The sequence below is a fragment of the Drosophila teissieri genome, unplaced genomic scaffold, assembly GCF_016746235.2.
Source record: "Drosophila teissieri strain GT53w unplaced genomic scaffold, Prin_Dtei_1.1 Segkk118_quiver_pilon_scaf, whole genome shotgun sequence".
Taxonomy (NCBI): domain Eukaryota; kingdom Metazoa; phylum Arthropoda; class Insecta; order Diptera; family Drosophilidae; genus Drosophila; species Drosophila teissieri.
This window is the reverse complement of record NW_025224987.1, coordinates 2,478,282-2,550,370: the sequence shown is the minus strand read 5'-3', so window position 1 is coordinate 2,550,370 and position 72,089 is coordinate 2,478,282. Positions and strand designations below refer to the sequence as shown.

The following is a 72,089-nucleotide window of genomic DNA, read 5'->3' as shown; positions in this document are numbered from 1 at the left end:
AATAACTATAATCCTAAGGGTGGCATATTGGTTGTCTTCCTTATATATATTTGGTATCCTCGACGTGATCTCAGTTTTGCTCGTAGTCTGTAACTCGGTCTTGTTATTGTTTAATATCTTTTAAACAAAACGCATTTTTTGGCTTTTGTTTGCGGGCATTCGGTCACAAACACACAAACATATATACGGTTATACACGGTTAGTGACCACAAGGCGATAATCTTCGAAATCACCAGTAGAAAACTACCCAAAGCCCCACCAGCGAAAGGCACTTTAACCTAAAGACGCTCCAACGTTCGTGAGAGAACTTGGAAATCCTGACATTGTCCGAACACAGCTTACAGTGCAAAGAGTATCATTCGTGCAGTTGAGACGGCTTGTATAGCCAGCATGAAGGTGTCGAGGAGCCACCAACGCCATCGGGAACCAGTCTATTGGTGGGCCGACGGAATCGGGGATGCTCGCAGAATTTGCCACCCCAATAACGAGTTCTTGAGGTAAGAATACGCTAAAAACCGACGAACCCTAAAAAGACTCATTAAGCAGTCAAAGAGGAGATGCTTTCTGGAGTTAGCTGTTAAGCTAGGCATGAATGAGCAATTCGAAGCAATCAATCAGTGCCTCACGGTAGGAGCGCTGGAAAAGACAGAAGCTGATTGTTTAGCTATTGAGCTTTTTCAATAGCTGTTGCGAATAATAAATAGCCGAAGAAAGTTTGTTTATTTTCCGATACTATTTATTTTGCGAATTGTTTACGGCAGCTAGGGCCGACAAAGAGCTATATCGAATACACAAGTTGAGTCTTTGACGAAAAACGAAGAAGTGACAATTGGCGGGACAGACAGCCGAAATGCAGCGCCCAAGCTTAACGTAGGTAGATAACAAAGAGAACAAGGAAAGAGCGCCGTAAAGATAAATGCGTGCGAGAACAGCGGTTTGCACTATGGGCATCGCAACTGCTACCACTGACTATTTCGGCTTACAATATTAAGAGTATGAGATTAGTCTACTGCACAGTTTTGGCGGCTGCATGACCCAAAATCCTCCCCCCGTTGGAAGCTTGGCTTCCAACAGAGTCCTCAAGGGGAAGCAGACACAGCTTGTTCACTGCCCGCCTTATTACTCCAGACGCGGTCCTCAATTCTGCAACTCGAGCGACGCCGTCTCTGCCAGGAATCAACTGCATGACTCTCGCCAAAGGCCATCTCATTGGGGGTAGATTCTCGTCCTTAACAAGAACGACGTTGTCCACGGCTACGCCAGGCTTTGGGGTGCGCCACTTGGAGCGCTGCTGGAGCAACGTCAAGTACTCTTCCTTCCATCGCGACCAAAAGATTTGCTGAAGAAAGGAGATGCGCTACCAAGAGTCAGTTTAGGCCCGTTATATCTGGCTCGTCAAACGACGAAGGCGGACCACCATTGAGAAAATGCGCCGGAGTGAGGACGTCCAGATCGGCAAGGTTCTCTGAAATGGGAACTAAAGGTCTGGAGTTAATAACTGCCGAGATGTGGCACACCAGGGTCCTCAGCTCGTCGAAGGTCAGAACCGCCGTACCCACAGCGCGGTAGAAATGATGTTTGGCCGTTTTCACAGCCGCTTCCCAAAGTCCACCGAAATGGGGCGACCGTGGAGGGATGAACCGCCAGTCAATCGTCTCTGAAAGGCAAAAATTCTGAACGGAGCCTTGATGCTCGCTGCTGAGAAATAACCTTCGAAGTTCCAGAAGTTCATTCTTGGCGCCGACAAAGTTGGTGGCGTTGTCTAACCAAATTTGCTTCGGCTTCCGCCGGGTGCATATGAACCTCTTGAGTCCGCACAGAAACGCAACTGTCGAGAGATCCTTGATCAGCTCCAGGTGCACTGCCTTGGTTGAAAAGCATATAAATACGCAGACGTAGCATTTAACCGCGGGCTTGTTGCGAGTATCCGACTTGTGAAAGAAGGGTCCACAGAAGTCTATGCCAGCAACCTCATAAGCGTGAGTTCCTTCCAAGCGCTCCTTGGGAAGGTCCGCCATTATGTGCTCTATCAGCCGCGGCTTCATCCGAAAACATCTAACGCATCTGTTCACGGCCTTGGTAACCGTCTTCCTCCCCCCAATAGGCCAATATTGGGATCGAATTGCACCCAGAAGAGCTCGAGGTCCGGCATGAAGATTGCTTTCATGGTAATGCGAAATAATTGCCAGAGTCACCGGATGGGACCTTGGAAGGATTTTCGGGTGGCGGCCATCAAAGTCCAATGACGAATTCCGGAGGCGACCGCCTACTCTAAGAAGTCCAAACTGATCCAGGAACGGCGACAGCGAGGATATGGGACTAGACGAGGAAACTCTTTCCAGCGTTTTTAGGGACTGCATGTCCTCCAATAACTGCGCGCGCTGCACCAACCGCAGCATCATCTGAGTACCCTCTTGAATGTGTGTGACGGTGAGCCCAGGATGACGAATTCCATTAAAAAATTTGTAAATGTATGCAAACACTCGTTGCAGTGAGGGGTACGAATTTGCAAATTTGGAGCTAGCAATTACATCCACGTACGGCGACTTTACGATGAACACACTTCGACGAAGCTCAAGCACCGGTTTGTCAGGACAAACAGCTGTTGGCCAATCTCTTTCAGGCTCCGTAAGATAGGCGGGTCCATGCGCCCAGAGTGACGATTCGCTAAGCTCAGACGGCAGGGATCCTCTGGATAAGATGTCAGCCGGATTTAACGCTGCTGGAAAATAACGCCAAGCCGTGACCGTTGAACCTGGCGGGCTCATCTCGGATCCAGGAAAGTGCCACCGTCGAGTCGCACCAACAATAGTAGCGTCCTTTAAATACTTTTAAGCCAACTATTTCCCTCATGATTTTAGCCAGAAGATCCGCACCACAAAGCTCCAGCTTTGGTACTGTTATGGTCTTCAACGGAGCTATGCGCGAACAATGCTTCGAACAAAGCAAATGGCTAAAACTTTGATTCCCTTTAGAAACCACATAAACGCAGGCTCAATAGGCATCAATGCTTGCATCACAAAAACCATGCACCTCAAGACCAGACTCTGCGCAAAACACGAACCGAGGGAAACTAACATGACTTATTATTTCAAAACTGCGACATATATCAAGTCGTTTCGTGTTATGAGTTTCCGGGAGGCTTTCATCCCAGGACAGCTTTTCCTTGCAGAGCAAAAAGATTTTACACCTTGTGATTACAGGACCGACCAGGCCTAGAGGATCGTACCACAGAAGGCTCAGTTTGGGAGCTTGAAGACACCGGAACATGTGACTGCGAGGAAGGCGGACCATCTAGATGGAGCAGCGTATGATGCCTGATTCCACAGGTGCGGCAGCGGCTCGAGCTTCACTGGCTTAGCTGATTACCTGCCTTTAGGCAATTTAGGCAAAGTGCTAGTCTCTTTGCTTCGCGCAGACGATCTACTGGCGCTAAGTCTCTAAATTGCGGGCAATAATATATGGCATGCTCTGCACTATGGCAAAGCATGCAACCAACAGAATTTTGGCTGGTAGCAACTAGCGTCGAACGATTTCTGCCCACCTGAACGCCTGGCGCATAGGTTGCCATGGCGCAAACCACGGCCTCCAAAGTCCTACATCGCTGCTCCAGGAATGCAGCCATCGATTCCCACGACGGAATAAGGTTGACAAAGACCGGATCCTCCAAGCGCTCCTCCCACTCCTCCCAAGCGCTTAGCTCGCCGCATCCAGCTTTTGCAGCAGCACTTGCACTATGATGCAGCCAGCGATTTGCTTAGTGGTGCCCAAACCCTTCAACGCACGAATGTGAGCGTTAAACTTGTCCGACAATTCCCGAAGCGATGCCACTGAACCATTCCGTACTACCTTTAAACCCAGAATCTCGGTGATGTGCGCCTAAAAAACGAGACGCCGATTATCAAACCTTTTTTGAAGCAACTCTAAAGCCGCTTCGTAATTGCCGTTTGAGATCTCCAATGATCGGATAGTTTCTAGCGCTGAATCCCTCAAACATGACCGCAGATGTTGAAATTTCCCAATGTTGGAGAGGTCCGGATGGCTGTCGATTATGCTCGTGAACACGGAGTAAAAATCCGCCCAGCTTGCGTAGCCTCCGCCAAACGTTGGCAGCTGCACAGGCGGCAACGGCATCGGCCTCGGCCGCGGCTGCGTCTGATGAGCACTACACTGGTGGGGCACAACACCTTCCGCAAGCGTTGAGTGCGGCGGGAAATGCACATTGCGTTTGGCTATTTCCGCGCGCACACTAGCCTTGAATTCAACGATGAATTCATCGAAACTCTCGCTCATTTCACTGCCAATTTCGTCGAAATCCAATTCCTCCAGTTCTGTATGCAGAACATTGAAGGCACTTTGCAGCTCATCAATTTGCTCCAGCCTGACCGTAAGAGTGGGTTCGTCGTATCCGCTCAGCGTCTCATTAGACAGCGACGTTTGTAGCCTCTGCAACCTGCTGAACAGCGCATTGGCTTTGCGCTTTAAAAAGGTCACCCTGTTTTTGTCACTTTCAGCGGGCATAGCAACAAATCGCTTTTCATTCAGTTCAGCGGGAAGATGAGCACAAAACAAATGCCGAAAATGCAAGCCGAGTCAATGCACGTAACGATATATATAGCAATGTATGTATGTATATATGTTATGCTAGCTCGCTTAAACACAGCCACTATCAACGAAATCACCACTCACTTGTCCAACCGATTGCGATTTAATGTATTTATATTTATTTATAAACGGGATAAGTGCATTAATTAATGCATGCAAATTAATACGATCACGTCGGGATCACCAATGTTTAGCTATTGAGCTTTTTCAATAGCTGTTGCGAATAATAAATAGCCGAAGAAAGTTTGTTTATTTTCCGATATGGTTTATTTTGCGAATTGTTTACGGCAACTAAGGCCGACAAAGAGCTATATCGAATACACAAGTTGAGTCTTTGCCGAAAAACGAAGAAGTGACAATTGGCGGGACAGACAGCCGAAATGCAGCGCCCAAGCTTAACGTAGGTCAATAACAAAGAGAACAAGGAAAGAGCGCCGTACAGATAAATGCGTGCGAGAACAGCGGTTTGCACTATGGGCATCGCAACTGCTACCACTGACTATTTCGGCTTACAATATTAAGAGTATGAGATTAGTCTACTGCACAGTTTTGGCGGCTGCATGACCCAACACTGATATTGCTCCCCAAGCCAAAGAAGCCTCCCGAGAGCCGATCTTCATACAGACCGATATGCCTGATCGACCACATGGTCAAGGCTTTTGTGCGCTGTATCAGCCTCAGACTGAACGAAGCCATCTCCGCTGCAGGGGACCTCTCGCTAATGCATCTTGGCTTTAGGAAGATGAGATCTACCGTGAATGCAACCGCAACGGTATAGGAGATCGCCTCATAGGCAGTAGAAGGGACAAGATGGCAAGGAGGCAGCTACTGTTTGCTGGTCACACTGGACATTAGAAATGTCTCCCACTCGGAGAAATGGGACGCTCATAGGAGCTTTACAGCACCTAGGCGTACCGGACGCGCTGGTGGGCCCAGACGGACGGACCCGTGAGCACAAGGTAACCTGCGGAGTCCCCCAAGGCTCAGTACCCGAGCCACTGCTGTAAAACGCGATGTATGATGTGGTGCTGGGAGGTGGTTGCCACTGCCAGGAAGAACTAAGGTGATTGGCTTTGATGACGATATTGCCGTGGTTATAGTGGCAAAAACCGTGTGAGAAGCAGAGTGCCTTGGTAATGCATCTACTTACACCACAAAACGGAGGCCGTGCTTATATCTAGCCGCAAACAGGTAGGGTCAGCCACCATCCAAGTCGGAGGCATCACGATCATGTTGGCAAGAGCGATAAGATACCTAGAGGTCATGCTAGACACTAGGCTCTCGGACGATATCGGCCCAAGTTATAGCTAGGACTCTTCCTATAGACTTTCTGACTGTGGAGGCAAAGGATATCTACCGCGACGTGAAGAAGAGACTTTAAAACCAACGTTAGATCTAATAGCTTGGAAAGGTGGCAGAGACGGTGGCAGCATTCGACGAAGGTGCTCTGGACCCACAGGATTATCCCGGATGTTAGTATATGAACTCTAAAACGACATGGCGAAGTAAATTTTTGGCTTACCCAGTTTCTAAGCGGGCATGGATGCTTCAGGAGCGACCTGACCAGGTTTGGCCACGACTATATCCGCAACTGCCCAGAATGCGTTCAGCAAGGAATTTTTTCATCCCCTACCATAATAGTGCACAGCCGGCCGCCTAATTTTTCGTAAATTTCGCGCTGAGAAAAACAAAAGCTGTTGTGCAAAACATTATTACCAAAAGTGAATCGCACTTAATCTTCGTAAATAGCTCATCTTTTACCAGTTATATTCGCTGTTGCTAGGCAGGCAATTTGGTGGCAACAACAACAACCAAGCTAACGGTTATATTACGTCTCGGCGCCGCTTGCTACCTCTACAATTTCGCGCCAAAAGTAAAGGCTGTTTTTTGCCTCTGACGCGTTCGGACATTTTATTTTATTTTTTTTCGTAATTGAAAAATGTTTTATAAGGAAAACTGGAAATCTGGAAACTGTTCGTTTATGTGGATCCTATTTTGATTGGCCGGACTTTCTCGCAACTTTCGAAAATGCATTTCGATGCCAAACTGCTCCTGGTTTTTAAATTTGAGTCCGAAACATCGATATGGAAAAGCAAATAAGTTGCACCGTTGCCTTAACTGTTTGCGCAAGGGGCACAGTTTGCAGCAATGCAAGTCGACTCACTGCAGGTATTGTCGCGTATCATGCTCTCCTTCAGCATCGCAACCGTATCATCAGATGGCAAGCCCTCCACCAAAAACTTCAAATATTATGCCGATCGATTACGTCTTGCTTCCAACTGCTACTGTCTACGTAAGAAATAAAATTGGGGCACTTATGCCTTGCCTTGCAAAGTCATACAGGATAACACAAAACATTTCGATCGCTGATTCATAGTCAATAAAACACAACGAATTGAATTATATGGAGAGGTAGTTGACAACACTTCAAAACCTCGCCATCTGGAGGGATGTCGAGTATTCCAAAGTATAAATCGGTTTTAGCAACCATCATCAAGGAATCCGCTGATCCTTCTGATGATGACACACTTACCTCAATAGAAAAGCGATTTTGGGAAATTGAAAACTTAACTTCGTCAAAGCCGTCTTTGTTGCCGGAAGACTTGCGATGCGGGCAACTATTCAATTAAAATTGCACTAGACTTGGAAATGCTCAATACTCTGTTCGCCTCTCGTCCAATTCAGAATTCGAATCTCTAGGTGGTTCCTATTGCCAGCCCTTAAAGCTCAGTATTAATTTTTAAGGGAGTATAGAGATCTAGGCCACATGTCTCTTGTAACAAAGGAACTATCGCTACCACAATTCTTTATGCCTCACCATTGCGTACATAAGCAGGAGAGCACGACCACAAAGCTTCGTGTCCTGTTTGATGGATCTGCTAAAACTACTTCTGGTAGCTCTCTGAGGGACTTAATTCTTGCAGAGTTAACAATTCAGCAAAAATCTTTAATATACTGCTTCGTTTTCGATTTTTAATTTGTCCCTTTGCGTAGATATCAGCAAGATGTACTGTTGCGTGCGAGTTTCGTACACGGATGATTTTTTACAGTTTGAAGAAAGAACTTCACGGAGTATTTGGTTGTTTTTAAATTAAAATTTAAACTGTGACATATCGATCCGCGCTATAAGAGCCATGCATCAGTTCTCTTATGATGAGGAGGAATCATTTCCAGATGGAGCTACTGTCGAAAGCCCACTTTCCAGCAGCACTGGAAGGAGAGTTTTACAGCAACAAGGAGCAGTTAGTTAAATTTCACTATGCATCGGATATCGCTAAAGCATTGGGATTAGCATGGGATTCAGCTTCTATTTAATTTTTCTCGAATACCGTCAATCATCGACCCAACAAGCGGTCAACAATAGCAAATTTCTATGATCCACTTGGTTTGATTACCACAATTATCACAAAGTCTAATATCTTTCTGAAATCTCTATGGAGTGCTATCGTGTATTGGTATGACGCATTGCCAGAGCCAATTCTTTCATGGTGGGCATGGTGGGAGGTGATCTCACAGTTATCGGTCGTACAGAACTTAAAATTCACGATTCGTAATGCAGACTAGGGCTTCCGTTGAGTTGCGATACTAGCATATTAGCTAATGGAGCGTGCTTATACTTGCGATCGAAGACAAATGGAGAAACAAAAGTAGCTCCACTAAAGGACTTAACAATTCCATCAACAAATCCATAAACGTCATGGAATCCATAGTTTTGGATTGCGCCTTTCATTGCTGGTCAGACGTCTATTGTGTTGGCGTGGATTTGGCAGCCTTCGAGGGACTTTAACATATTTAGATCAAACAGAATCGATTTAGGAGATGACAAAAGACAGGACTTGGCATCACGTTCCGACGAACTTAAACCAGACAGCCGTCGTCTGGCAAGGATGTACCCCGAAGGATTGCTTGAGCATTCCCTTTGGACTAACGGCCTTTAATGGACGTCCCTGTTGCATGAAGTAAAGAATTAGGCAGATCGCCGTTCTGTGGCTCTAACTGGATTCATCGAACTTAAAATTTCTTGCAGAGCCAAATTTATTTAATTAAAAGACCGTCTTTCAGCGGAGGAGATCAACTCGGGAACTGTACTTCTTCTAAGAAGGTTTACTTGGCGATAGAGTATGGATTTCTTAGACAGGGCAAGCTAAGTTCGCAGAAAAGCAAGCTGGTTTCGCATAGACCTATACTTATGGGTTACTTCGAGTCGTCAACTTGGACTACGATACGATGCACTCGATACTTTTACCAAAGAATCATCCAGTCACCAAGGCACTCTTAGTTTATTATCATGAGAAATATTTGCATCCAGGACCTCAGGCGCTACTTGCCCATTACGGCAAAGGTTCTGGCCGATTGGAAAACGCAACTACGTTGCTAGTGTCATCAATAAATAAATTAATTCTGTGACTTGGTAGCATGAATTGCGAAGCCTGCCAGAAAATCGAGTGCAGCCTAATCCAGCATTTCACACAACAGATAAGTCAGAGACCAGAAACAAGGCACGTAGTTGGAACCGCACCTTTTCCAACAGGGCGAGTATGTTCGGAGCAGATCGTCAGCGCCGAGCCCTGCGTGCATAGATGTATCATTGCAGCCCTCTTCGAGTCTCTCTTTTCGTTCTTTTTTCTTCTCTCGCTAAATCTGTCGCAGTATCTATTCAGGTTTTATAGGTAAAATTTTATATTTTAAAGCCAAGCTTTCGCTTAGTCAGTCTGCATCTCCGAATAAAACAGAGTAAACAAATACATTTATATAACCTATTTTTGCGCTTTTATTAATTATCCTAAGGGTGGCGTATTGGTTGTCTTTCCCATAAACAAAAGCTTTAGAAAATGCACTGGCCATTTAAAAAAAGGTTAACGATACCGAATGTCTAATCTTTATGAATATCATTTCCACCTCGTTAAGTCTTAAATAATGCATCCCCCTTAAAACACCTTATCAAAACCGTTTCGTCACTTTATGGTTCTCTGTTATTGATAGGAGACGATATACAAATTTCGAATGCAATGTTAATTTATTTGTTATTGAATAGAGTCGACAAAGTGACCAAATGGGAGGAACAGCTCGATTATGAGTCTTTGCCGCTTTGGCCCCATTTCGAGAAAATGTTAAATCGCCAATATCAGCATTTATCAGCTGAAGTAAACTTGTAGCTATTGTAATGCAGCAGATCATTTACTACAGAATTATAGCCCGTTTGGGCGTCTCTCTGTGATGCAAAGGTTTGAGTTTGTCTAGTCTGCCTCCTTATATGTATATTAATTGTCTGCGAAAAGGCCATACCGTTTCAAAATGCAAAGGCAAAAAGCGGCGAGATTGTGACCGCTCACACCACATTTTTCTACATAAATACACAGTGCATGATAACAGCTTAGCGTTGCCATATCCCGAAGAACCGAGCATTAGCAGACCCCCATTTCTATAAGTCGCAAAAAATATATATGTTTTATTGTGAATTGAATAACTTATCGAATTACTAGCTGTTGGTAAAATTAGAGGATGTCCTCTGACTATCCAATATTACAAAAGATCCTTCTTGTTTGGGTTCTTTCTAGTTCTAGTGAAGAACCCTTAGAATCGATTGACATCAGAAATTTTCCAAAGAAAATTCAGCCGTCTGAGCATATGTTATGTGAATAACATTACAGGAAGACTACTCAGGTATTGCCATCAGGTCGACTTATAGTTAGACTGTTTAAGTCCGATCCAAATGGGTTGGGCAACTCCTTCGAGGTTTCAAAACGGCGGTTTTTGTCGCTTGAACGAAGGATGTCTCGAGATCCTACTTGGAATTTATGGAAGAATATCTCGCCCTAGGTCATATGTCTCCTACATACAACAAAAGCTAGTCTAAGCCCAACGTCGCGTTTCCAAACCCGCCCACTGGAAACACCGTTTCTGAAAGCGAGCCTAACGAGATTCGAAAAACGTTCTTGGTTGTAGGGCCCATATACCAGCGATTCAATTAAACGTAGAGGGTTTTTCCGACTGGAAACGCTTATATAGAGCGACCGCTAATACGCAGCGATCCTTCAAGCTAGACGCAAACTTGAAAAAATTGTGGAGACTGTAACCTTTAAACAAATAATATGCGCAATGGGCCTACTGGTCAAGGAAGCTAAATGAGATACCTTCACTTCAGGAATCGACATAGTTCAGTCAAACGGAGTCTTAAAAAATCCGAGCTGAGCGCAATCACATAACTCACCTTATAGTAAAGGACTTCTACGAAAGAAATCAGCATATGCTTCGCGAAGGGACCATAAATTTAAAACGAAGCCATGTCCGTATGGCCGTCCGTATGAACGTCGAGATCTCAGGAACTACAAAAGCTAGAAAGATTAAGCATACAGACTCCAGAGACATAGAAGCAGCGCAAGTTTGTCGATTGATGTTGCCACGCCCACTTTAACGCCCACAAACCGTCCAAAGCTGCAACGCACACACTATTGAAAAATATTTTGATATTTTTTCATTTTTGAATTAGTCTTGAAAATTTCTATTGATTTGCCAAACAACTTTTGGCCACGCCCACTCAAACGCCCACAAACCGGCAACAACTGCCAGTGTTGAAATTGCTGCTTCGCACTTCCACTAGCTGAGTAACGGGTATCAGATAGTCGGGGAACTCGACCATAGCGTTCTTTCTTGTTTTATTCCTTAATTCGAGACCGGCCACCACTACATATCGAGAAGGATCGATAAGAAAGTTGTAGTGCGATCTCAATAAAAAGAGGAAGATTTTTTAAAGCTTTTACAAAATTTTGTTTGTGAAATTAAATAAATAATAATAGTATAATTATAATTAAAAAGTGCTGTTAAAAGCTTGTTATTTAACGGTCGGCTGCAACAAACTCATTACGTGTAATTTACAATCGATACTCGAAGGCCAAGTGTCCTATAAAAATGTTCTATTTCGCGATATACGACTACGTTTTTGTTTGTATCAGCGTAGAAGTTCTTTCTTATAGACGACATTATTACCTAATCAGAGTATTTACAAACAGGTATGCCTCCTTTAAAAAGTGACTTTTTAAAATGGTATATACATAGTTAGGTATTAGAATAATACTTCCGATTTAACGTAGCGACTACTGAGTCGAATTAAGGTTCAGTTCCGCCACATAACCACTCTGATAAAAGTAAAACACGAAGAGAAGTTCTGTTGAACAGTTTTATTTTAATATCAGTTTAAGACCGAATTTACAGTTTTGATTTTATTCTCTTGTGGCCACAAGTGGTCTTATGTATGGCTAGCTGGCCAGAGTGGGATTTGCTGACCTAGCGACAATTCTGGTTGCGCGTGTAGCCACGGTGAAGCGGTTGCGAGTGCAGCATCGGAATTCGCTGACTTAGCGTCTGGCAGATTGGCGGGCTCCCTTGTGGTTATTTTAGATATGTCACTTCCCCTCCCTTAAAAGATAAGCTTATGCTTCTATTGGCGTTCATAAATATAGTCGTGGTAGTGCTGTTGAATTAGTTTTCTGCACTTCTATTTTTGACTTAATTTTAAATTTCATAGGTAAAAAAAAACCATTCGACAAGTTTAAGTATAATGTTATATTCCCAACTGAAGTCGACTCGGTAATCACCGAATCATCGCAAAAAACCCATAACCACTCTGCGTGGACACTATAGGATTCCAATTGAAATTCAGAATTTGTGGATTTTGGACCGAATTGACTCAGACGCTGTCGAATTCGGTTGGTATGTTGATAAGCATCATCAGTTTTACGACACACTACGTGTCATTTACCATCGATACTCAAAGACCGTGTGTCTGATAAAAATCTTCTGTATTAGCGTTGAAGTTCTTTCTTAAATTATTACTTATTTACTGTTGTATGCTTACAAAAAGCATGCATCCTCTAGAAAGTTTGACCAAAGTGACTTTTTAAAATGGCTTATATAATTTTTAAATCAGTAGATTTCTATCTAAATTGAGAAACTTCAAAAAATATCATTATCGCAACTAGGCTCGTAAAAGTTTACAAGTTGCATGTAATTTAATATTTTCCTCTTGCCTTTTTCCAGTATCTTCCACTTGACGACTTATTGCCTCCTTTCGCTATGTTTCTCGTTTCCGCTATATTTTTTCCGTTTCGGTTTATTGTTTCCTTCCCATTTTTTTTTTTCAATTATTGTTGCACAATACATTTTTTCAAAACCAAATGCACGTTTTACATATACGTCGCTACGCATTTATGCGAACGTATAACTGTTATAGCTAGTTGGGGAACTTAAAGGGGTCGTCTACCTTCGCGGTTTAAAAAAATCGATCTTTTTTTTTTCTTATTTCTTATGTAGACATAACTAAAAACGTGCCCCGTGAAGCATTTGATCGAAAGCATGCTGGTTTACGAGATATCGAGCCTCAAACATGGCCCCGCAATGCCTATTTTTATCGCTCAGAAGGGTATCATTTATCTTTAAACGCGTTTTCCCACAAGTAGTGTTTTTCAAAACGGTCGTCAAGATTTCTTCGAAACTATAGAAGATATCCAAAATCTGTAAAGCGTCACTTGTACACAAAACATCTGGCTATGGCATTATACAAGCGTTTTTTTTAAACATTTTTTTTTCGATTTTTTATAGTCTTTTTTTTGCTGGAAACAGGTCCCCTGGAAAGGTTATGTCCCTGCCAGAGAATGCTGGCAAATGGTAATCGGGCGTCCCGGGCCAAACTAAGGTGTCACTCGACCGAGAGTCAGCCTGGATGAGGGTCCGGGTCACAAAATAGCTCAGTCTCAAACGGAGAGCTCAGGGTACCTGGCGTCCCCCTGTTCTAAAAAGCCTTACCCGGGTGTCGCGGATCTCCGACCGGGTTGACCCTCCTTCCTCCGCAAATCACATGGAGTCTTTAAATAAAAACAAAAAGGAGTCAGGATCTACCAAAAAACCTACCCAAACGGCAGTGACGACTGACTCTGACCGAACAACCCTTAAAGCAGCGAAGTTGGCGAGTGAGCCCACCTGCCTGGCCTTCACCATAGGATCGGGTTCGGGTGAACCCCGCCTGAAGTCTGAGGCGACTGAGTGCAAGCCGCCCAAAGCCGCCGCCATGGGAACATCTCCCGGCCCTAGTGCCATGATGCCCCCTTCAGGCGCAGCCAAGGGCGGCAAACTCAGTGGCAAACCGGTAAGAGCAAACACACCTACGCAGAGAAACGATCTGCGGGGCAAATCCTACGCAGCCAGGAGAGATCGAAGACGGCTCCTTCTGCGGAATGGTTAAAAAAAGTGGAATGGGCAAGATCCCTATTGCCAAACTTCGGCAAGGAAGCCCCCAAGCCATCCAAGCCCACAGAGTTCAAAAAGCGACCTCCACCTAAGAGGGAGCGCTCCCAGGACGTTCCCGCCGACCCCTCGGCAAAGCGGCAACGCGTACAGCCAGGGCGATCTTTTGCGGAGATCGCAAAAAACCGCATTCTCCTGGGCGTGGTCGACAGAAACGACCCGAGTGGCAGGATTCCACGAAATAAGTGAAAGTGGGTGGAGGCAGCCACAAAATGCTTCCAGATTTTAGACAAAGAACCTGTAAAGACGTGGGATTGTTCCAAGGCAGCGTCAAGGTGATCGCCTGTGACGACGAGCACTCTGCAGAGCTATATAATGCCACAGTAAAGGAGCTGGGGGAGGTGCATGAGGGCGCCGGACTCGTTGCGCTGAGCTGGTCCGACGTACCTTGCCGACCCCGTGCAAGGATCTGGATCCTGGCATCCATAAAGGAGATGCTGCAGCGATGCAATCCACACCTTCTCACCTCGGACTGGCGAGTAGTGAAGGTCGACGAGATAGAAGGGCCAACAAATCAGGCCATCCTCATTTTAAACAAGGAGTCCCTAGCTCCCATAGAGGCCGCTAATGGGGAGCTAAACTTCGGTTTCAGTTCGGTGACCGTAAAGGTTTACAAATCGGACTCCGCCAAGGAGGATCAGGAGGGCGGTGGCGGAAAGATCGCGGATATTGCCTCCGAGATCGAGGCATCGGAAGCCGCGGACGGCTACTCGACCGATGCCTCAATTCTCCGCAGCCTAGCGAACATGGCTCCAATGATGGACCTAGACAAATCGGACGAGGAGGGAGCCGACACTACCGTGGTGGAGATGCCCACAGCAGATGTCAGTGAGACTTTTGCAAATAAACCTCCACCACAGTAAGGCAGCTTCTGCTGCTCTTCAGCTTCATCTGTCTGAGGATGGATTGGACATAGTCCTGATCCAGGAACCTTGGATAGTGGGAGGAAAGGTTTCAGGATTAGGGACTAAGGAATATAAGCTTCTAACAGCTCCCAGCGAAGGTAAAGTAAGGGCCTGCATTTTAGCCAAAAAGCACATCAGCATGTTTCTGCTCCATAATTACAGCGATGCAGATAACGCGGCAGCCACCGTGGAGAGTCAGCCATCTCCGTTCCGAGTGCTGTCATCGTACATGGCCTACCAAAGGCAAGAACCGCCGGATGAGCTGGTAAGAAGACTGGTACAAGACAGCGAAAAGCAAAACACTCTCTCTTTTTAACTTTATCTTTAGTTCAAATCTCTTCATATGCAATAAAGGTCATGACCACACCTTTATCATTAAGAACCGTAAAGAAGTAATAGACCTAACTCTCGTCTCTAATCCACTATTAGAGACAGTAACTCACTGGAGGGTGCTAGATAAGCACTCTTTCTCGGACCACAGGTATATAGAAACGACACTCACAACCAACCCCTCAAAATCAGCAGTTTTCTCAAACCCAAGGAAAACAGACTTGCAAAAATACAAAAATATTTTAAGGGAAAAAATCCCAATGAATCCCCATCCATACCCCCAAACAATTTCTAGTCTAAACGAACTAGTCTCAATTCTCACAGAAACCTGCAACTATGTACTAAAAAAGGGCCTGCCCCAACAGCAATAAGAAAAAGAATAAGAAAACCTCCCTGGTGGTCAGCAGAACTATTCCCCCTCCGAATGGACTGCAGAACCCTTTTTAACAGAGCCAAGGCAGGAAAGGAGGAGGCCCTGTGGACCGCCTACAAGAAAGCCCTTGCAAACTACAAAAAAGCCATCAGGAAAGCAAAGCGATCCTCGTGGCATTCCTTCCAGCCAGGCTTAGAAAAATCCTCTCCCAATCGGCCACAACCCTAGGCTACCTTAAAAAAACAGATGGCTCCAGGACCAGCTCGGGTGAGGAATCTCTGGAGATACTTCTAGACACTCACTTCCCAGGAAACAGCCAAAACGCTCTCACCTCCCAACATACAAACGCCACACTGGCAAGTATCGAACTGTGCATAGACCCAAAGGTCCACCATTGGGCCATACACAGTTTAAAACCATACAAATCTGCAGGTCCAGAAAAAATCATACCCGCGCAAATCCAACATGCGGGAATTATAGCTATAAACTTAGGTTAGGTTAGGTTTTACCGGCCGTCGGTTATCCGACGCACTTAGACCATTAGAGGTCCGTTGTGATACCGTGTATGTTTTCCCCTTTTGCCCGCAGAGGTTCGTCTGAAGATCGGTGTCGGACAGGTCGGACGTGTCTATCAGGAATCTGCTTCCTAATTGAGCAAGTCTTTTCGCTTGCAGTGCTGGACAGTGGCATAGTAGATGCTCTACTGTTTCTTCCATTTCTTTGACCCTACAGCTACGGCAGAAATCATTATACGGGGCATTAAGTCTTCTGGCATGGGTGCCTATCAACCAATGCCCTGTGATGACTCTCATTGCAGTGCTGAGGTTTGCTCTGGTCAATCTTAAAAGTTTTGACGTTCTCTTTGAGCTTATTTTTGGCCATATTTGGCGTGTTAGGCGACAGTGTGTGGTGTTTTCCCATATTGACTGTTTGTTACGGTTTAGGTTTTCCCTAAGTAGTAGTTTACAAGTGGCTAAAGGCATACTCATGCCCTCCATCTCTTGTATGAGTGGCGCGGTAGTGCCCTCGCGAGCTAGTTCATCTGCCATGCAGTTGCCTTCTATGTCCCTGTGTCCGGGTACCCATATAAGTCTGATTACGAATTGTTGTGTCATCTCGTGTAAAGATGATCGGCAATTCAATACTGTTTTTAAATGGCTTGAGATTGATAGTTTTAGTTCGATTTGATAGCTGCTTGGCTATCACTGAAAATGTTTACGTGTGAGCTTTCCGGTTTTAGTGCTTTCAAATGCTTTAGGGCCTCCCTTATTACTGCTACTTCAGCTTGGAAGACGCTGCAATGATCGGAGAGACTAAACGAGATGCGTAAGCCTAGTTTTTTGGAGTAAACTCCTCCTCCAACTCTGTGCTGTAGTTTTGACCCGTCCGTATAGAAGCATATAGCATTCTGGGGGCCAGGTGTCTGTGAGTTCCACTCGTCCCTTTCTGGGATAATAGTGTTGAACGGTGTTTGTATGTACTCCATTGGCATTGTGCAGTAGTCTGTCCTGGAGGGGACTATTTTAATGTGATTTAGGATACACGAATGACCCGCTTCTTGTGGGTTGCACTGTTTGATATTTCTAAGCCTGATTGCCGCTACTGTGGCCTGTTCCATGCCAGCTAGTTCTGGGCTTGGGAGGTTAAGTATGGCATTTAGGTCTTCGTTTGGAGTGGTGCGTAAAGAACTGCTGATGCAGTGTTTGCTAGCATTGTTATGCTGGATTTCTTTTTGAGGGACGTCCACCGTACTACGACCCCATACAGTAGTATTGGTCTGATGGCCGAATATATTCAGTTTACTATATAGGGTGTCAAATGGGGCATTTTGAGCCCGATTGCTTTCTGGCACGTGAAGAGTGCTATTAAAGCTTTTTTGTATCTGTCTGTGAGGTTCAAGTTCCAGTTTAGTTTCCTGTCAAGTATTACGCCTAGGTTTCCTGCTCTGTTACTGAAGGAAAGTCTTTGATTGTTAAGGATAGGTGGGACTAAGTCTGGTATATTATACTTCCTAGTGAAGAGAACCAGCTCGGTCTTGGAGGGGTTAATTCCTAATCCGTTAATTTTGGTCCAAAAAACACTGAGTTTTTCGCTCATGAGATCGCATAGCGTTTGGGGGTATTTGCCTGTGAAGATGATAGCAACGTCATCCGCATAGGCTATTATCCGGCAGCCCCCCCCTTCCATGTCGCGTAGAATCGAGTTGACTGCTATGTTCCATAGAAGTGGGGAGAGAACGCCTCCTTGCGAAGTGCCTCTGCTGACGTGCCTAGTGAGGGTTGACGCGCCTAGTGAAGACATAACCTTCCTGCAGGTGAGCAGTTGGTTTTTGAGTCCCATCAAGTGGCGGTCCATCCCAAGGTCTGTCAGGGCTCCGGTAATCGCCGTTGGGATGACGTTGTTAAAAGCTCCTTCTATGTCCAGGAAAGCTACCAGTGCATATTCCTTTTGGGACATTGATTTTTCTATCTTGGAGACGAGAGAGTGTAGTGCTGTCTCTGTCGATTTCCCTTTCTTGTAGGCGTGTTGCGTGTCTGTGATGAGACTAGGGTTGAGAGTTGATCTAAGATGCAGGCCGATGATTCTTTCAAGGGTCTTTAGTAGGAAGGATGACAGACTGATTGGTCTGAAGTCCTTGGGGGTCGTGTGTGATGGTTTCCCAGCTTTGGGGATGAAGACTATACGGGACTCTAGCCACGATTGTGGTAGGTGTCCAAAAAGTAGGGACCTTTTAAAAATGTCAAGAAGCCAGTTTATGGCTATATTTCCCGCATGCTGGATTTGTGCGGGTATGATTTTGTCTGTATGGTTTAAAACTGTGTATGGCTCAATGGAGGACCTTTGGGTCTATGCACAGTTCGATACTTGCCAGTGTGGCGTTTGTTTGTTGGGGCGTGAGAGCGTTTTGGCTGTTTCCTGGGAAGTGAAGCCATATGCTCTTATAAGGTAGCCTAGGGTTGTGGGATAGTATTTTTCTAAGTCTGGCTGCTTCAGTTTTATATTCAATTTCTGAGCAGTAGGAATGCCACGAGGATCGCTTTGCTTTCCTGATGGCTTTTTTGTAGTTTGCAAGGGCTTTCTTGTAGGCGGTTCACAGGGCCTCCTTGTTTCCTGCCTTGGCCCTGTTAAAAAGGGTTCTGCAGTCCATTCGGAGGGGGAATAGTTCTGCTGACCACCAGGGAGGTTTTCTTATTCTTTTGGGCTTGCTGTTGGGGCAGGCCCTTTTTTAGTACATAGTTGCAGGTTTCTGTGAGAATTGAGACTAGTTCGTTTAGACTAGAAATTGTTTGGGGGTATGGAGGGGGATTCATTGGGATTTTTTCCCTTAAAATATATTTTTTTCTCGTCTTTTATTTATTGAATCGTTCCTTTTACTTAAGAGACTAACAATATGTTTTCAAATCTTATTCTAAGCTAGCTAATTATCATTTTATGAGATGATTTGTGCTATGTGGCCTAACAAATTTAACGCTGGGCTGGTTGATCGTTGCGGTGAAGTCGACTTTGGCTGCATACTCGAAGAAGTTTTCTTGCAAGGGGATTTGGATGTGAGCCTTGTTTTTCCTTGTATTTTACTTTTCTCTCTGTTATTGTCTCAATGACAAGTTTTATTTCTAGGTCTTTGTGTATATTCTCGTTCCAAAGATACCATGGAGCTCCAGTTATGATTCTCAGAATCTTAGACTGTGCTCGCTGTATGATGTCGATGTTGCTTCTCGAGGCATTGCCCCATAGCTCGGAGCCATAGGTCCATATGGGTTTAAGAACGGAGTTATACAAAAGGACTTTGTACTCCAGGCTTAGGGGAGACCGAACGTTTATAAGCCAGTGTAGATCCTTTGCTTTTAGTCTCAGGTGCGTCGTCTTGGCCTCTATGTGTTTCCGCCATGTGAGCCGCTTGTCCAGATGAATACCTAAGTATGTTACGTCATCGGCTTGTGGGATGCGCGTGTGGTTCATAACCAAGGGCGGGCAGCTTTGTTTGTTAAGGGTAAACTTGTTTGCATTTTTGTTCTTTTACTCGTATGCGCCAATCTGCAAGCCAATTCTCTACACATGTTAAATAGCGTGCTAGTTGCATCGTAGCTTTTACTGGGCAACTGGATCGACTCAGTATTGCAGTGCCATCAGCGAATGTGGATATTGTTAGCTGGTAGTCTGTTGGGATGTCCGCCGTGTATAGGGTGTATAGAATTGGACCTAATACACTTCCTTGAGGCACTCCAGCTTCTATAGTAATATCGCTTGAAGTGCTTGAACTACATCTAACCGCGAACACTCTTTTGTATAAGTAAGACTCTAGAAGCTTATGTAGGTTTTGAGGCAGCAGTTTGGTTATTTTAAACATAAGTCCATCCAACCATACTCTATCGAATGCTTGTGCAACGTCTAAGAATAAAGCTGTACAATATTCACGATGCTCAAAAGCAGTGCGAATTTCCGTTGTGATGCGGTTAACCTGCTCAATAGTTCCATGTTTTGCCCGAAAACCAAATTGGTGCGATGGGAGTGTGTCGTGTGTTTTAAGGTGGGGACTGATTCGTAGCAGCAGAACTTTTTCAAATAGCTTGGAGAGACAAGTAAGTAGGCTTATTGGCCTGTATGATGATGGCTGTGTTTTGTCTTTCCCAGGCTTAGGGATCATAACTATAACTGATTTTTTCCACTTTTGAGGAAAGTATCCAATTTTGGTAATAGCGTTGAAGAGTAGGCAGATTTGTAGAACTGCACACATTGAAAGCTCGATGATCATTTTCGGTGTTATTAAATCGAAGCCAGGCGATTTTCCAGTCTTCAGTTGCTCTCTAATGACTTTCTTTATTTCGCTTGGCCGGAATTCTATGGGATCTTGTGGTGCTAAGTCAGATGCAGTTAAGGGTGCGAGAGTAAATGAGTTAGTGGCTGGATTTGGTTGAAATCCCTTTTTGAGATGATCAGCGAAGACTCTTGCTCTGTCCATGTCACTACGAGACCAGTTTCCGGTAGAGTTACGGAGGGGTACGACAGTTTCTGCTGGTGCCTGCAGATTCCTGTGGGCTTTCCACAATGAGTTTTTTGTGCTGGTGGGCGTGAGATTCTCGATGTAACGCAGTTGTGAGTCCGCTTCTTTTCTTTTCTTAAGCGCTTTAGTAAGTCTGCGAGAAGCTGCTTTTAGTCTACTCTTTGCGCCAGGTGATCTGTGCTCCTGCCACTCCTTTCGAAGTCGTCGTTTTTCAAGCACAAGGAGTTCGGTATCTCGACTTGTCATGTTGAACTTTTTACTGCATCCGTGGGTATCTTGTGGAGGTGACGCTTTTGCTGCTGCAACTAGTGTTGATTCTAGGCTACCAGCAAAATTATCGATGTCTTGCCCGGTTTCCAATGAGCTAGAGAAGTCGGTATGTGAACAAACATATTTTTTGTACCTCTCCCAGTTGGTCCTGTTGCTTGTGAGTCTATACGTCTATCGATGTGTTGCAGTTGGTACAAAAGATTAAAGAGCACCGGGAAGTGATCAGATGAAAGTTCTGAAAGTGCCTCAGCTGTAATCATTGATTGGGATATCCTTTGGGTGATGGCAAAGTCAATCAAGTCTGGAAGCTTTTTAGGATCTGCTGGCCAGTATGTAGGCGTACCCGGAGAAACATAATTAAGCTTGTTTTGCGGTTTAATAATTGCGTTGTATAGCTGTTTTTCTTTAGGGGTCGCTATCCGAGATCCCCAGTACATGTGCTTGGCATTCCAATCACCAGCTGCAAAAAACCTTTCACCGAGCGAGTCGAAGAGTGTTGTGAATTTGTCCTCTGATATTGTGAAGCGGGGTGGGCAATAGACAGCAGCCAGAGTGAGAGCACCGTTATAGCATTGGAGGCTTATAGAGGTAGATTGTAGGCAATCTTCCTGCCAATTACTAACAAAGTGGTGTTAGATTCGCGATCGTATTAGTATGCCAGTGCCTCCATGGGCCTTGCCATCCGGGTGATTCGTAAAGTAAAATTTGTATCCTGGTATTTGAAAATTGTACTTTTCAGTGAGGTGAGTCTCTGAGAGTAGCATAACATCAATGTTTCTGTCGGCTAAGAACTGAGCAAGTTCTAGCTTGTGCCGCGAAACGCCATTAGCGTTCCAGGTTGCTATTATTAGGGGAGTCATTATACTGTTTTAGAAGAAACGAGCATTTGAATAAGGATGTTTTGGTTCCTCATAAGCTCTTGCATAGTTGTTTGCATGAAGGCCATAAAGTCTTTCATGCTTTGCTGCATCAAAAGCATAATCGCTTCAACGCCAATTGGCTGCTGTTGCATGTTATCGTGAGTGTTTGTTTGATGAATGGGGGTGTCCGCTGCTGGTGTTTGGATCCCTGATTTGCACTTGCAAAGGAAATATTTGGCGCTGTTCGGTAGCTGGTAGACAAAGGGATGTTAGTTGTACTCGGTTCCATTGCTTTGTGAATTGTTGGTGTGGTACGATCATGAACTGAAGTCACTCGTTTGTTTAGGCGACTCTTAAGTTCCTTGCAAACAATGCATCCTCGCCAGTTGGCTGTGTGGTTTTCGCCACAGTTGCTGCATAATTTAATTGAGCTGTCGTCCTTGTTCTTAGGACAGTTTGCGGTACTGTGAGCATCGCTGCAAACGACGCAGATAGATTTTAGGGTGCAGTACGCTTTGGTGTGGCCATATTCTTGGCAGTTAGTGCACTGCACAGGCTGCTTGCGCTTGTGTGGCTCTTCGACGGTTATTCTCCGGTGCAGTAAAAGCTGTAGTTTATAAATAGGATGTACTTCATTTTTTGACTCGATGACTCCAGTTCGACTTTGAAGAGTGGCTGCGGCTCTTTCTTCCTGTTAAGAATGTTGATCACCGTTTTTGCCTTAAAGTTTTTCTCCTTTAGTTCCTCGATAATTTCGGATGGGTCAATTCAATTCCTGATGATTCAATTCCTTTAATGACAACCTGCAATCCTTTGGCACTTTTAAGCTGGTAGGTATAGTAACTCTTTCCAGCTTCATCCAGGTACTTGGTCACTGATCGATGGCTAGACTCATCCGGAGTCTGCACTTTCGTTTCATGTATGTTTCCCTTGGTAAGAGGTATAACGTGGAACTTGTTTTCTCCGATGAGCGTAGCTAGTTTGTTAACCAGTGCACTTGAGGATTTCTCTCGTATAAATATTGGTGGCGGTTTAATCTTCTTCTGCTCCTGTTCTTTCATTGGATGCACTTCGCAGTCATCCAGTAGTGCAAACCTATTTGAAGTTGAGTTGTCAACGTTGGTGCGATTTATTTTCGGCTGATTGCCAGCCTGTTTGTGTTGTGGGCTTAGCTTTCGCTTTATTTGAATGTAGCGATCAAGCCCTGTTTGAAACAGTTTTGTGTTTTGTTTTGGTTCTTGTCCGCTTTTGTTTTCTAGAGTCGGAGAGAGTGCACTTGCTTTGGTTGTTGTTGATTTAGCAGAAATGTACACAACTCTCGGTACTGAGCATAGTGCTGATGTTGTTGTTGTTGTTGCTATAGGTGCAGTTGCAGTAGATATCGAAGTTACTGTGCTGGTAGCTACAGAGCTTGACACCGTTTGCAATGAGGAGAGCGCGAGAGAGACGCTCTCAATGCGTTCGGGTTCACATCGTGCAGTCATAAGCATTGGTGAGCAAGACCGCGATCGTTTGCTTTCTGCAGGTGCTAGGTCATTTTTTTATTTTTGCCAGTCTGTTTTCCTTGGGTTTGTGAAAACTGCTGGTTTTGAGGGATTGATTGTAAGGGTCGTTTCTATGTACCTGTGGTCCGAGTCCGCCCAAAGCCAGTCGCCTCAGATTTAAGGCGGGGTTCACCCGAACCCGATCCTGCGGTGTTGGCCAGGCAAGTGGGCTCACTCGCCAACTTTGCTGCCTTGAAGTTTGTACGGCCAGACTCAGTCGTCACTGCCGTTTGGGTAGGTTTTTTGGGAGATCCTGACTCCTTTTTATTTATTTTTGTTGACTCCACCCGGGCGGAGATCCGCGACGGGTAAGGCTTCTTAGAACAGGGGGTCGCCAGGTACCCTGAGCTCTCCGTTTGAGACTGAGCTATTTTGTGACCCGGGCCCTCAGTCAGGCTGACTGCACGGCACGGGTCGAATGACACCTTAGTCCGGCCGGGACGCCCGACTACCATTTGCCAGCATCCTCTGGCAGGGACATAACCTTGCCAGGGGACTTGTTTCCAGCTGCCCTCGCGTGGAGAGTATACACGTTATTCCCCTTGTCCATCACCCGACTGACGGCCAGCCATAAACTTACTTCTAGACATTTTTAAACGGTCCCTACTTCTTGGACACCTACCGCAATCGTGGCTAGAGTCCCAAATTGTCTTCATCCCCAAAGCAGGGAAACCATCACACAAGACCCCCAAGAATTTCAGACCAATTAGTCTGTCATCCTTTCTACTAAAGACCCTTGAAAGAATCATCGGCCTGCATCTGATAACAACTCTCAATCCAAGTCTCATCATAGGCACGCAATACGCCTACAAGAAAGGGAACCCGACAGAGACAGCACTACACTCTCTCGTCTCCAAGATAGAAAAATCAATGTCCCAAAAGGAATAGCAGGATAATAGCCTATGCGGTCGACGTTGCTATTATCTTCACAGCTAAATACCCCCAAACGCTATGCGATCTCATGAGCGTAAAACTCAGTGTTTTGTCCAGCTGGACCAAAAATAAAGGACTAGGAATTAACCCCTCAAAGACCGAGATGGTTCTCTTCACTAGGAAGTATAATATACCAGACTTAGTCCCACCTATCCTTAACAATCAAAGACTTTCCTTCAGTAACAGAGCAGGGTACCTAGGCGTAATACTTGACAGGAAACTAAACTGGAACTTGAACCTCACAGACAGATACAAAAAAGCTTTAATAGCACTCTTCACGTGCCAGAAAGCAATCGGGCTCAAAATGCCCCATTTGACACCCTATATAGTAAACTGAATATATTCGGCCATCAGACCAATACTACTGTATGGGGTCGTAGTATGGTGGACGTCCCTGAAAAAGAAATCCAGCATAACAATGCTAGCAAACACTGCATCAGCAGTTCTTTACGCACCACTCCAAACGAAGACCTAAATGCCATACTTCACCTCCCAAGCCCAGAACTAGCTGGCATGGAACAGGCCACAGTAGCGGCAATCAGGCCAATGGAGTACATACAAACACCGTTCAACACTATTATCCCAGAAAGGGACGAGTGGAACTCACAGACACCTGGCCCCCAAAATACGGACGGCTCAAAGCTACAGAACAGAGCAGGAGGAGGAGTTTACTCCAAACAGCTAGGCTTACGCATCTCGTTTAGACTCCCCGATCATTGCAGCGTCTTCCAAGATAAAGTAGCAGCAATAAGGGAGGCCCTAAAGCATCTGAAAGCACTAAAACCGGAAAGCTCACATGTAAACATTTTCAGTGATAGCCAAGCAGCTATCAAATTGATTGGCTCAATCTCAAGCCTCTCAAAAACAGTATCGAATTGCCGCTCATCTTTACGCGAGATGACACAACAATTCGTAATCAGCCGTATATGGGTACCGCGCCACTCATACAAGAGATGGAGGGCATGAGTATGCCTTTACCCACTTGTTAACTACTACTTAGGGAAAACCGAAACAAACACAATATGGGAAAATACCACAGACTGTCGCCTAACAGAAACATCTATCGTCCATACTTTATGTTTTACCTTTAGGACTTCCTTGCTGGTACAACGTCGTCATATTAACTTTTAGAGCCACGAAACAAGAATGTTTTTTTCCAAGGCAGGACGTACTATTCCAGTTTGTAACGCGTTTCAAAATAAATTCCTTTAGTCGATCAAACAATTAAACATTTATTTAGCTTAGATCACTTAATACTATTGTCGGGTCCCGCAGCTGCCAACTATACGGATCTGCTGCGAGAGCATCTAAGCTCTCGTCTCTTACGCTTTCTCCTCTCTCGCACCTACACTTTGGCTTGGCGTTCTGCTGTTCGCCCTGCAATCAATTTAATTCTCGCTATCTCAACTTATGAAAGTATTGTTGTCTGGGAATGTATTGTTGTCTGGGAATGGCGTTGTCAAATGCTAGTAATAAGGGCGATCATATAAACACTTTTTCTCCAGAATAAAGAGTTCGTATGCTTTGACCTCTACGCGACCTTCAAAATGTGCCTCAGAATTTAACTGACATATTTCATAAACGATTGCTGGATAGATACAAACCAGATTTCCTGTGTCTAGCCGATTTTTCAGCAGATTTTTTCGCCAGAGGGCGAATAGTGACGATGAAACTGAAGAAGTAAATAAAATTTTAGGAGATGTATATTTTCAAGGAAAAGAAACAAGTCTAGTATTAATAGGTATAGGTATTCAGCTTCAGAAGCAGAGATCTGAGAATATTTTCGATAATCGGCTATCAATCCAGATCAAGAACATTTATACTTTATGGAGTCGGCGACTCTTGGTACATACTTTGCATAGAATTAGGGGGGCACCCAGTTTATGAGGTTCAAAAAATCGATATTTTTTCATAAATCGTTAGTAAAACTATTGAAGAATATATTGCCGAACTTTCAAATAAAAATTCCGATTTTTCATTTAGCGGGAAATCGTCGTAGCAAGCCTCTGAAAAGATCTTTTCATGGAAATCGGTTCACCAGGAGTCAAAAAGTACAAGTGAAATAATGTGGTTGTGAATCCTATGCATTGTTTTAGATCTATCGAATTCAATGTGGTGCTGGAATAGCTGATTAACGGGTAAGCGATTTATATCATTCATTACTCCCTTGAATTTCTCATTTTCGGTTCTTTTTTTTTTCAAATGCGTTTTTCTCAAAACCACTTTTTTCCAATTTGGAACTCTAGCTCGAAAAGTTAGCGATCAATCGCTCTAAAAACTTGTGGCAATATTGTTTATACAATTATAATTATACATATAATTATACAATTAGAATATAATGATCAGAAATATATTTTTCAATGCAAAAAATATGGAAAAAAAAGTGTTTAAAAAATATGACTTTTTGTTCAAATACACTTCAAAAACGCAATTATCATTTTTATTCGTCAGAGTTTGGTTTATATTCATAGAAAATATTTTTTTAATGAAGGAAAAAAAGTTCGTTGATTTCAGAACAAATTTGTTGCTTGCAGAATTCCCGCAAATGGCAAACTCCGGCTGAGACGGACCATGGATGGCAGCGGACATCTCCTTCATTTCCGGCGGAAGTGACTCAACAAAAAAAATGTAATAAAAATATCCACCACATTTGAACAAACTCTGATTATTTCTTTCCTGTTAAAAAAAATCCTGTAAAACGCCTGACTTTCGGCCGCCTAAACTATGTGCCCCCCTTAAGCATGCATTTTTGATGTACGAATAACTGGTATAAAGTCTTAAGAATTTATTTCTGTTCGCAAAGAACAGTCAGATAAAAGGAATCAGGCCGAAAGAGTCAGTATAATGTTTTAGTTCACCCTGTTTTTTGTGTGTGTATTCGTCTTTCGTGTTCTTATTGGGTTAAAATTATAATTAATACTGCTTCATATAATTTGGTTTTAAAAGGTGAACCCTTTCGCTGTCTTTACAAGATTATATATTTTCAATCGTTGGTGCACAGAAATAGATACCAATGCAGAAAAATTACAGATGGCATCAGGTGCAAAGCTGCATTGAAAATATCGGCAATGGGCCCGAGATGAGCGGGCTTACGAAATGTATTGGTTACATATGTACAAAAATTGCATCATCGGTAGCTGGTAGACAAAGGGATGTTAGTTGTACTCGGTTCCATTGCTTTGTGAATTGTTGGTGTGGTACGATCATAAACTGAAGTCACTCGTTTGTTTAGGCGACTCTTAAGTTCCTTGTAAACAATGCATCCTCGCCAGTTGGCTGTGTGGTTTTCGCCACAGTTGCTGCATAATTTAATTGAGCTGTCGTCCTTGTTCTTAGGACAGTTTGCGGTACTGTGAGCATCGCTGCAAACGACGCAGATAGATTTTAGGGTGCAGTACGCTTTGGTGTGGCCATATTCTTGGCAGTTAGTGCACTGCATAGGCTGCTTGCGCTTGTGTGGCTCTTCGACGGTTATTCTCCGGTGCAGTAGAAGCTGTAGTTTATAAATAGGATGTACTTTATTTTTGCTGATTTTTTGACTCGATGGCTCCAGTTTGACTTTGAAGAGTGGCTGCGGCTCTTTCTTCCTGTTAAGAATGTTGATCACCGTTTTTGCCTTAAAGTTTTTCTCCTTTAGTGCCTCGATAATTTTGGATGGGTCAATTCAATTCCTGATGATTCAATTCCTTTAATGACAACCTGCAATCCTTTGGCACTTTTAAGCTGGTAGGTATAGTAACTCTTTCCAGCTTCATCCAGGTACTTGGTCACTGATCGATGGCTAGACTCATCCGGAGTCTGCACTTTCGTTTCATGTATGTTTCCCTTGGTAAGAGGTATAACGTGGAACTTGTTTTCTCCGATGATCGTAGCTAGTTTGTTAACCAGTGCACTTGAGGATTTCTCTCGTATAAATATTGGTGGCGCCTTAATCTTCTTCTGCTCCTGTTCTTTCATTGGATGCACTTCGCAGTCATCCAGTAGTGCAAACCTATTTGAAGTTGAGTTGTCAACGTTGGTGCGATTTATTTTCGGCTGATTGCCAGCCTGTTTGTGTTGTGGGCTTAGCTTTCGCTTTATTTGAATGTAGCGATCAAGCCCTGTTTGAAACAGTTTTGTGTTTTGTTTTGGTTCTTGTCCGCTTTTGTTTTCTAGAGTCGGAGAGAGTGCACTTGCTTTGGTTGTTGTTGATTCAGCAGAAATGTACACAACTCTCGGTACTGAGCATAGTGCTGATGTTGTTGTTGTTGTTGCTATAGGTGCAGTTGCAGTAGATATCGAAGTTACTGTGCTGGTAGCTACAGAGCTTGACACCGTTTGCAATGAGGAGAGCGCGAGAGAGACGCTCTCAATGCGTTCGGGTTCACATCGTGCAGTCATAAGCATTGGTGAGCAAGACCGCGATCGTTTGCTTTCTGCAGGTGCTAGGTCATTTTTTTATTTTTGCCAGTCTGTTTTCCTTGGGTTTGTGAAAACTGCTGGTTTTGAGGGATTGATTGTAAGGGTCGTTTCTATGTACCTGTGGTCCGAGTCCGCCCAAAGCCAGTCGCCTCAGATTTAAGGCGGGGTTCACTTGAACCCGATCCTGCGGTGTTGGCCAGGCAAGATGGCTCACTCGCCAACTTTGCTGCCTTGAAGTTTGTACGGCCAGACTCAGTCGTCACTGCCGTTTGGGTAGGTTTTTTGGGAGATCCTGACTCCTTTTTATTTATTTTTGTTGACTCCATGTGATTCCCACGAGTTGCGGAGAAGAGGAGGGTCCACCCGGGCGGAGATCCGCGACGCCCGGGTAAGGCTTCTTAGAACAGGGGGTCGCCAGGTACCCTGTGCTCTCCGTTTGAGACTGAGCTATTTTGTGACCCGGGCCCTCAGTCAGGCTGACTCTCGGCACGGGTCGAATGACACCTTAGTCCGGCCGGGACGCCCGACTACCATTTGCCAGCATCCTCTGGCAGGGACATAACCTTGCCAGGGGACTTGTTTCCAGCTGGCCTCGCGTGGAGAGTATACACGTTATTCCCCTTGTCCATCACCCGACTGACGGCCAGCCATAAACTTACTTCTAGACATTTTTAAACGGTCCCTACTTCTTGGACACCTACCGCAATCGTGGCTAGAGTCCCAAATTGTCTTCATCCCCAAAGCAGGGAAACCATCACACAAGACCCCCAAGAATTTCAGACCAATTAGTCTGTCATCCTTCCTACTAAAGACCCTTGAAAGAATCATCGGCCTGCATCTGATAACAACTCTCAATCCAAGTCTCATCATAGGCACGCAACACGCCTACAAGAAAGGGAACCCGACAGAGACAGCACTACACTCTCTCGTCTCCAAGATAGAAAAATCAATGTCCCAAAAGGAATAGCAGGATAATAGCCTATGCGGACGACGTTGCTATTATCTTCACAGCTAAATACCCCCAAACGCTATGCGATCTCATGAGCGTAGAACTCAGTGTTTTGTCCAGCTGGACCAAAAATAAAGGACTAGGAATTAACCCCTCAAAGACCGAGATGGTTCTCTTCACTAGGAAGTATAATATACCAGACTTAGTCCCACCTATCCTTAACAATCAAAGACTTTCCTTCAGTATCAGAGCAGGGTACCTAGGCGTAATACTTGACAGGAAACTAAACTGGAACTTGAACCTCACAGACAGATACAAAAAAGCTTTAATAGCACTCTTCACGTGCCAGAAAGCAATCGGGCTCAAAATGCCCCATTTGACACCCTATATAGTAAACTGAATATATTCGGCCATCAGACCAATACTACTGTATGGGGTCGTAGTATGGTGGACGTCCCTGAAAATGGAATCCAGCATAACAATGCTAGCAAACACTGCATCAGCAGTTCTTTACGCACCACTCCAAACGAAGACCTAAATGCCATACTTAACCTCCCAAGCCCAGAACTAGCTGGCATGGAACAGGCCACAGTAGCGGCAATCAGGCTTATAAATATCAAACAGTGCAACCCACAAGAAACAGTGCTCACATGTAAACATTTTCAGTGATAGCCAAGCAGCTATCAAATTGATTGGCTCAATCTCAAGCCTCTCAAAAACAGTATCGAATTGCCGCTCATCTTTACGCGAGATGACACAACAATTCGTAATCAGCCGTATATGGGTACCGCGCCACTCATACAAGAGATGGAGGGCATGAGTATGCCTTTACCCTCTTGTTAACTACTACTTAGGGAAAACCGAAACAAACACAATATGGGAAAATACCACAGACTGTCGCCTAACAGAAACATCTATCGTCCATACTTTATGTTTTACCTTTATGACTTCCTTGCTGGTACAACGTCGTCATATTAACTTTTAGAGCCACGAAACAAGAATGTTTTTTTCCAAGGCAGGACGTACTATTCCAGTTTGTAACGCGTTTCAAAATAAATTCCTTTAGTCGATCAAACAATTAAACATTTATTTAGCTTAGATCACTTAATACTATTGTCGGGTCCCGCAGCTGCCAACTATACGGATCTGCTGCGAGAGCATCTAAGCTCTCGTCTCTTACGCTTTCTCCTCTCTCGCACCTACACTTTGGCTTGGCGTTCTGCTGTTCGCTCTGCAATCAATTTAATTCTCGCTATCTCAACTTATGAATGTATTGTTGTCTGGGAATGTATTGTTGTCTGGGAATGGCGTTGTCAAAAGCTAGTAATAAGGGCGATCATATAAACACTTTTTCTCCAGAATAACCTCTACGCGACCTTCAAAATGTGCCTCAGAATTTAACTGACATATTTCATAAACGATTGCTGGATAGATACAAACCAGATTTCCTGTGTCTAGCCGATTTTTCAGCAGATTTTTTTCGCCAGAGGGCGAATAGTGACGATGAAACTGAAGAAGTAAATGAAATTTTAGGAGATGTATATTTTCAAGGAAAAGAAACAAGTCTAGTATTAATAGGTATAGGTATTCAGCTTCAGAAGCAGAGATCTGGAAATATTTTCGATAATCGGCTATCAATCCAGATCAAGAACATTTATACTTTATGGAGTCGGCGACTCTTGGTACATACTTTGCATAGAATTAGGGGGGCACCCAGTTTATGAGGTTCAAAAAATCGATATTTTTTCATAAATCGTTAGTAAAACTATTGAAGAATATATTGCCGAACTTTCAAATAAAAATTCCGATTTTTCATTTAGCGGGAAATCGTCGTAGCAAGCCTCTGAAAAGATCTTTTCATGGAAATCGGTTCACCAGGAGTCAAAAAGTACAAGTGAAATAATGTGGTTGTGAATCCTATGCATTGTTTTAGATCTATCGAATTCAATGTGGTGCTGGAATAGCTGATTAACGGGTAAGCGATTTATATCATTCATTACTCCCTTGAATTTCTCATTTTCGGTTCTTTTTTTTTTCAAATGCGTTTTTCTCAAAACCACTTTTTTCCAATTTGGAACTCTAGCTCGAAAAGTTAGCGATCAATCGCTCTAAAAACTTGTGGCAATATTGTTTATACAATTATAATTATACATATAATTATACAATTAGAATATAATGATCAGAAATATATTTTTCAATGCAAAAAATATGGAAAAAAAAGTGTTTAAAAAATATGCCTTTTTGTTCAAATACACTTCAAAAACGCAATTTTCATTTTTATTCGTGAGAGTTTGGTTTATATTCATAGAAAATATTTTTTTAATGAAGGAAAAAAGTTCGATGATTTCAGAACAAATTTGTTGCTTGCAGAATTCCCGCAAATGGCAAACTCCGGCTGAGACGGACCATGGATGGCAGCGGACATCTCCTTCATTTCCGGCGGAAGTGACTCAACAAAAAAAATGTAATAAAAATATCCACCACATTTGAACAAACTCTGATTATTTCTTTCCTGTTAAAAAAACTCCTGTAAAACGCCTGACTTTCGGCCGCCTAAACTATGTGCCCCCCTTAAGCATGCCTTTTTGATGTACGAATAACTGGTATAAAGTCTTAAGAATTTATTTCTGTTCGCAAAGAACAGTCAGATAAAAGGAATCAGGCCGAAAGAGTCAGTATAATGTTTTAGTTCACCCTGTTTTTTGTGTGTGTATTCGTCTTTCGTGTTCTTATTGGGTTACAATTATAATTAATATTGCTTCATATAATTTGGTTTTAAAAGGTGAACCCTTTCGCTGTCTTTACAAGATTATATATTTTCAATCGTTGGTGCACAGAAATAGATACCAATGCAGAAAAATTACAGAAGGCATCAGGTGCAAAGCTGCATTGAAAATATCGGCAATGGGCCCGAGATGAGCGGGCTTACGAAATGTATTGGTTACATATGTACAAAAATTGCATCATTGGGGATTCAATATAAAAGAAAAAAAGCTACCGTTCCTCAAAATAAATCGGATTGGTTGAATGCTGTTTTTTGTTCCTCATAAGCTCTTGCATAGTTGTTTGCATGAAGGCCATTAAGTCTTTTATGCTTTGCTGCATCAAAAGCATAATCGCTTCAACGCCAATTGGCTGCTGTTGCATGTTATCGTGAGTGTTTGTTTGATGAATGGGGGTGTCCGCTGCTGGTGTTTGGATCCCTGATTTGCACTTGCAAAGGAAATATTTGGCGCTGTTCGGTAGCTGGTAGACAAAGGGATGTTAGTTGAACTCGGTTCCATTGCTTTGTGAATTGTTGGTGTGGTACGATCATGAACTGAAGTCACTCGTTTGTTTAGGCGACTCTTAAGTTCCTTGTAAACAATGCATCCTCGCCAGTTGGCTGTGTGGTTTTCGCCACAGTTGCTGCATAATTTAATTGAGCTGTCGTCCTTGTTCTTAGGACAGTTTGCGGTACTGTGAGCATCGCTGCAAACGACGCAGATAGATTTTAGGGTGCAGTACGCTTTGGTGTGGCCATATTCTTGGCAGATAGTGCACTGCACAGGCTGCTTGCGCTTGTGTGGCTCTTCGACGGTTATTCTCCGGTGCAGTAGAAGCTGTAGTTTATAAATAGGATGTACTTCATTTTTGCTGATTTTTTGACTCGATGGCTCCAGTTTGACTTTGAAGAGTGGCTGCGGCTCTTTCTTCCTGTTAAGAATGTTGATCACCGTTTTTGCCTTAAAGTTTTTCTCCTTTAGTGCCTCGATAATTTCGGATGGGTCAATTCAATTCCTGATGATTCCATTCCTTTAATGACAACCTGCAATCCTTTGGCACTTTTAAGCTGGTAGGTATAGTAACTCTTTCCAGCTTCATCCAGGTACTTGGTCACTGATCGATGGCTAGACTCATCCGGAGTGTGCACTTTCGTTTCATGTATGTTTCCCTTGGTAAGAGGTATAACGTGGAACTTGTTTTCTCCGATGATCGTAGCTAGTTTGTTAACCAGTGCACTTGAGGATTTCTCTCGTATAAATATTGGTGGCGGCTTAATCTTCTTCTGCTCCTGTTCTTTCATTGGATGCACTTCGCAGTCATCCACTAGTGCAAACCTATTTGAAGTTGAGTTGTCAACGTTGGTGCGATTTATTTTCGGCTGATTGCCAGCCTGTTTGTGTTGTGGGCTTAGCTTTCGCTTTATTTGAATATAGCGATCAAGCCCTGTTTGAAAAAGTTTTGTGTTTTGTTTTGGTTCTTGTCCGCTTTTGTTTTCTAGAGTCGGAGAGAGTGCACTTGCTTTGGTTGTTGTTGATTCAGAAGAAATGTACACAACTCTCGGTACTGAGCATAGTGCTGATGTTGTTGTTGTTGTTGCTATAGGTGCAGTTGCAGTAGATATCGAAGTTACTGTGCTGGTAGCGTTTGCAATGAGGAGAGCGCGAGAGAGACGCTCTCAATGCGTTCGAGTTCACATCGTGCAGTCATAAGCATTGGTGAGCAAGACCGCGATCGTTTGCTTTCTGCAGGTGCTAGGTCATTTTTTTATTTTTGCCAGTCTGTTTTCCTTGGGTTTGTGAAAACTGCTGGTTTTGAGGGATTGATTGTAAGGGTCGTTTCTATGTACCTGTGGTCCGAGTCCGCCCAAAGCCATTCGCCTCAGATTTAAGACGGGGTTCACCCGAACCCGATCCTGCGGTGTTGGCCAGGCCCACAAAGTGGGCTCACTCGCCAACTTTGCTGCCTTGAAGTTTGTACGGCCAGACTCAGTCGTCACTGCCGTTTGGGTAGGTTTTGGGAGATCCTGACTCCTTTTTATTTATTTTTGTTGACTCCATGTGATTCCCACGAGTTGCGGAGAAGAGGAGGGTCCACCCGGGCGGAGATCCGCGACGCCCGGGTAAGGCTTCTTAGAACAGGGGGTCGCCAGGTACCCTGAGCTCTCCGTTTGAGACTGAGCTATTTTGTGACCCGGGCCCTCAGTCAGGCTGACTCTCGGCACGGGTCGAATGACACCTTAGTCCGGCCGGGACGCCCGACTACCATTTTCTGGCAGGGACATAACCTTGCCAGGGGACTTGTTTCCAGCTGGCCTCGCGTGGAGAGTATACACGTTATTCCCCTTGTCCATCACCCGACTGACGGCCAGCCATAAACTTACTTCTAGACATTTTTAAACGGTCCCTACTTCTTGGACACCTACCGCAATCGTGGCTAGAGTCCCAAATTGTCTTCATCCCCAAAGCAGGGAAACCATCACACAAGACCCCCAAGAATTTCAGACTAATTAGTCTGTCATCCTTCCTACTAAAGACCCTTGAAAGAATCATCGGCCTGCATCTGATAACAACTCTCAATCCAAGTCTCATCATAGGCACGCAACACGCCTACAAGAAAGGGAACCCGACAGAGACAGCACTACACTCTCTCGTCTCCAAGATAGAAAAATCAATGTCCCAAAAGGAATAGCAGGATAATAGCCTATGCGGACGACGTTGCTATTATCTTCACAGCTAAATACCCCCAAACGCTATGCGATCTCATGAGCGTAGAACTCAGTGTTTTGTCCAGCTGGACCAAAAATAAAGGACTAGGAATTAACCCCTCAAAGACCGAGATGGTTCTCTTCACTAGGAAGTATAATATACCAGACTTAGTCCCACCTATCCTTAACAATCAAAGACTTTCCTTCAGTAACAGAGCAGGGTACCTAGGCGTAATACTTGACAGGAAACTAAACTGGAACTTGAACCTCACAGACAGATACAAAAAAGCTTTAATAGCACTCTTCACGTGCCAGAAAGCAATCGGGCTCAAAATGCCCCATTTGACACCCTATATAGTAAACTGAATATATTCGGCCATCAGACCAATACTACTGTATGGGGTCGTAGTATGGTGGACGTCCCTGAAAAAGAAATCCAGCATAACAATGCTAGCAAACACTGCATCAGCAGTTCTTTACGCACCACTCCAAACGAAGACCTAAATGCCATACTTCACCTCCCAAGCCCAGAACTAGCTGGCATGGAACAGGCCACAGTAGCGGCAATCAGGCCAATGGAGTACATACAAACACCGTTCAACACTATTATCCCAGAAAGGGACGAGTGGAACTCACAGACACCTGGCCCCCAAAATACGGACGGCTCAAAGCTACAGAACAGAGCAGGAGGAGGAGTTTACTCCAAACAGCTAGGCTTACGCATCTCGTTTAGACTCCCCGATCATTGCAGCGTCTTCCAAGATAAAGTAGCAGCAATAAGGGAGGCCCTAAAGCATCTGAAAGCACTAAAACCGGAAAGCTCACATGTAAACATTTTCAGTGATAGCCAAGCAACTATCAAATTGATTGGCTCAATCTCAAGCCTCCCAAAAGCAGTATCGAATTGCCGCTCATCTTTACGCGAGATGACACAACAATTCGTAATCAGCCGTATATGGGTACCGCGCCACTCATACAAGAGATGGAGGGCATAAGTATGCCTTTACCCACTTGCTAACTACTACTTAGGGAAAACCGAAACAAACACAATATGGGAAAATACCACAGACTGTCGCCTAACAGAAACATCTATCGTCCATACTTTATGTTTTACCTTTATGACTTCCTTGCTGGTACAACGTCATCATATTAACTTTTAGAGCCACGAAACAAGAATGTTTTTTTCCAAGGCAGGACGTACTATTCCAGTTTGTAACGCGTTTCAAAATAAATTCCTTTAGTCGATCAAACAATTAAACATTTATTTAGCTTAGATCACTTAATACTATTGTCGGGTCCCGCAGCTGCCAACTATACGGATCTGCTGCGAGAGCATCTAAGCTCTCGTCTCTTACGCTTTCTCCTCTCTCGCACCTACACTTTGGCTTGGCGTTCTGCTGTTCGCTCTGCAATCAATTTAATTCTCGCTATCTCAACTTATGAAAGTATTGTTGTCTGGGAATGGCGTTGTCAAAAGCTAGTAATAAGGGCGGTCATATAAACACTTTTTTTCCAGAATAAAGAGTTCGTATGCTTTGACCTCTACGCGACCTTCAAAATGTGCCTCAGAATTTAACTGACATATTTCATAAACGATTGCTGGATAGATACAAACCAGATTTCCTGTGTCTAGCCGATTTTTCAGCAGATTTTTTTCGCCAGAGGGCGAATAGTGACGATGAAACTGAAGAAGTAAATGAAATTTTAGGAGATGTATATTTTCAAGGAAAAGAAACAAGTCTAGTATTAATAGGTATAGGTATTCAGCTTCAGAAGCAGAGATCTGAGAATATTTTCGATAATCGGCTATCAATCCAGATCAAGAACATTTATACTTTATGGAGTCGGCGACTCTTGGTACATACTTTGCATAGAATTAGGGGGGCACCCAGTTTATGAGGTTCAAAAAATCGATATTTTTTCATAAATCGTTAGTAAAACTATTGAAGAATATATTGCCGAACTTTCAAATAAAAATTCCGATTTTTTATTTAGCGGGAAATCGTCGTAGCAAGCCTCTGAAAAGATCTTTTCATGGAAATCGGTTCACCAGGAGTCAAAAAGTACAAGTGAAATAATGTGGTTGTGAATCCTATGCATTGTTTTAGATCTATCGAATTCAATGTGGTGCTGGAATAGCTGATTAACGGGTAAGCGATTTATATCATTCATTACTCCCTTGAATTTCTCATTTTCGGTTCTTTTTTTTTTCAAATGCGTTTTTCTCAAAACCACTTTTTTCCAATTTGGAACTCTAGCTCGTAAAGTTAGCGATCAATCGCTCTAAAAACTTGTGGCAATTTTGTTTATACAATTATAATTATACATATAATTATACAATTAGAATATAATGATCAGAAATATAATTTTCAATGCAAAAAATATGGAAAAAAAAGTGTTTAAAAAATATGACTTTTTGTTCAAATACACTTCAAAAACGCAATTTTCATTTTTATTCGTCAGAGTTTGGTTTATATTCATAGAAAATGTTTTTTTAATGAAGGAAAAAAAGTTCGATGATTTCAGACCAAAATTGTTGCTTGCAGAATTCCCGCAAATGGCAAACTCCGGCTGAGACGGACAATGGATGGCAGCGGACATCTCCTTCATTTCCGGCGGAAGTGGCTCAACAAAAAAAATGTAATAAAAATATCCACCACATTTGAACAAACTCTGATTATTTCTTTCCTGTTAAAAAAAATCCTGTAAAACGCCTGACTTTCGGCCGCCTAAACTATGTGCCCCCCTTAAGCATGCCATTTTGATGTACGAATAACTGGTATAAAGTCTTAAGAATTTATTTCTGTTCGCAAAGAACAGTCAGATAAAAGGAATCAGGCCGAAAGAGTCAGTATAATGTTTTAGTTCACCCTGTTTTTTGTGTGTGTATTCGTCTTTCGTGTTCTTATTGGGCTGAAATTATAATTAATACTGCTTCATATAATTTGGTTTTAAAAGGTTAACCCTTTCGCTGTCTTTACAAGATTATATATTTTCAATCGTTGGTGCACAGAAATAGATACCAATGCAGAAAAATTACAGAAGGCATCAGGTGCAAAGCTGCATTGAAAATATCGGCAATGGGCCCGAGATGAGCGGGCTTACGAAATGTATTGGTTACTGTGAGGAGTCTTAAAACTCCCCACAAATCCGGGTGCAGGAGATCGGCGTAGCAACAGCGAAGACGGCTGGAATGCGAGAGGAGTCAAGGGCGGTCAGGTCAAACGGTAAATAATAGACTTTGGACCCCGGCAAAGCGGAGAGACCGTGAATTAACGGTACCGCGCTGGACCTTGGACTCAAGCCAGCCAAGGGCACAAAGGTCGAACGGTAACGGTGCGTACTTTGGACAAGCACGAAGAGGACACACCGTGAACTAACGGGACATGTTTTGGACCTTGTACCCGAGCGAGCCGTGTGCAAAAAGGGAAATAACGGGATTCCCGCAGCCGATATAAGGGACGGCGCCGGCGCAGCCCGGGACAGTCAAGAAGAAGTACGCGAGGGCCATACAGCCATACGGGCAGTTAAGAAGTACGCGAAGAGTCGATACCGAGTGACGGTGAAACAACGGGAACACAAGTGCGTCAAGCGGGCATCCAGAGTGGATCGCCGCACGTGAAGATCGGCGAAGGACGAGCAAACACAAGGACCTAGCGTGGTCGGGAAGGGACGATGGAGTCAGTGGTCGCAACGGTGGTTCGGAGAGGAGCGCTAGCTTAACTCGCGGACGATACACCCTGCCCCATAACATCCTAAGCCCCGGTCGAGCCCGCCGGTTATCCTTCGGCAAGGACCTAGCGTGGTCAAAAAGGGACGGTGGAGTCAGTGGTCGCACCGGTGGTTCGGAGAGGAGCGCTAGCTTAACTCGCGGACGATACACCCTGCCCCATAACATCCTAAGCCCCGGTCGAGCCCGCAGGCTATCCTTCGGCGAGGGCAACAAGTGCCTGGCACACGCAGGAAGGGACGGTGGAGTCAGTGGTCGCAACGGTGGTTCGGAGAGGAGCGCTAGCTTAACTCGCGGACGATACACCCGGCCCATAACATCCTAAGCCCCGGTCGAGCCCGCCGGTTATCCTTCGGCAAGGACCTAGCGTGGTCAAAAAGGGACGGTGGAGTCAGTGGTCGCACCGGTGGTTCGGAGAGGAGCGCTAGCTTAACTCGCGGACGATACACCCTGCCCCATAACATCCTAAGCCCCGGTCGAGCCCGCAGGCTATCCTTCGGCGAGGGCAACAAGTGCCTGGCACACGCAGGAAGGGACGGTGGAGTCAGTGGTCGCAACGGTGGTTCGGAGAGGAGCGCTAGCTTAACTCGCGGACGATACACCCGGCCCATAACATCCTAAGCCCCGGTCGAGCCCGCCGGTTATCCTTCGGCAAGGACCTAGCGTGGTCAAAAAGGGACGGTGGAGTCAGTGGTCGCACCGGTGGTTCGGAGTGGAGCGCTAGCTTAGCTCGCGGACGATACACCCTGCCCCATAACATCCTAAGCCCCAGGCGAGCGGGTACGGATCCCCGTCGGCAGCGACGCAGGCGTACGACGGAAGGACGACGAGGGAGCAACGACGTGCATCCAGCGGCGAGAATCACCGAATCCTGTTCAGAAAGTGACGCTAAATAAAAGTGGTTTAAATCTGAGAATCTGTCTTCTTCTTGGTCGGGCAATCACACAAATCATAAATTTGGTGGGACGAACAAACAAAATCTCTGAGCTAGCCGTTGCATTTCGTAGCGAGAAGAAATAAGAAAATCAGTTCGTTACATTACATATGTACAAAAATTGCATCATTGGGGATTCAATATAAAAGAAAAAAAGCTACCGTTCCTCAAAAGAAATCGGATTGGTTGAATGCAAAAGAATCTATTTTAATAGAACGCACCGGGAGTAGACCTTAACAAACGGGTAAAACAGCCACGCGTGGACGTCCGAAAGGTTATTTTGGTCCATCCAAAAGAACAAAGCGACGACAGCTGAGCTGCCAAGTGGCGATAAATCTACTGCATCGGCATTACGATCGTCTAACATTCCAACAAAGCAAGTGTGTACCAAAGCTGGTACATGAATGAAGTCTTAGCTCTGTTTACAGAAGCAAAAAAAGGCAATCATCAATATGTGCTAATACAAAGTTTCACAAATTCCAAATTGTCATTTAATTTTTACCAAGCTACAAGCTATTGCTTACAGCAAAAGCATCCAGCTACCCTGACATAATTAGTGTGAAAGAATCACAAGCTGAAGTCGAGCTGCAGAGCTGGCTTGATCACACGGCATCGCGGATTGAAAGACTTCAGCATGATGTTCTTGGCGGTCTTGCAGATGATTTCGTTGACAACCTAGCTCTAATTGGAAAATGGGGATTTGACTGGTAGCACTGGATATTAAGAATATAAGCAAAAAGCCATCAATAACGAAATGAACGATTCCAGCCTTTTTGTGACATCATACGTGCCATTGCAACTGATAGTAGGTGATTCTAAGCACAGCCAGATAATTTGGAAGAATCTGCGGCTTTCATCAACACTTCACTGCCGACCACTGAGATTTCAGTTTAAAAAAGAAACTACTCAGTTAGCTATAAGTGAAGAGAAATATTTTAAAACAAAAATGGAGCTATTACAGCCAACCAAATGTTCAGTATCTACCAAACAAATCCAAATTTAACATCGATTGCAGTTAACTATGGTTGATGGCAAAATTTGTAGTGCCCTTAGCAACACATCATCCTCTAACGGCTTTATATGTGAAGAGAAGCCAACAGAGATGAATAAATTGGAAAAGTGTTTGACAAAGAAGGCTCATATAACACGTTTCAAATTTTGATTATCCCCATTGCATTCCTACATTAGATTCTTTGAATATTTTTTGCATGTCTCATACAGACTAGACTTAAAAAAATGGCGAATTAATACTGCAGAAGGGAAAAAAGCCATACTGGATAGAAAAGCCCAAATCTAAAAATTTTCGTTTAAAAATGGGTCTATTGGTGGACATACCCATAAGTGGAGGAAGTGGCACTTCAAATGATGGCAATACGGCCAGAGCATTTTTCAATAACCCAAAATTACGGGAATAAATAAAAATGTTATAGTCCGTTGTGCAACATTGCTACAATGTATGGCATCTGGTTACAAAATAAACGTAAACAAATTTGGAGAATTTGCACTTGACACTGTCAAAGAGCTTATTATTCTATATCCCTGGTACTATTTTCCTCCCTACTACACAAAGTGTTGGTTCATGGTCCAGATGTTATAAATTATGCACTTTTGTCAATCGGGGAGTTATTTGAAGAAGCTGCAGAATCCCAAAATAAGGACATTAAAATGTTAGGAAGACCGAACACTCGGAAGATGTCACGCATCGCTTCAAATGCGGACTTAAAAAAAAGATTGCTTCTGAGCTCAGATCCATTTCTTACTGGCCAAAGAAAACTCCCTTGCACAAAAAAGTCAATATTATTTAAAAATTTCTATCGATTTGCCAAAAAACTCTTTGCCACGCCCACTTTACCGCCCACAAACCGCCCAAAGCTGCCACGCCCACACTTTTGAAAAATGTATTGATATTTTTTCATTTTTGATATAGTCTTGAAAATTTATATTGATTTGTCAAAAATTTTTTTGCCACGCCCACAAACCGCCTCCTTCGCACTTCCACTAGCTTAGTAACGGGTATCAGATAGTCGGGGAACTCGACTATAGCGTTCTCTCTTGTTTTTGTTATCACAACCGATCGATCATATGACAGCTATATGATATAGTGGCCCGATCCGTCTGATGTTTATACATTATCCTACTATGAATTATTACAAATTTAAAAAGTGAGAAGCATCTCCTTAACTATAACCTTAATACGATTGTCAAAAAGAAAGAACTTACGTTAATACAAAGACAGTCATTTATAATTTATTGCGAAATAGAAGATTTTTATCGGGTAGATGGCCATTGAGTATCGATTGTTATAATACTGATGAAACTCATTAACCTACCAACCTAATTTGGCAATGACAGTTTATTAGAGTCAATAATTAGAGTCCAAAATTGACAAATCCAGAATTTATATTGGAATCCTAAAGATTCCACACAGAAAGTGGATATGGTTTTTTTCCAATCACCGAGTCGACTTCTGTTGGGTAAATGTCACCCACACAGGGGTCAGCCTGTTAATATTTCCGACGCCTGTCCTAGATCGTCGTCATTACATGACGATGCTCTGTTGGATTTACAGGTGTAGGGGTTACCCATGGATGTGACGTCGGCTATTGCCTCTTACAGAAACATTTATCGTCTATACTTTATGTATCCATACCTTAAAACTTCGCTGCTGGTCCAACGTCGTCATTTTACCTTTTAGAGCGACGAAACAAGCAAGTTTATTACCAATGAAGGACGTACTATTTTCATATCTAACGCATGATAAAAAAATACTTTTAGTCGGTCAAACAAATAAACATATTTATTTAGCTTAGATTACTTAATACTATATTTTTAACGAAAATACCATACTTAAAAACTGTTCGTAATGTATGGTTATTATCCCATCCATGTCAGTGTCGTGCTGGCGGAATGCAGTTGTTAACGTCTGAAACAGAAATATGTAATAAAATTGAAATATAAATATGAAACAGAAATATGTAATAAAATTTAAATATATAAACTACATATATACATATATGTATAGATAGTTTATATATTTATGTACATATAATTATATTTATGTATGTATATATCTCTTTTGCAATGTAAAATAATTATTTTATTGAATTTAAAGCTGTACTTAAAAGAAAGTTTTACTTTTAATACTTGCTACTCGTCTGTCAATACGCCTGTATGAATGACGAGATCTCGGAAACTATATAATCTGGAAAGTTGAGATAAAGCATAGCCCACGGTTTGTGGGCGTTAGAGTGGGCGTGGCAAAAAGATTTTTGCCAAATCGAGACAATTTTGTTAGACTAACAAATATGTGCAAAATATATAAACTTTTTCAAAAGTGTGGGCGTAGCAGCTTTGTGCGGTTTGTGGGTGTTAGAGTGGGCGTGGTAAAACTTTTTTTTTGAAAATCGATAGAAATTTACAAAACTAATACAAAAATTAAAAAATTTTAAGGCTAACAGAAATGTGCAAAAATATATAAGCATTTTTCAAATGTGTGGGCGTGGTAGTCCCATTTTTCCATATTTTTAAAATTTATATTAGTCTTGTAAATTGCTCTCTATTTGCAAAAAAAAAACTTATTTGGACGCCCACAAACCGCCAAAAACTGTGTTGAAGTCTCTCCTTCCTTTCTTAGTAATGAGTAACAGTTAGTCGGGGAATAGACGACCACCAGGCACAGGGGGAACTAGTGGTGCAATCCTTGCGGCACTGTCCACATACAGTAATTTAGCGTGTGATCAAACGCTTAACATTGTATATTAAACATTGTCTGACTCCACAGTTAGGTTGGTTAGGTTCAGATTTATGTTGCCGGTCAGTACAGTTGAAGTCAACGGCTTTATTGTTAGGGGGGCCGGTTAGTTTGGTTTGCGAACCAAATGCTAAAGCGTAGTCCATAACTAACACTCTCGACTTTCCGCTGCTGGGCCTGGCGACTTTCCTTTTTCTAATAAAAGTTGAAGAACTCATAATGAATATTAGGGGACAGGTATTTGGACACTGAGCGGAAATCGGTAAATGCGATACCAAGTTTTCTGAGATGTTAATTGTAACATTAATAATTTCATTAATTTCCTTAGAACTTTTTAGATCGAAGGCCAAATAACTTTTCGTTACAAATATTTGTTATGCATTTACGTTACAGTTCATGTCATCAGAAGTCATCAAAATAAAAATTGTGATCAATATTTATTAAAATTGTTTTATTAGCAATTTTTCTAATCGAGTTTTCGGAAGTTAATGCGACGAAAAGGTTCTGAAAAATTTGAATTCGTCTGGTCCCGATTGAGAGCATTTAAAAATATTATTTAAAGCCATCAAAATTGGGATGTTAAAAAAAAATCTGGTGAGAAAAATTAAGGAGCAGACTGTATAGTACAGAATTAAAAGAACACTTCTGCTTTTTCTATCGGGTATAAAAATCTTCTTCTTATTTTCTTGTAATGAACCACTACTGTTGCAATGCTCAACTCTCTTGTTATCTGGAATTTATAACGACGCGTCGCTTTTCGATTTTGACCACAAATAGTGCAGACGTGAGTTTTGTTATTTAGTGAGTGCACGTGTTTTGAACGGTTATTTTTAAGTTTAAATTTATTATTCCTTATACTAATCAGTAAATATTTAATTAATATCTATCGATCTATCTATCTTATTAATATCTATATGAATAAATTATTAAATTCCCTCTGCCAAGCGCCACAAAAGTAAATAAATAAGCCGACATAAATCTTCGTTTGAGGCGCACAATTTTTTTGTAGTTCAACCACCATTAACGGTTCCTGCAACTTATTTGCAAGGGGAGTAGATCTATTTTTACTATTTTTTTTCGTTTTTCTTGTTCTTTTAAAATGCCCATACCCAAAAGTCGCCGTTATTTGCACGCTAAAATTCAAGCAAATGCAAATACAGGAATAGAAAATAAAGAAGAAAAAGTTGTAGCATCTGACATTTTTGTAAATATCGAAGACAATTGTGAGTTTCCGGTTGATTGTAAGATTCCTGTTGATTCTAAGGTTGATGATGATTTTAACTTGCGCTTAGCCCAGTGGTTTTCTGCCAATAATATTAGCAGATGCGTAGCCAAAGAACTTCTGTCACTTTTTTCCAAAAAAAAATTCCCTGCTTGCCAAATGATCTTCCGACATTAAAGTCGACTCCTATGGCTACTGGCGAGTACATAAACTATAGTTTAATGAACTTGCTGGAGCGGCTTTCGAGCGGCATTTCTTTAGGAAGTGAAGTGGCTTCTATCAAAGCCAAGGTTTGCGAGGAAAACAAAACCCCTGTAGTTTTTTTAAAAATATTGACGAATTGAAGATATTTGAGCTAACACTCAAAGACTCCAATATATTCTCAAAACTTGTAAGTTTATTTAACATAATAATGAAAAGAAAAACTAACAGGATATATATTTATTTAGAGGTCAACGATTTGTCTCTATGTGGGGAGATATCATATGATAAATTCATCCGTCAATGTTGGCGGGAATGGCTCGCGAATGAACTGGCGCGCCAATACTCCTGGCGTGGGACTGAGGCCAATGTATGTACTCGTGGGATGATTATGATGTCATCCGTCAGAGGTATATTTTTTTAAATAATTTTGTATCTATAATAATTTGTATTTTTACAGCAGCTTTCAAGAATAAATTTGAGTTGGAGGACTCCAATCCTGACCGCATTACCCAAAATTTTTTTCAATATGCGCAGGATAGAATAACAAAAACTAACTATTCTATAAATTATAAATTTGTTATTATTAGTAAATATAATAAAAATAAATAATAACCACAATTCAAAATAAAATTAATTATTGTTTTTTAGTTATGTAAAAAAGGAATTAAATTATTTTAATTATATATGTATATTTAAAGTTAAAAAAAACAGCTTTATTATATAGTCATCAAAATAACATTCAAATAATAGCGAAATTCTTTAAATAAAATTAAAATTCATGATTAGTGGAAATAATTTTTAGAAAAGTATCTGAAACTTATTTATTCGAACACTTTTATAATATTAGGTATAGAAGTATCTCAAGAGATACCAAATCCGTAAATCGTTAATAATATTAAAAAAGTATCGTGAATGATACAAATCCGTTTCCTATATATGTAATATCATAATAGTATTGCAAAAGATACCAAATACGACCCGTAAATTATATTAAAAAGTATCGCGAATGATATGGGAATCGTCCCGCATTTGATATCGTAAAATGATAGCTTTTGCTGCCACACAACACCTAAAAGATGATTAACTTAAGTATCGTTTTTGGATCTGAAATCTGACGATTTGTTCGCCTAAAATCGATCGACTGGACAAAAAAATCGGGTGCCAAAAGTTCGCATTGCGTTACGCATCTGTTTATTCTAATGTCTTTGGTCAGACGGAAAAGGCCAGATTGCCTCGTCTAATGATTTTAGTCCAGAATATTAAAAACGCTTTCTGCTATTTATTATATACTTTTCAACGAACCGATTATACCCTCTTATTCTACGAGTGAGGAATATAAATTGTTTTCGTTGTAATATCAGCCATACTTACGTATAGTACAATACAACATTGAATAAAATCATCGAAAAGAATTGTACCACGTCCAAAGCGGTCAAATTTTCGAAGTAAAACGTCGATTAGGTGGTCAGATAAACGATAACCAAATGATGTCAGTGCTGTTTTCAGCTCAGTTTTGTCAATGTTTCCAGAGTTGTCACGATCAAAGGATCGAAAACAGTTTTGCCAATCCGTCACATACTTCCACAAAGCTCCAAAATCTTGAAAGGACACGGTCCCTCTATTTTCACGATCAAACATTCCAATCATCAAACGGATAGTTTCCGGATTAAATGCGGACCATGTACCATTCGAAAGGGCCACTTGTAGCTCATCTGCCGATATATGACCACTGCTATCTTTGTCCACTCTAAAAATAATCTCACTAGATCTTACGCCCTATGTATTTTTACGACGAATATTACCTTTGAAATACATCCCAAAGAAATTGTTGATCTGGCATTCCACTATGATTGTAGGACATTGCTACGTAAAATTACACTATAATCTTGCAAAATTAAAGTAGTCAGGAGTATTTGAGGTTATAACATTTTTATTAATATCGATTGGCAATTATTTGATATTTTCAATTAAACTATATTCCAGCAGAGCTAAATTCTTAAATATAGGCTATTTCCACAGAAATAATATCTTAGAAAATATGTAGCTCGGATATTTGATTTTAGTATTTGATATTTAGTATTTTCTGTGTTGGGAGTGTTGTAACTTTTAAGTTTGTTCATAATTTGCGTAAGATACCCTATTTTCTCGAATATAAAGAAAATATAAAAATTATTGTGAAAAGTGCGCCAACATTAACATCAACAACTGAATCTATTTAAAAAGACGGCGTCTTGCTTGGTCACAACTCAACTGTAGTTTAAACAATGTAAAGAACACCTATAGAAATGCTACGAAAAATACTTTCGCTGCAAGTCCACAACACCATGCTCTAGAAAAACACTCTGGTAAAATTCGAATACAAAAAAAAATGTTAACATTATACTTGTTAAGATTTAAAATGACCAGAATAGTAATTCCTTAATGTTTGCGTAAAGAAAACACTACCACTACTGTATTGTGCAGGCGTTTTTCATATGCTATTCCTGCTTTGCCAGTGGTGCTCTTTATTTATATTCCTTCATTATTCAGCCAATCATATAAGTGGCCTGCTTTGACACTCTGTGGTTTTTCCATGATGTTAAAAATTCTTGCTCCTTGCCAAAGGAGCAGGCTTCTAGGCAATCTGCTATTTGTTTTTATAAGGGATGCAATTTATGTATAAGTCAATACAAAAAAAGCTTTGTTGGTAATATGCTTGCAATATGCTAATGATGGCAATCGTTAATGATATTTTGAAAAAATATTTTTGCAAGATCTGGACTGAACTTATTTATTATTATAATTAACTTTTTAGAGATTTTTAAAATGGGAAATAAATAGATCACTTGTACTTTCACTTTATTGGGTTGTATACCATCTGGACTCATGATATGATCAAAGAAATGTTTGTTTTATCAAAAATTCGCATTTGTCTAATTGTTCAGTGAGAGATGTTGAGTAGATGATAACATCATTTAAATATTCAAGGCAATGCTTGTTAATGTGAACAAAGTTTAAATGTCATCCGAGTATACTCGTGTTTAGTCAAAAAAGCAGTATCTGGTATAAACTTGAGTCCACACCGATTTGGTGAAGACCCTTTTGCTTATTCAATTGTTGTAAAGTATTGGTATTTTCTTAACGTACCAAAACTTTCATCCATGTTTTGAATTGGGAATTTATCATTTATGGTTATTTTATTTAAGTTTCGCTGGTCGACGACCAACCTAAATTTAGGTTTGCAAGATGCGTCCTTTTTTTTTAACAATACAGTCGCTTTCGCGTATATAATTTCTTTAATTTGCTTGTTACCTTCATAAGCGAAGGGATATGAAAAGGGTATTCTTTATGTTGTGTTCTCTTGAACAATTTTTATTTCGTGACGTTTGATTCTTGTAAGTTAGGTCTTCTCAATTAGGATTCTGGGATTTTGAATTCAATTATTGAATTCTTTAAATAATTGTGTCAGCTTTTACTTTTTAAATAGTCTAGTCGGTATGCGTGGTATGAGTTAATGTCATTGCTTAAAGCGTAATTTATTTCAGCTGTAAAATAGTTTTATTTTAAAACTTCTTGTATAATAGTTTAATAATTTCGGGTGTCGTTCTGTTGATCGGTTTTTCAGTGTGCTCTAAACTTAGTATACAAATTTGATCTGTTGTGATCGAATGGTTTTTGTCTATACAGAAAGCTTTGTTTATGAGTTGTTCGATTGTTTATATTTGTTCTTTAGATCTGCGGGAAAATTATAAATGGAAAAATTCTTACGAATTTGAAAACCGGAGCACCAATTAGACTCCAAATCTAAAAATCTTACTAATTCGATTACCGTAGCATGCCTCAGTATATTTAGTATGGCAACCACAATGCTTGTAAATACACTAATGTCAGCCGTCTAATGCTAACTTATTAATAATAATAGTTGACTGACTCACAAAACACAAACTTCGTAAATTTTCCTCCAGAAGTTCCGGTTGGAGTTTTAAACTAGACGATGGGAGTTATGTGTTAGTAATGTTGGAGGGATGGAATGAAGCAAGTACCGATACATTTTTATTGTCGTGATTGTAGATGCATTATATAAGTATGTGTTGCTATATCCTAATAGAAGTCAATAAATTTATTACTTGATTAGAGCGTCAAGCTGTTTGCTTTGAAAATCTGTGCTAGATAGTTCCAGGCCGGAACTGCTTATACTTTTCATTTGTTCAAAGAGTTCTAATATCAAAAGAATGTTCAACATTTCCTAATCTCTGCAGGTCAGTCATATATACTGATATGAGCTTGTAAGTAAGGTTTAGCAGATCGTTAACTACACAGAGGCGAGAAGTACCAAAGTTTCGCCGATAAAACTTTTAACTCATATATATATGTGTACTAGTTGGCCCTGTGCGCTTCGCCGCATGCAGTCTTAAAATTCAGTGAAAAATTCCTAGAATTTGTTATATGAAAGTCATTTATTTTATTTGAAAATTGTTATTTTCAATCCAAAACATTTGGATAAACTATATTTTTCGTTCGTCCATTTGGAGCGAATACAAATAAAGAGTTTGGAATGCCAACTCTTGAACAGGCTACGTATAGCTGCCCATGAGAAAAACACGGCTCTTCCAAATTCAACCCGCATACTTGAAGCGTTTGTCCTTGTGCCTTATTGATGGACATGACAAATGATAGACGCACTGGGAATTGCAGTCGCTTAAATTCAAACGGCATGTCTGTTGGTATCAACGGAATACGCGGTATGAGCACCATTTCTCCTTTCGCTTTTCCAGTCAATATCGAGGCTTCAATTAAATTCGGCATCAATTTTTTTACAACCAGTCTTGTGCCATTGCACAATTTTGGTGCATTTAAATTCCGTAGTAAAATAATTGATGAGCCGATTTTTAAGTTCAAAAAATGCGGTGGCATACCAGGCGGTTCTAGGGAATTTAAAAATTCAACTGGATAATTCACTGCATCATCTTCTTTCATTACGCTATCAAAAGATTTATATGATATCAGTGCGCCTGGCAATTTTTCTTAAATGTGAAAATTGATTTCATTGACATGTACATTTTTTGGTGACAATATTGCTCGTTCTGTCAACCAATCGTGATTTCTGTGATTTTGAATTATATTTGGAAAAACGCTTTCTATTAATTCCCCTTTAGATTGTAGAATTGTACAAAAATTGTTTGGCAAAGTGATCAAGCCATTTGTATTTGGAACTTTGCCACTTCCGATTTCTAATAATTGCTTCGAAAACCGTTCTGCAGATTGATCATAGTGCTATTGAACACGCATGTTTATTTTCAATGTCAATTTTTGGACATATCGCCACAGGAAATAATACTTCAAGCAAGCATTGACCTGATCCGCTCACGTTGCACGTGGAATGACGGGCAATGTTTGTCGGAAATCTCCTGACAAAAATATTATTGCACCACCCAAAATTTGTTGATTGCGACGTAGATCTTGCATTGTTCTGTTTAATGCTTCCAGAGATTTTTGATGGGTCATTCTTCTTCTTCTTCCTCCTCCTTCTTCCTCCTCCATCTTCTTAATCCTTCTCCTCCATCTTCCTCCTCCATCTTCTTCCTCTTTCTTCTTCCTTCTTCGTCTTCTTCCTCCCCCTTCTTCTGAAAACCTGCGTGATTGTTGATGCTTTAGTGTTCTTGCTTTATTGCGTTCGGCTCGTGTATCTTCTAATTGATGAAGAAGAAGGAGGATGAGGATGAGGAAGTCGAAAAAGGTGGAAGTGGTGAGTTTAACCTCAAATGCACGATACACATAATTAACACAGTTCAACTTACCACCTCAAAAACAAATGCCTGCTGTTACAATTTATTTATGAACCAAATAAAGTTTGTCTCATGAATTAAATAAAACAAAATGAGCAGAGAAGAATGACATCCAATGATTTAGAAATGGCGCTGCATGTAAAAAACGGTTTTCCCGCTTTTCTTTTGACTTTTTCCACAATTTAAACTATCCTATCTCTCAAGTTGGATCGAACTGCACATGGTGTGCGAATTTTATTGTAATCGGTTGAGTGGTTTAGGAGTCCATTGAGGACAAACATTGTGACACGAGATTTATATATATTAAGAAGATATCAGGAGATATTAATCTAAAGGATTTAACTCAAGACTTTTAGTTAAATGAGTTGAGATTTAAAGCCAGAAAACACATTCCGAAAATCAAGGAAGCATTTGAAAAGAAAAGTAAACAAGATAAACGAATTGGTAGCTACTAAGCGTACCCAGTATGGTACTGGATTAAAACTAAAGGCCAAGTTATCAGGGCCGTTTACAGTAGTGAAGGTTGATAGTCATGAAGGTATGAACGTCGCTAGTGGCAGAATATATGAAGGTATTCGCGTCAAATCCTGCGCCAGGATGGCGGAATATGGGATCCGGTACTGAAGGATATGGAAGAAGTGAACTATCCTACTGATCCAACTTCTATCCTCAAGCCCACCGACAAAACCGATCCAAAAACAATAAGGCAAGAATAGAAATGTATTTTGGATGAAACAGAAGTCTGAGAAGAAGCGGTGTTCGGAAATAGCCAAGAAAAGAAGCCACAGTTAAATACTCACAAATTATTGTCAGGAGGCGAATGATGGCGAAGAAAGCCCAGCATCGAACATCGCGGTAGAGGCTCGTTTTGTGCTCTGAACTGGTTTGGTAGATACTTAAGAAATATGTTATTACTACTACATATGCTTTTTAAAACCATTATAAGGCACATTAATTTCATAAAATGCAAAGGCAACAATATGTCCGATCTTTAGTCGATAGTTCTGTACTAAGTTGTACACGATAGTCAGTTGCAAATTGACCAAAGTTAAAACCAACCGTCCGACTCACGCCAGAATCTCAAAGAAAAAAGGCCTACTTTTTTTCGCCGTCAGCGTTATTTCTTATAGAAGGGGACTATCATTATCATTAACTTAAACGCTTATATGGGGCTTAGTGTATTTGCAATCTACATTTTTTTGATTAAGTATTATTTTTTATATTAAAAGTTAAGACACTCGAGTGATGTAATCGGTCTTCTTTATCTTAGTTAATTCCCAAATTGTATCCCGCTGTTTACAACATCAATAATCAAAAAAAAACATCAATCAAAAAAGTTAAGACACTCGCGTAATGTAATCGTTCTTCTTTATCTTAGGTAATTTCTAAATTGTATCCCGATGTTTACAAAATCAATAATCATTATCAGGTCTGTTAATTATCCATTACTTTGCTAATTTATCTTTTTTTTCTCTTCTTCTTCTTATTTCCATAAAATGCTATATGTCTTCTTCAGTTTGCCTACAAATAGTATCAATTTTAGTCCTGTTAATTTTACTTATCCTTTTGAATTTAAATAAATTTGATCGTGTTTCAATTTTCAACAGGAAGTAAGTTCCTTAATAGAACTACATTTTAGTTTTTTCCTAGGGACTTTTATGTAAGCGCTTTTTATTAGATCGTAAGACTTTAAAGATTCAACTCGTTCGTTGGAGTCAGACTGATAGCAAGATAGAAAAATGCTCTTCGGCAATTACCCAGTGTCAAATAGTCAGTCCAACAAATTCTACTCCGGTAAATAGGGGTTACAAAATATTACTGCTTACCGAGAACCCACGATCCGAATACGACGAGCTTACGCTGTCAACCTGGTGCCTGAACATCGGATGCCTCTCCCTCGGCCCTAGTGTAACGAACATTAAATATATAACAGACTGGATGTTATCGTTCACGCGAATATTCTCCGGCTGGGCTCGTCGGCTGATGTAGTAGTAGCTTTGCTACTTCTTTCGCGCTGCGTAGTCATTATAAATTAAAAAAAAAAGATTTCGCGTGAATAAGACAAGCTAATTTTGAAGGGACAATCTACTACATATCTTAGCCAAAAGTTGACAGAAACACTAATAGGGGGTTTGATACACTTCGTCCTGACTTTTGGGAACATTTCGCCCTCCCTACCTTTGGGTACCTTGCTGCCTTGTAAATAAAATTACTCATGTCTTTTTTTTTATTGGACGGCCCATTCCGGGTTCAGGAAATTAAGGGTAATAGAGAAGTATTTCATGGGTATTAGCTTAGTAAAATAATACAAATTAATATCAATGCAAATATAAACATGTGAAAAAGCCCTGTGCAAGAGCTATACAGTCCTTACAAGATGTACTGGAGTTTATTGAGCAACAATATAACTCAGTAAATGCCATTACCAAAAATACCGCTCAGCTTGCTACAAGAAAAGTGCAAGTTAGATCATGCCTTAGAAGTGCCTTTTGCTCTAAGGATGGCCACGATATGATAAAGTGTATCAAATTCAGAGCACAATCAATCGAAAAAAGAAAAGAATTCGTTCAAAAGAACAGAATGTGCTTTAGATGCTTTGGAAAGCATAATGCTATCGACTGCAGAAAGGAAATTACATGCAATCGATGCTCCAAAAGACACAACAGCCTTCTTCATGAAGACACAAAACGCAGTATCAACAGCAATAGCCTTAAGCAAGGCCAAGACACACTATTGGCTACAGCTGTTCTTTTAGTGAAAAATAAAGCTGGAGGTTACAACGAGTTGAGGGCGCTTATTGACGGTGGATCCCAGAAGACGCTGATTTCAGAGGAAGCAGCACAAATATTTAGGATTCCCAGAGTTAGGAGTACTATAGAGGTCAGAGGTATCTCCCAGACTACTCAATTATCAAAAAATAGTGTCCACCTGACGATCAAACAAATAGTTTGATAGGTGTGGATCTATTTCCCCTGATTATGATGGAGAAAATAAAAACCGTGAATGGAATCTTGGGACAAAAAACCAAATTTGGATGGATTGTGTCCGGAAATATAACTCGAGCAGCAAAGCAAAAAATTATAAGTGCCACTACAACAATAAATCTAAAGGACCTGGAACGCTTTTGGGAATTGAAAGATGAAGCCGATGTGACGATTACAGACAATGCAGAATGCGAAAGAAAATTCCAAGAAACAACTGTCATCAACAAGGAAGGCAGATTTGTGGTTTCAATTCCATTCCACCAAGAGGCAAAGCTGGGGGACTCTCGTAAATGGAAAAGAAGTTTCAAAGAAACCCAAAGAACTGGGCTGCATACAACGAATTCATGAAAGAATACCTTAAGATGGGACATATGGAATCTGTAAAGACAACGGGTCAAGGCAAATACTATTTACCCCATCAAGCAATCATCCGGCCTGGAAGCTAAACTACAAAGCTACGAGTAGTTTTTGACGCATCCGCAAAGACGACAAATGGACTAAGCCTAAATGACGTTATTATAGCTGGTCCTAAGATTCAAAAGGATATATTCGATATTCTAATTAAATGGCGCAAGTGGCAATATGTTATGGTAGCTGACATTGAAAAAATGTATCGCCAAATAAAGGTTGCTGAGAAAGACCAAGAATACCAATATATCCTATGGAGAGATGATCCAAACTTGCCGATAAGCTAACAACCGTAACTTATGGCACCTCGGCAGCACCTTTCTTAGCAGTCCGATGTCTACGAGAGTTGGCAGATCGCTTGTGCCAAGAGGATAGCGTCTTAGCAGAAACAATAAGAGACGAATTTTATATGGAAGACCTCATGGTGGAGACACAGTCAACGAGTGCTATGAACTTCAAAGGAAATTGAGACAAGTGATGGAGAAGGCCGTCATGCATCTGCGAAAATGGGTTGCAAATGACGAACGTATTTTAGCCGACATTCAGGACGACGGTGCTACGGAGAAAATCTGCATTGAGGAGAATGAATCGATCAAAACCTTAGGACTTCAATGGGATCCGAAGAAGGATACATTTACTACAATATATGCTTTTTAAAACCATTATAAGCCACATTAATTTCATAAAATGTATTAAAGTTATGATTATAGTTCACGTTTATGTTTATTATAATCCAGCCCTTCAGCCAATCAGTGAAAACACAATTATTTTATTCTTGTTTGATACTTCCTTTATTAAGCCACCGAACCGCACTCATTAGTAGTCTGCAAGCGAATAGAACGATAACTTTATAATGAGCATGTAAGAGGCAACAAAGAGAGAGAACAAAGAGAGCAATAATAGAGCGCGTTCTCTCCAAGATCTCCCATCACAATCGCGTTCACACAGATTTGCATAAGTGTGACTTTTGTATTTTCAACACGCCACCTCAAAAATCACACTGATACAAACTGATTTAAAATTAAATGAAAAAAATAAAAAAATTACTTTCAGACGAGTGCGTTTCTAATGGCTGTATTCTTATTCTTTTCTTTTTTCTCTGGGGCTACTTTTATTGAACCAGCATTTGCTGCAAAGAATTGGGGAAACCCAGTAAAACCCAATCAGTTCAATCAAATAATTTACACTTTTCAAATTTTACAAGTTTCAATTAAATAAACATAGTAATAGTTAGTCTAACAATAGTTTTGGTTTGGTTATGAATATATACATATATATAATATATTTAAACTTCATAAAAAAATAATTCTGCTCCATCAGATTATTTTCATCATTCAAGATTCAGTTAGATAAACGAAGCAATGATTATACCAGCAATTGTTTTGATTTGATTATGGCTATAAAATAAATAACACATTCAAACTTCATATAAAAATTCATTTTTCTCATTCTGATTAATTTCATCATTCAGCCAACCCCAGTTGGTCTCGCAGTGCAGTGAATCTGGCAGTTGGTAGTGGCTTTGTCAGAACATCAGCCAATTGGGAATCTGTGGAAAGATACTCTACGAAAATTAGTTTGTTTTCAATTTGTTTTCGAATAAAATGGTATTTGATATTTCATTTCATTTGTTAATGATTTAAACCATAATGCTTCCCTTACTCCTTCGAATAAGGCCATATATTCAGCTTCGGTATTTGCCGCAGCAACTGATTTTTGTTTCATAGTACTCCAGCAAATTGAACAATTTTCAAACATTTTAAATATATTCCCAGTAGTACTTCTTCTATCAGTCTCATCCCCGGCCCAATCAGAATCAACATACCCAATAAGAATTGTATTTACATTTAAATTCCTTTTATATGATATCTTTAAATTTACAGTTCCCTTTAGGTATCTTAAAATTCTTTTAAGGCATTGCCATAATTCTCTATTATTGTAGTTCGTATATCGACTTAAGATGCCCATCGATGTACTCAAATCCGGTCGTGTACATAACATTATGTACATTAAACAACTAATCAAGTTCCTATATGGTGCATCATAAGACTCCTCCACTTGCAAAGCCTCATAATTTATTTTGCTTGGAGAAGGAGTTCCAACTGGATTACAATCTTCCATATTGAATGTCTTTAAAACATTTTTAATATATGCAGATTGACTGAGACAAATTTGATCATTCTCTCTTTCAATTTTTTATGCCAATAAAATATCGTATTTCATTTAGATCAGTCATTTGAAACTTATTTAAAAGATATGTTTTAAATTTAGACATTCTTTCAAAATCACTAGTAGAAATTATTATATCGTCAACATATAAGAGTACATATATATTTTTATGTATATCTCCTTCACCTAAAATATATATACATCTGTCTACTTCTAGGCTCCGAAATCCAAAATTTTTTAATGCACTTTCAAATATCTCAAACCAGCATCTGGCAGCTTGTTTTAGACCATAAATGGCTTTATTAAGTTTACATACTTTATTTCCATCATACTGGTTTAAACCTTTTGGAATCTTCATATAAATTTCATCTTGTTTTATACTAAATACCCATTTGCAATTTACTATATTTTTATCCTTAGGCATAAGCTCCATGTATTATTTGCAAAATGAGAATTCAATTCATCTTTAATGGCATCCTCCCACAAGATTCTGTCATCACGAGTTTTAATCTCTTCATATGTATTTGGAATATCATTTGAACACATTTGAGTATTCATCAGACACTTTTTTAAAAATCTATATGATAACTTTGGTTTGCCTTTAATTCTCTCACTGCGTCTAATTTCTTCTTGATGTATATTTTCTTTTATTTCATCACCAGTTTCAGCCACTGGATCGGTATTCTCGAGACAAGTGGAATTTTCGTTTAGACTTTCATCAGAATTCGAATCCGTAGATTCACAATTTTCCTGCAATGGAAAATTCAACTCTTCATTCTCCTCAATTGGAGAATCACAATATTGGTCGAAAACATCATGTTCTTCCACAGAGTCATTTTCATCAGACTTCGAATCCGTAGATTCACAATTTTCCTGTAATGGAAAATTCAACTCTTCATTCTCCTCAATTGGAGAATCACAATATTGGTCGAAAACATCATGTTCTTCCACAGAGTCATTTTCAACAGACTTCGAATCCGTAGATTCACAATTTTCCTGCAATGGAAAATTCAACTCTTCATTCTCCTCAATTGGAGAAACACAATATTGGTCGAAAACATCATGTTCTTCCACAGAGTCATTTTCATTTGAAGTCACATATTTCATGTTCATTTCATCAACCACTACATCTCTAGCTGTCATAAAGTTTCTCGAGTTCTCATTCCACAACTTATAGCCATTTGGCTCATATCCGACAAGTATAGTTTTGATCGATTTCTCGTCAAATTTTCGCACTTTATTTAGTGCATACACTGTCGAGCCAAATATCTTTAAATATTTCAAAACCGGCTTCTTTTTATGCCACATCTCAAATGGTGTTTTTCTCATATTTTCTAAAGCTCTACTTGGGGACCTGTTAATTAAATATGTTGCTGTCAAAACATCTTCACCCCAAAAACTTTTATTTAGTTTAGTACAGTTAATCATAGAACGAGCTTTTTCAGTGATTGTTCTAATCATCCGCTCTGCAACACCATTTAGTTGTGGGGTATGAGGAACCGTCAAATGATAGCTGATACCTTTTTCTACACAAAATTCACGCATTTCATTAGAGAGATATTCCCTTCCATTATCAATATATAGGTTAACCATTTTTCGCTACGAAATCTTTGAATACAAAAAACACGTCCGATTTATAAGTTATTAAATACGTCACAGTATAATGTGTATATTGATCAATAAATACTACATAGTAATTTTTATTGTCAATAGTTGAGGGCGTAATCGGACCATTTGCATTTTTCAAATTTTAGTCTTGATTGCTTTCCGTCAATACACGCCTCGCATAATTTACTACTATTTACTTTTACGTTTTTTATAAGTTCACTATCTTCAAACAAGCCATCTCGCTTAATTTCTAAGAATTTTCCTACACTTATATGTCCCAATCTTTCATGCCACAAGCGATACTCTACATCATTTGATATTACAGATGTGTATAATTTACTATTTAAATTAAATTTAACAGTCGGTACATTATACTCACATATTCCTTTGAATACCAAGTTACCGTTTTTGATTACTTTAATACCATCCGTATTAAACTCAACGGACATTCCAGCATCTATCATCTTATTTACGGATAGCAAATTGTGCGGGATTTCCTTACAATACAGCACGTTGTGTAATGTAATGTTGCTTCCAGAATTGTTAAGTTTAACTTGTCCTTTCGCAGTAGCATAAACAAATTCTCCACGCTTTGCAATCTCAATAGCCATGCTTACATTTAAATTCTCATACTCCGAAAATAAATTAATATCATTCACTAGGTGGTCTGATGCCCCCGAATCTAATATAAAATTGACTTCATCTGGCTTTTCCATGTAATTTGCTAATTTCACCATAAATGCAACTGCGCATTTTCGCTGTGTTGCTACCTTCTGCTTCTGTTTCTCTCTAACTCCTGAATTCATCAGAAAAGCAAACGCACGTTCTGGCTGTGTGCGTGTTTCTGCCGCCATCTGAGCCTGTCTCTCTCTAACACTATTTCCATCGGGAATATTCTGGTTTCCTGCCTGCCTTTTCAATAGAAAACAATCTTTTTTTATGTGTCCCAATTTCTTGCAATGGAAACATTTTAGTTTGGGCTTATTCTTAAAAGGTTTCTTTATAAATTTCATAGCTTTATTTTTGAATGTATTTTCCCTATGCTCTCGATTGCCTATAGCTTGCAGCACTTTAGCATTTGTGTCTTTGTTAATTCCTCTTAATTTTATTTCATGATCGAGCAGGCGTGTCTTTACGAAGTCTAATGTTAAATTGCTCTCAGTAAGAGTTTTTATAGCTGTTATTACCCCTTCATAGTTGGTCGAAAGGGTATTAAGCAGATGAGCAACTTTGTCCATTTCGTCCAACTTTGCTCCGGCCGCAACTAACTCCGTTATTAAATCATCAAATAAATGAAAATGGTTCACTAACTGAGTATCACCCTTTAATTTTAAAGAGAATAATTGCTTGCGTAGTGACAGTTGAGATGCCAAGCTTTTACGCTCATAAATAGAATCCAATTTTTCAAAAATCTGCTTTGCCGTATTGTCATTGTTGGCAAATTTTAAAAAAGAGTCACTCAGATATTCTATTATGATCCCCTTTGCGTTTCTTTCTGCCCATTTTACTTCCTCGCTTATTTCTGTTTGTTCTTTATCTATTACATCTAGCAAATCGTTTTCCTCTAACAGTGCCCTTATTCGGAACTTCCATATAGAATATTTTTCACCATTGAACGGTTTTATGTTCCTTTTTCCTTTATCCATGTCTTTCCTTTCCTTTTCTTGACTAAAACTAACTGTTCCTCCTCTTTTTTTTTCTTTTCTATTTTCTGATTGCTTTGCGCTTCTTAGAATCACTTTTTCGATGCTGCACCGCTTTTAATACTTAACCAGAATTGTTCACCGTTTGTTCGTATCGTCATACATACACATGTATGTATTTCGTAGAATTCGTATGCATTGGTTTTCGATTTTATTCGCTGTTCGTTTTTATTTTCACAATTAATTAATTTCACTGTTAGGCCGAAAGTGTGACTGGGCCCATAACCTATTAAAGTTATGATTATAGTTCACGTTTATGTTTATTATAATCCAGCCCTTCAGCCAATCAGTAAAAACACAATTATTTTATTCTTGTTTGATACTTCCTTTATTAAGCCACCGAACCGCACTCATTAGTAGTCTGCAAGCGAATAGAACGATAACTTTATAATGAGCATGTAAGAGGCAACAAAGAGAGAGAACAAAGAGAGCAATAATAGAGCGCGTTTTCTCCAAGATCTCCCATCACAATCGCGTTCACACAGATTTGCATAAGTGTGACTTTTGTATTTTCAACAAAATGCAAAGGCAACAATATGTCCGATCTTTAGTCGATAGTTCTGTACTAAGTTGTACACGATAGTCAGTTGCAAATTGACCAAAGTTAAAACCAACCGTCCGACTCACGCCAGGATCTCAAAGATCTCTTATAGAAGGGGACTATCATTATCATTAACTTAAAAGCTTATATGAGGCTTAGTGTATTTGCAATCTACATTTTTTTGATTAAATATTATTTTTTATATTCAAAGTTAAGACACTCGCGTGATGTAATCGGTCTTCTTTATCTTAGTTAATTTCTAAATTGTATCCCGATGTTTACAAAATCAATAATCATTATCAGGTCTGTTAAGTATCCATTACTTTGCTAATTCATCTTTTTTTTCTCTTCTTCTTCTTATTTCCATAAAATGCTATATGTCTTCTTCAGTTTGCCTACAAATAGTATCAATTTTAGTCCTGTTAATTTTACTTATCCTTTTGAATTTAAATAAATTTGATCGTGTTTCAATTTTCAACAGGAAGTAAGTTCCTTAATAGAACTACATTTTAGTTTTTTCCTAGGGACTTTTATGTAAGCGCTTTTTATTAGATCGTAAGACTTTAAAGATTCAACTCGTTCGTTGGAGTCAGACTGATAGCAAGATAGAAAAATGCTCTTCGGCAATTACCCAGTGTCAAATAGTCAGTCCAACAAATTCTACTCCGGTAAATAGGGGTTACAAAATATTACTGCTTACCGAGAACCCACGATCCGAATACGACGAGCTTACGCTGTCAACCTGGTGCCTGAACATCGGATGCCTCTCCCTCGGCCCTAGTGTAACGAACATTAAATATATAACAGACTGGATGTTATCGTTCACGCGAATATTCTCCGGCTGGGCTCGTCGGCTGATGTAGTAGGAGCTTTGCTACTTCTTTCGCGCTGCGTAGTCATTATAAATTAAAAAAAAAGATTTCGCGTGAATAAGACAAGCTAATTTTGAAGGGACAATCTACTACATATCTTAGCCAAAAGTTGACAGAAACACTAATAGGGGGTTTGATACACTTCGTCCTGACTTTTGGGAACATTTCGCCCTCCCTACCTTTGGGTACCTTGCTGCCTTGTAAATAAAATTACTCATGTCTTTTTTTTTATTGGACGGCCCATTCCGGGTTCCGGAAATTAAGGGTAATAGAGAAGTATTTCATGGGTATTAGCATAGTAAAATAATACAAATTAATATCAATGCAAATATAAACATGTGAAAAATCTGAATAGGTTTTCAGATATAAATTAAAAATAAAAAGGAAACTTATTTGACTAAAAGAATTATTGGTGTGTAATTTTATAGCAGTCCTCGTCTGCCCGCGAACCTTTTAAATACATTTAAAAACGCGTCTGTCGATAAGTCCACTACGAGTTAAAGGTGAACAGCTTTTGACGCGAAACAAAGAAACACAGCGACATAAACCTTTACTGGGGGTCTACAGCTTACATAATATGGTCCAACAAAATGGTCCTCAACCGGTCTGCAGGCAAGTTGCCCATAATTTTGGCCTAATAATTTTGGCTTATATTTGAAACCATGCATGCAGCTGCGAGCAACTGCTGCGCACATTTTTTGTTTTCTGAGCTTTGTACTTCTGCGCAAAGCTCAAACTTATGGAGTTGTGGCCAATTCTCGGCCGTCGTGTAAGAAGCTTGGACCCTTAAAACATTATGATTTAATAAGCTCATCTATACATGCACCTCTAGATGCAATATCAGCTGGGCTTAACTCAGTCGGTACATGTCGCTATATAACATGATTAGAGCGCTTACTTGAGAGTCAGACCAAAAGTTCACGCTGTCTATTTTTAATTTGGACAGAACAGGGAACAGTGCTTAGCAAATGCGCAGAGGAATAGTCTAGAAGCCAACGGAGCGACTTTAGATTTTGCTGTTAGCAACACTGTCTCTACTTCATCTTCGTATCGTGTACATACTTAAATGTAACATCCATAAGCGTCACTCGAAGCGTCTGCATGAATTTGCAAATGATTGTATGACTTACAGACGTATCGAGGTAGCTTTATTCTGCTGAGATCCCGTAAAGTATCTATTAAATAAATCCACTCTGTATGAAGATAAGAAGGAATCGTCTCGTCCCAATCTAGTTTCTGTTTCCACAATTTTTGCAGCTGAATTTTTCCTTTTGTGATAAGTGGACATAGCAATCCAAGGGTGTAGAAAAGTCGAGAAGCAACTGAAAAAATGTTGCGCTTTATGTCGTAGGTTTTATTAATATAAGTTCATCTACCCGAGATTGTATCTAAATTCTCGTTAAACTAAACACTCGTTACCCACCGTATGCCGAGTTTCTTCACTGAGCCTGTCTCGTCGACCTTTAATACTTTTTCGCCCTCACTAGTGCACAAGTATAGATGATTGATTAGAAACCCATTTTGCCAATGGAAAACCTCCTGACAGTAAAACTTCTTTAACTTGTTGGCAAATTTCTTGTAGACCTGTATTTGTGTCAGCGCCAGCAAGCATGTCATCTACATAAAAACAATCTTTTATGACAGCTGATGCTACTGGATGCGATTGTAAGCGATTTTCTGCTAATTCAAATAGGCATCTGATTGCAGATGCTGTGCCATGTGTTACCGTATTCAGTATTCAAAGAATTAGCTGAAAATTGCGATCTTCATCAGCAATGTCAACTTGGCCATACATTTTAGAAATGTTGGCTGTAACTGCGAATTTAATTAATGTAAAATTTAGTAATGTTAAATGAAGCTCCCTCTGAATTGTCGGCCCAACCATGAGAGTTTCATTTAAAGAAACCGCTGTTGATGTTTTGCTTGAAGCATCAAACCTGACTCGAAGTTGGGTTGAGGTGCTTTCAGGTCTCAAGACGCATTGATGGGGGATGTAATAATGCTGTCGTAGAGGAGCCGATTCTATAATAGACATATGACTCAGATCTTTGTACTCTTTCATAATTTGAGGCCGAGCTGAAGATACCGCGTTTTGGCCGTGTGAAATGGCATGCAAAGTATACTAGGATCCTTTTTAAATGGGAGGCTGACTTGAACTCGGCCCGAAGGCAAACGATGGACAGTGCGAATAAAAATATTATCACACTCTCTTTGTTCAGCTATTCTATGTGCATCCTTCGACTGATCTGGTGTTCTGTATAACTCCCAAAAGTGTTCCACCAATGACTGGTGGTGGTAGTCTATTACAGCTACAGAACTACAGATAAGTACGATTGCAGTGGTCTATTGCCGAAGTGTCAAGAGATATGATCACGAGGGAGGTGATTAGCGCGGTCATAGGCCACAAACATAGATTTAAGATAAATCTCAGCTGCATTGACCAACGCAGACTGCAGCGTCTTACAAGCGCTGCATTATATAATTAGATGATAAGAACCTTTGTAAGAATGAATAAAAGGCGATGCCCTCGCAATAGCGAGTCAGTTAGATTCAAACACCCGAATTTAACTCATTAAGTTTACGCATTAGTTTATAGTATGAACATTTTGGTCCTTCGAGAAATTCTGTTCTTTTCCCCCACCAGTGGTAAGAAACACAGAAGAAAAAAGCCAGCGCTTCAAAGTAAAAAGAGCAAGGTTATTCGAGTGATTCTGCTGTTTCCCCCACCAGTGGTAAGAAACACAGAATAAAAGACCACGCCTTAAAGTACTAGGACTATAAGGTGAAACATTGTGTTCTTGCTTTTCCGTGGCTGATCAATCAGCTGTGAGTCGAGGCACAGCTAGGTCAACTGGGCGACCAATCAAAAAATCCTCCAACGGATCACGCCAAAGAATACAAGCAGAAAGCACAAGTCACAGTGATTGTTTTCCCAAGATGTTGTCGGAAAGATCTGTGAAATTGATGCAAGACCAAGGAGAGCTGCAGAACAAAATACTGCAAGCCATCAAGGACAAGGCATCTATACCAGCAATAGAAGCATTGGTAGACCTATTTACTACTAATAACAATGCGCTGGTAAAATTGGGAGTTGGCGATCATCAATATTTTAATGATAAAATATGTATTAAAACTATGGATGCTGTCAAGGCCTACAAGGAGTCGCAATTAAAGGTAGAAACACTTGAAGAGATAAATATATCAAGTGGATCAAAATTATCTGATACCGCATCAGATCGGAGCTCCAGTCCAGTTGATAATCTGGTTCAACTGGTGGACAGAAGAGCGGACAGGGTCAGGCAACAGATAAGCCTAATCTACGAAACCCTGGATAGTTCAAGTGAGATTGAACTAGTCAAGCAGCTGGCAATGATAAAAAGTCATTGGTCCAACGGTTCGGACACAGTGAAACTGCTTGAAAACAAGTATGACAGAACTGCCTTTGATCAAGATGAGGCAGACATTCTGCAATCTGATGTTGCCGGACTAGAGATGGTACTTCAGAGGAAGTTGGAACAGTTCAAAAGTTCCAACTACGACGTGCCAGAACTCCCAAAAGTGGACCTTCCAACGTTCAATGGAAATGCGAAGAAATGGCCAACATTTTACGAGCTGTTCTCTGAACTAATAGACAGCAGGAAGGATCTCAGCAACACACGGAAGCTGGGATATTTAAGAGCCTGCTTAAAAGGAGAAGCTCAAATGGTGGTTAGCCATTTGATAACGGGATCAGCGGCTAGCTATGCAGCAGCGTGGGAGCATATCTGCAAACGCTATAAGAATAGCAGAAAAATATTCTCCCAACACTTTAACAAATTAATGGAACTGGAGTGCTTGCTGAGAAATGATGAGAAAAATTTAGGGAAGTTTTTGGATACTGCGACCGAGAGCATATTTATCATAAAGCAAAAAGGAAAAATAGCAAGCTCTGCTGACGTAATTTTAGCAGAAATTCTGCTGCGGAAATTTTCGCCAGAAGCCTTGCAGCTGTATGAACAGCATGTAAAAAAGGCAAGAGCTATACAGTCCTTACAAGATGTACCGGAGTTTATTGAGCAACAATACAACTCAGTAAATGCCATTACCAAAAATACCGCTCAGCTTGCTACAAGAAAAGTGCAAGTTAGATCGTGTGCCTTTTGCTCTAAGGATGGCCACGATATGATAAAGTGTCTCAAATTCAGAGCACAATCAATCGAAAAAAGAAAAGAATTCGTTCAAAAGAACAGCATGTGCTTTAGATGCTTTGGAAAGCATAATGCTATCGACTGCAGAAAGGAAATTACATGCAATCGATGCTCCAAAAGATACAACAGCCTTCTTCATGAAGACACAAAACGCAGTATCAACAGCAATAGCCTTAAGCAAGGCCAAGACACACTATTGGCTACAGCTGTTCTTTTAGTGAAAAACAAAGCTGGAGGTTACAACGAGTTGAGGGCGCTTATTGACGGTGGATCCCAGAAGACGCTGATTTCAGAGGAAGCAGCACAAATATTTAGGATTCCCAGAGTAAGGAGTACTATAGAGGTCAGAGGTATCTCCCAGACTACTCAATTATCAAAAAATAGTGTCCACCTGACGATCAAACCCAAAATTCCAAGCAGCTTCAAAGCATCAACGGAAGCATTGGTTTTACCAATACTGCATAGAGCCCTTCCCAGCAAAAAGGTTGATATTGATATCAACAAAGAGTGGAAGGGCTACAGGCTAGCAGATCCACGATTCAACGAGCCAAGCAGAATTGACATGTTGATAGGTGTGGATCTATTTCCCCTGATTATGATGGAGAAAATAAAAACCGTGAATGGAATCTTGGGACAAAAAACCAAATTTGGATGGATTGTGTCCGGAAATATAACTCGAGCAGCAAAGCAAAAAATTATAAGTGCCACTACAACAATAAATCTAAAGGACCTGGAACGCTTTTGGGAATTGAAAGATGAAGCCGATGAGACGATTACAGACAATGTAGAATGCGAAAGAAAATTCCAAGAAACAACTGTCATCAACGAGGAAGGCAGATTTGTGGTTTCAATTCCATTCCACCAAGAGGCAAAGCTGGGGGACTCTCGTTTTTTTTTTTTTTTTCTGCTTTTTTTTATTATTTATTGAATCTTCCCTTTGTGTTAAGAGACTAACAATAAGTGTTCAAATCTTAATCTAACTTAATTAACTTTCACTTAGTGATAGTTTTTTCATTAATGCCCTAATAAGTTTATTGCTGGGCTGGGAGGTCGTTGCGGTGCAGCCGGCTTTGACTGCATACTCCGATTAGTTTTCTTGCGAGGGGATTTGTATGGGTGGTCAGCTTTTCGTTATACTTCGTTTTTTTCTCAGCTATTACTTCGATTACTAATTTGATTTTTAGGTCTCTGTGTATGTTTTCGTTCCGAAGGTACCACGGCGCTCCAGTGATAATTCTCAGAATTCTTGACTGTGCTCGCTGAATAATGTCTATGTTACTTCTGGATGCGTTGCCCCACAGCTCGGAGCCATAAGTCCAGATAGGTTTTAAGACGGAGTTGTATAGAAGAGCCTTGAACTCCAGACTAAGTGGAGAGCGAGCATTTATGAGCCAGTGGAGGTTCCTTGCTTTAAGTTTAAGATGTGTCGATTTGGCTTCTATATGTTTGCGCCAAGTGAGCCGCCTGTCCAGATGAACACCCAGATATGTTACCTCGTCGGCTTGTGGAATGCATATGTTATTCAAGACCAGTGGTGGGCATGTTTGTTTGTTTAAGGTAAAGGTAACCTGCTTGCATTTTTGAACATTTATTGAAATTCTCCAGTCGGCAAGCCATCGTTCTACAGATGTTAAGTGTCGGGATAGGAGTGCCGTGGCTTTTATTGGGCATTTGGAGCGGCTGAGTATCGCGGTATCATCAGCGAACGTGGAGGTTGTTAGATTGTAGTCTATGGGGAAATCCGCCGTATACAGGGTGTATAAGATTGGACCCAGTACACTGCCTTGCGGCACTCCAGCTTCGATTGCGCAATCGCGTGAAGTGCTTGTATCGCATCTTATTGCAAACACTCTGTTATATAGGTATGACTTCAGTAGCTTATGTGTGTTTTGGGGCAACAGCTTGATTATTTTAAACAAAAGTCCATCGAGCCACACTCTGTCAAATGCCTGCGCGACGTCTAGAAAAATGGCTGTGCAGTATTCTCGATGTTCAAAAGCAGTACGAATTTCTGACGTGATTCGATTGACCTGTTCGATGGTTCCATGTTTTTCTCTAAAGCCAAATTGATGTGTTGGAAGTGTGTTGTTTATTCTAAGATGAGGGCTAATCCGAAGGAGTAGCATTTTTTCAAACAGCTTTGAAAGACATGTTAGTAAGCTTATCGGTCTATATGATGATGGCTGCGTTTTATCTTTTCCTGGCTTTGGAATCATTACTATGGTCGACTTTTTCCATTTTTGAGGGAAGTATCCAAGCTTGGCGATTGCGTTGAACAACAGGCAGATGTGAAGAATAGCACACTTTGTGAGTTCAATGAGCATTCTTGGAGTTATTAGGTCGTAGCCAGGCGATTTTCTTGGGTTCAGTTGCTCTTTGATAACCTTTGCTAGTTCACATGGTCGGAATTCAAAGGGTTCTTGAGGATCTACATACATTTTGTAAATGGTCAGCGAAAGCACTGGCTCTTTCTTCATCACTTCGAAACCAGGTGCCAGAGGGACTTCGTAGTGGCATAATTGGCGCTATTGGAGTCTTTAGGTTTCTGTGAGCTCTCCAAAGAGGGTACTTAGTGCTGGTGGGAGAGAGTTGCTCGATATATGAACGTTGGCTGTTTTTTTCCTCTTGTTTGAGAGCATTGGTAAGCCTGCGTGTGGCTATCTTAAGCATGTGCTTTGTAATTGGTGATCTATTAGACTGCCAATCCCTTCGTAGGCGTCGTTTATCTAATACCAGCCGCTCGATTTCGCGATTAGTTTTGATGTAGTTTGGTTTTGCATACGTCACTGGCGGGGTTGAAGCCTTTGCAGCCGAAACTAAAATGTTTCCAAGAGTTTCCGTTGACTTGTCTATATCCTCCTTTGTAGATAATGCCGTCGTTAGTTCTATGTGTGAACAGACATACTTTTGATACCTTGGCCAGTTTGTTCTAAAATTTGTGAGTTTATACGGTGGGTCGACGATGTGGGGGCGAGTTAGCATATTTAGAAAAACAGGTGAGTGATCTGATGATAAATCTGCTAGTGCTTCGGCGGTGACCATGTTGCGGGGGACATGTTTAGTAATTGCAAAATCGATCAGGTCTGGGATTTTTCTTGGGTCTGCTGGCCAGTATGTAGGCTTACCCGGGGATACATAGTCTAGCTTGTTTTCTGGCTTCGTAAGCGCATTGTACAATTGCTTACCCTTTGGCGTCACAAGTCGAGATCCCCAATGGGTGTGCTTGGCGTTATAGTCACCCGCTGCGATGAACCTGTCACCTAGTGTGTTAAAGAATTCCATGAATTGATCCTCAGAGATTGGAAAGCGCGGTGGGCAGTAGACTGCGGCTAGAGTCGTTAAACCATTGTTGAGTTGTAAGGCTATGGACGTAGATTGTAAGTAGTTTTTGTCAAAATTGTTTAAGTGGTGGTGTTTTATGCGATTTCTGATGAGTATTCCAGTGCCTCCATGAGCTTTACCATCTGGTTGATTTGTACCATAGAACAAGTATCCTGGTATATGAAAATTGTTTTTATTTGTGAGGTGCGTTTCTGATAGTAGCATTACGTCGATGTTTTTTTCGTAAATGAACTGTGTGAGCTCTTGTGTATGCCGTGAAACGCCATTTGCGTTCCACAGAGATATCGGTGGGGAAGCCATTATGGGGATTTTGAAGATACAAGAAGTTGAATCAGGATATTTTGGTTTTTCATGAGCTCTTGCAAAGTATTTTGCATGAACGTCATAAAGTCTTTCATGCTTTGCTGTAGGGATAGCATCATAGCTTCGATGCCACTTTGTTGTGTTTGTTGGATGTTTGTCGGTGTATGTTCGGAATGAGCAGTTCTTGTCGGTGGGGCGGGCACTTCTAGTCCGGATTTTAGGGCGCTAGCGAAAGAAATTGTTGGAGTAGTGCTTGGGACAGTTAGGGGTGGTTGAAAAATCGGTTGCGGAGAGTAGAAATTGACTTTGTTGTATGTATGTGCTGTGGCAATACGTTTGTTTAGGCGGCTCTTCAATTCTTTGTACACCACACAGCCTCTGTAGTTTGCAGTATGTTTTTCTCCGCAGTTACTGCATTTCTTCACAGACTTATCGTCCTTGTTTTTGGGGCAGTTTGCGGTAGTATGAGGTTCGCTACAGACAACACATACGGACTTAAGGGCGCAGTATGCCATGGTGTGGCCGTATTCTTGGCAATTAGTACATTGAACTGGATTGATACGTTTGTGCGGCTCCTCCACGGTGATCCTCCGATGTAGCAAGTACTGTAAATTGTATATTGGGTGCACTTCGTTTTTCTTTAGTGCCTGGAGCTCTGGTTCGAGTTCTATTTTGAATAGTGGCTGCGGAACTTTGTCTTTGTTTAAAATATTAATAGCTGTCTTTGCAGAAAAGTTTTTGGCCTTCAGAGCCTCAATTATCTCAGCTGGTGTCACTGTTGCTTCAATGCCCTTAAGTACTACCTGTAGCCCTTTGCAACTTTTTAATTGGTATGTGTAGTAGTTTTTACCAGCATCATTTAGGTATTTAGTCACTATACGGTGATCTGCTTCTGTTTGGATCTGTAGTTTTATTTCATGAATATTTCCTTTTTTAAGTGGGATAATGTGGAATTTGCTGTCACCAATCAAAGCAACGGGTTTATTTACAAGTGCATTTGTACTTTGTTCTCGTATGAAAATTGGTGGAGGCCTGGTCTTTTTTGGTTCCCCTACCGTTTTTTCGTTGGGTTGTTCGGTCGCAGAATCAGCCAAGATAGCATATCGGTTTGAATTATTTACTGCAGAGTTTTCATTGCCGTTGTTGGTTCGATTGATTTTGGGTTGATTACCTGCCTTATTGTTTTGAGGGCTGAGCTTTCTCTTGATTTGGATGTAGCGATCCATGCCAGTCTGCACAGTCGAAATCGACTTCTGCTTTTGTTTTGATTCTTCTTTGCGTGCATTATTGTTGTTGCAAACGGTCAGTGCTGCTGAATTATTTACAGCTGGCACAGCGATAATTAGTTGGGCCGCTGACGAAGTTGTTGTTGTGGTAGCAGTGACAGTTGCCAGTGAGGTCACTGCACTCGTTATTGCAGTGTTACAGTTACCCGGGACGGTCGTTTGGCGCTGCGAGAGGAGCGGGGTAGAAGAGGCGGTCTCTTCGCTCCACGACTTGTGAGCCGAAGCAGGCAGAGAGGGAGAGCAAGAACGCGGTCTGTCGTTCTCTGAGGGCAAAAGTTTCGAGTTAGTTGAAGGTGAGGGTGCTCGATCACCGATTTGCGGTGAGACGAAAGAAAAGTATGCATTGTTGCGTTGTAAAGAGAGCCGGCGCTCGTCTTGTTCACATTGTCGCTGAGAACGTATGTCGTTTTGATTCATTGTTCTAAGTCCACATATAACAATTACCAGAACAATATGGAATAATTATTTATTTTAGTAAATAATTACTATAGTCAATAATTGTTAGTTGTGCAAACTGCACTTTACACTTTGTGTTTAACTTTCACTATACTGTTGTAGTTTTTAGAACTTGCTATTCGTAGCTTGAAAGAAACACGGGGGACTCTCGTAAATGGAAAAGAAGTTTCAAAGAAACCCAAAGAACTGGGCTGCATACAACGAATTCATGAAAGAATACCTTAAGATGGGACATATGGAATCTGTAAAGACAAAGGGTCAAGGCAAATACTATTTACCCCATCAAGCAATCATCCGGCCTGGAAGCTAAACTACGAAGCTACGAGTAGTTTTTGACGCATCCGCAAAGACGACAAATGGACTAAGCCTAAATGACGTTATTATAGCTGGTCCTAAGATTCAAAAGGATATATTCGATATTCTAATTAAATGGCGCAAGTGGCAATATGTTATGGTAGCTGACATTGAAAAAATGTATCGCCAAATAAAGGTTGCTGAGAAAGACCAAGAATACCAATATATCCTATGGAGAGATGATCCAAACTTGCCGATCAGTGAGTTTAAGCTAACAACCGTAACTTATGGCACCTCGACAGCACCTTTCTTAGCAGTCCGATGTCTACGAGAGTTGGCAGATCGCTTTTGCCAAGAGGATAGCGTCTTAGCAGAAACAATAAGAGACGAATTTTATATGGATGACCTCATGGTGGAGACACAGTCAACGAGTGCTATGAACTTCGAAGGAAATTGAGACAAGTGATGGAGAAGGCCGTCATGCATCTGCGAAAATGGGTTGCAAATGACGAACGTATTTTAGCCGACATTCAGGACGACGGTGCTACGGAGAAAATCTGCATTGAGGAGAATGAATCGATCAAAACCTTAGGACTTCAATGGGATCCGAAGAAGGATACATTTACTACAATATATGCTTTTTAAAACCATTATAAGCCACATTAATTTCATAAAATGCAAAGGCAACAATATGTCCGATCTTTAGTCGATAGTTCTGTACTAAGTTGTACACGATAGTCAGTTGCAAATTGACCAAAGTTAAAACCAACCGTCCGACTCACGCCAGAATCTCAAAGAAAAAAGGCCTACTTTTTTTCGCCGTCAGCGTTATCTCTTATAGAAGGGGACTATCATTATCATTAACTTAAAAGCTTATATGAGGCTTAGTGAATTTGCAATCTACATTTTTTTGATTAAATATTATTTTTTATATTCAAAGTTAAGACACTCGAGTGATGTAATCGGTCTTCTTTATCTTAGTTAATTCCCAAATTGCATCCCGCTGTTTACAACATCAATAATCAAAAAAAAACATCAATCAAAAAAGTTAAGACACTCGCGTAATGTAATCGTTCTTCTTTATCTTAGGTAATTTCTAAATTGTATCCCGATGTTTACAAAATCAATAATCATTATCAGGTCTGTTAAGTATCCATTACTTTGCTAATTTATCTTTTTTTCTCCTCTTCTTCTTATTTCCATAAAATGCTATATGTCTTCTTCAGTTTGCCTACAAATAGTATCAATTTTAGTCCTGTTAATTTTACTTATCCTTTTGAATTTAAATAAATTTGATAGTGTTTCAATTTTCAACAGGAAGTAAGTTCCTTAATAGAACTACATTTTAGTTTTTTCCTAGGGACTTTTATGTATGCGCTTTTTATTAG

The 72,089-nt window shown here is 40.9% G+C and overlaps 2 protein-coding genes and 1 pseudogene across 2 annotated transcripts; 1 reads left to right on the top strand and 2 right to left on the bottom strand.

The window, feature by feature from the left end:
* Nucleotides 1-14,727: 14,727 nt before the first annotated feature.
* On the top strand, nt 14,728-24,322 carry LOC122625521 (annotated as a pseudogene).
* Nucleotides 24,323-42,375: 18,053 nt separating this feature from the next.
* Nucleotides 42,376-46,721, bottom strand: LOC122625483 (programmed cell death protein 6). Its single transcript, XM_043805577.1, has 3 exons — nt 46,586-46,721; nt 46,155-46,530; nt 42,376-42,529 (listed from the first exon to the last, which is right to left on the bottom strand). The coding sequence occupies exons 1-3, from the start codon at nt 46,642-46,644 to the stop codon at nt 42,428-42,430; spliced, it is 537 nt and encodes a 178-aa protein (XP_043661512.1). The 5' UTR covers nt 46,645-46,721; the 3' UTR covers nt 42,376-42,427.
* Nucleotides 46,722-69,464: 22,743 nt separating this feature from the next.
* On the bottom strand, nt 69,465-70,500 carry LOC122625520 (probable serine/threonine-protein kinase mkcB). The gene is made up of 2 exons (XM_043805613.1): nt 69,546-70,500; nt 69,465-69,484 (listed from the first exon to the last, which is right to left on the bottom strand). Exons 1-2 carry the CDS (start codon nt 70,366-70,368, stop codon nt 69,465-69,467), a joined length of 843 nt encoding a protein of 280 aa, XP_043661548.1. The 5' UTR covers nt 70,369-70,500.
* Nucleotides 70,501-72,089: the final 1,589 nt, after the last annotated feature.

Excerpts from the sequence above, each read along its gene's own strand:
- LOC122625520 (XM_043805613.1), bottom strand. The coding sequence starts at position 70,368 with ATGAATCAAAACGACATACGTTCTCAGCGACAATGTGAACAAGACGAG. Across the intron at positions 69,485-69,545 it reads CCAAACAGAAGCAGATCACC|TTGCAAAGGGCTACAGGTAG; the intron begins GTATAGTGACTA and ends CCAATTAAAAAG.
- LOC122625483 (XM_043805577.1), bottom strand. The coding sequence starts at position 46,644 with ATGTCCTACAATCATAGTGGAATGCCAGATCAACAATTTCTTTGGGAT. Across the intron at positions 46,531-46,585 it reads CTTTGGGATGTATTTCAAAG|AGTGGACAAAGATAGCAGTG; the intron begins GTAATATTCGTC and ends GATTATTTTTAG. Across the intron at positions 42,530-46,154 it reads AATGTTGTATTGTACTATAC|ACGTTAACAACTGCATTCCG; the intron begins GTAAGTATGGCT and ends TTTCTGTTTCAG.